The following is a 72089-nucleotide window of genomic DNA, read 5'->3' on the forward strand; positions in this document are numbered from 1 at the left end:
TCTCACCTGGAGCATTTATTGAGCCTCGCTATTTCACGCCCTCTCAAAGTACAATCCCTCAGAACTTTCTAGGGCGCAGGCTTAATGAAGAAAGCGTTACAGAGTGAGCATTAACTCTGAGAACCAAACGTGAAGAGGTTCCCCACACTGTTTCTTACGGAGGTGATTCAGAAGATTGCAGTGTTCATTATTGTTTATTTATCTCGTTCTAACAGGAGACAGGAGGGGTATTGGAAAAAAGGGAACTGTGAAATCGCCCATTTATAGAACATAACGCATTGTTCATGGTATGTGTAGTAATCCCTATTTTGAACACCAAACGACAATACCGTGAACTTAGAGCAGAGGGAATTGAATTGTGTTCGTTTTGTTTTCACAGTTGGGCACAGTTCCTCATACCTCATCAGACCCCTGTCTCCATTGGATTTGATCATTGTGTATTTTTCTTTACAGGTATTGATTGGTGGCAGAGGGGAGGTTTTGGGTTAAGGGAATGTAGAACACACTGTTATAGGTTAGGGAGATAGGGTGCTCTAATATCTTGTTCTTTGTTGTTGCAGATCTCCCTCCCTGCTGTTCCCTTCCTTTCCCGCGCCCCGCTGTACTATCTTAGTTGTTCGTTTCTTAGTATATGGACTCTGAGGTCGTTCGGTAGGGCCGGGATTTGGACTCTCATCACAGCCCCGAGGAAGTTGGGAGCCGAGCCTGATACAGCTACAGAAGAGCGACTTATTCCACAGCCCTGTGACCTCCAGAACCCTGGGAGGACTACCTACCTTATAAAAAGGCTCATAATGTCATGTGGACAGTGGAACTGTCAAGGAGAAAACAACTTTAAAGACAAAGAGCTCTGCCTGTGGCGTCACAAAACTGACCACCTCTACACCCGACGCACACTGCCCGAGTCCCATTGGCCCACTGGTCCAGAAAAGGCTCCCCAGCGATCCTGAGGCAGAGTCCCTTGCGGGTTGACCCCTGCCGAACTCCACATCGATGCCTGCAGCCTCTGCACGACAATCCCCCAACCGTGACCTGCACTGGTAAGCTGACTTCTGACGACAAAAAACACCTGTGCACCCGGGAGCCCCTGGGCCTTGGGGAGATCTACTGATGATGTCGATAGGGCAAAATATAGAAAGCAAAAGTTATACATTTGTTTTGCCGACCTTAAAGCCTCCTTCGATTCTGTTCCTCAAAATTTACTATGGGCTAAACTTTTGGATTGGGGTATCCCAAAACAATTGCTGGATATGATGAAATTGTTATATTCCAATACATGGGTTCAGATCAAAATCGGAGATGGCAGAAGTACTACCCGCCATCTTGATACTAAGACTGGTCTGAAACAAGGCTGTGTACTTGCTCCATGCCTTTTTAATTTATTTATGGCCGATCTCCCTACACACTTCAAAGAAGTTAATGCCCACTTGCCCTCACTCTGTGGCAATGAGATTAAGTATTTACAATATGCAGATGACACCATATTATTAAGTCATTCCGTTATAGGACTAAGAAGATTAATTGATTCTTCTAATCATTATATTACCCTTAATGGTTTGAAAATGAACACCAAAAAGACAAAAATAATGATTATAGGTGGTAAAAAAGCAGATAAGAAAGAATGGAACATTAACGGGTTACATATTGAAACTGTAAAATTGTATAAATACTTAGGAATAACATTTGATGATAATATGTATTTTAAACAGCACTTTATTAATCTCAAAGCAAGGGCAACAGCATTGTCTTTTACTTTTAGAAAGTTTAGGGATCAGTTGTCAAGTTCAAATCAGGAGCATCTATTGAAGGTCATGAAAGCAAAGTTGATTCCATTATTGACTTATGGCTCAATAATTTTTTCTGGTAAAGACACGAACATTCTTGATGCCCTGCAAATAAAAGTTTTTAAATCAGTTTTTAGGATTCCCAAGCACATAGGACATGCTAATGTTAGATTAGAATTTGGTCTGAAAAGGCAATCTCTGGTACGACAATCTGACTTTTTAAAAATGCTATACTCATTATACCGCTCAGAACAAGATACCCTTGCCAACCAATATTGGCAGGAGATAATAAAGTATGAGCATGCTTGCAGCTGGAGATCCTTTTTAAGCGAGAGTTTAAATAATTTCAATTGTCCAACATTTGAAGAAGAGGGGAGGAGCAAATCTGTTTATAAACAAACATTAAATAGATCAGCCAACTTATTATAGATTATCTTAGATAAAGATGAGCTCAGAATAAAGTATCACTCTTGGTCAATTACTAACTCATTTATTAAATTAGAACCCCAATCATATTTTTTGACCCACCTAAAATCATTCTTACGGGACAAATGTATGTTACTGCGGTTTGGGAGATACCCCACCAAGGACGGAATACCTAAATGGGACAAAAATTGGTCCTCTAACCTTTGTAGGTTATGTGGTTCCTATGATGAAACTTTAATACACATTGTAACTACATGCCCCCACTTGCTAGAAGAGCGGAAGACTCTTTTAAGACCTATTTTTAACGAATTGGGGGTGAGAACATGTCGACACGCTATTATTACTTGTCTCACTGGGTCTACGCTTCTCCTGATCTCCCAATTTGTAAAGTTCATCTTTATAGCCGAGAAAAAACTACTAGCCAAAACCGATTCTAATTGTTAGTTCTGTAATATGTTGTTCATGGAAAATGGTGATGAAAATGGAAAACTTGTTTTTAAAATCTACTTTTAATAAGCCATGCCCAAATTTTATATTATAACTGTTACATGATGTACCAATTTTAAGACTGAAGATAAAGCGTTTTATAGTTTTATAAAATGTTATGGTAGGGTTTGGAAATTGTCTTCTAGCAACTTTGCACAAATGCATCTTATTTATTGTTGCCCTCTATTAATGCTGCTAAAAAAAAATTCTCATTTTAAATTCATACATAAAATTTGTTTTTGTTTACATACTGTGTTTTTATCTCTGTTGGAAATTACTTGTATTAATCATAAAATAAAGCAATTACTTACTGGGTTGTCCAGATGCTCTAGCTCATCAAAATGTACCTGTGCAGCTGTAGGCTTCTTTCATCCAGCATCCTGGCCTGAGCCTGCAACCTTTTTCCGACTTCGATATTCCTCATTGGTTTGCACTAGGCACCCAACACTGTGCTGGCACTCTACACCCGGCTGTCCCTGTGCCACTGAGGGTGTAAATTTGGTGCTGCCTTGTGGTGCCCCCTGTATTTATGTTAACCCCTGGAGACTGGGTTACCAAACTTTTCTACTTACCTGTAAGTGGTACCAGTTTGATTGCCCAATTTCTCCATTGGATAACATTGGCACCTGATTCCGAGTTTGACCTCTGCACCCACCTGCCCTAGTGCCATTGGTGGTGCAGTGAGGTCACTTACCTAAACCTTGCCTAGTAATGATTCCTCATCCAAAAGCTCAATATCTTAAATCTTTTACTTAGCTGCATATTACTGATTGTATTTCCTCCCGTAGAGTAACATTGTACTGATTGAAAAATGCAGTGTCCACTTTTTACATTGAAAAACAGTGATACTGCAAAGCATTTTTTACTGGAACAAAGTATCTTTGGTTCTATAAAATAAATATACTAATAGTAATATGTTTACAAACCATTGGTCTCAGAGTTAGTCATTGAGCATGTGTAATAATTTCGTGCCTGTGTGTGTGCAACAAATGCTTAGCACTGCCTTCTGACAAGCCTAACTGCTTGCTCACACTACCACAGAAAAGAGCATTAGTATTATCTACTTTAGCCTCTGTAAAGTCTCAGGGGATCCACTGGACATGTGCAGACTATACCTTACATTGGTATAGTATATACAGAGCCAGCTTCCTGCAATACCTACCTGCGTGGTAAAGACTGTGGGGTAAAGGCCATGATAGAAAAGACTGTGGGGTAAACGTTACACACTCAGCTATCTTTCTGTTCTAGCATTCATAGGATGATTATGATGTTGGCAATTTACTGAATTGTTTCCATATTCTTACCAGGCTCCTCTGTAAATAGGGCAGAGATGTTGACGGTCAACCCCATTTTATATATGGCCCAATTTGGAGATTGGCAGTCCAACCGCTGGACCACCATTGCAGCAGTCAGAGTGGCTCATGTAAACATTCTAGGACTACTTCAAAATAACACAACCCTTATATCATGATAAAGGGAAACACAATAGTGACACTTATGGGTATAGAAAAATACAAAAATATTTATTCATTAAATAATAATTTATGTTTTTTTGAAAATTGCATTGTAAAAAACATATATTCACAATAAAAAAATGACATTCATATCATTCAGAGACTTTAACAGGTGCACAACATTCTTACTACTTTCATACCAAACCATACACACTAAGACATACATAAACTAACTTCACATACATGTATGATGCGAATGATATACGATATATAGTAATATTCAACCAAAGGATGATAAATTGATAGATAGGATAAGTCTTTAAGGTCTTTGAAGTGGGCGTAAAGCTGACTCAATGCGTTTTGGCAGAAACACTGTCTTCAACTGGAGTATCACCTCTGGAAGTTGTGCTCACAAGAAAAAACCCTTGTTTGATGTCTCTGAAGATGTAAGGAAGGAAGTACTAAAGAGTCTTTGACATCAGAATCTCAAATAATATCCATAAAGGTATATGAAAAGCAGTCAGTCCTTGACGGTATGGATTCGGGGGAACACGATGTAATAACAGAATGTACGGATGTGGGCCGTCCATACTTTCTATAAATACATGCCTTGATGATGGGAAACATCCTTTACACTGCGGATGTTTCAACGCAGTGCTGTTACGACGCGTCCTTTACAACGCAAGTCGTAACCACGACTTGCGCTGGAGGGCGCTACAGGATTAAGAATAGTATATTTACTATTCCAACACCTTCCCTAGTGTCCACGGGGACTGGTGTTAGAATAGTAAATTATACTATTCTCGATCCGTGCCCCCAACGCAAGTCGTTGTCACGACTTGCGTTGTAAAAGACGCGTTGTAACAGCACGCGTTGTGGCGGTACGCGTCGTACCATCATACATCCCTTGATGATATTAGCATTCTCGTTGAATTTTGGCCCTCTAATATTTTTTTCTATAATATTCTGGTTGATTGCCTTAAAAAGTGCGAACAATTGGAAAAGTGAGTGGAAATACAAGTGCATACATAGCATGATGAATAGTTTAGATTTCGTAGCAAAAAGTTCAACAACCCTATTGTTGTATAGATTGATAAAGAGAATGTAGACACATCTACCTAGGGCAAAAGGAGCCAATGATGGACGGAATGTTAAACAATGCAAACATTCATCCCAGTCTTGAAGGTCTGTGTTTAATCCATAGTTCTTTTGCTCACCACGCCACCCCAGTTTGGACCCAGCCATATGCAAATCAGTCTTGACCTTGTTCCTCATAGGAACAGTCCAGCCCGAATTGCCAAGCCAGGTCCTCCCTGGACCGGAAACAAGCATCCATCCTGGGACCGGTTTTAGGCCATTAGCTCTCATCAGCCAGGCCAGCTTGAATCCAGTGGCGCAGTGAGCACAGCACCCACGTCTGGGCATACCGTTCCCACTTAGGGCGACAAAAGCAAAAGGAACAATTCATCTACCTAGGCAGGGTTCTCCAACCTTTTCCTGTAGTGAGAGCTACTTCTGATCAGTGAAAATCATTGTGAGCTACTGAAGGCCAAGCCACCCGTGCATTGTTACCAGACAGCACATGCCCAGTTTCATTAAATTTAGGCCTAAAGTTCATAGAACCAAAGACTATGGTTTGAACAAAATACTTTGACTAAGGGCACTATGGCAAGACTGCAATATGTGTCAGTGAGAGTGTGGTCATTGGGGATGTATGAACATGTGTGCACATGAATTGGATATGTGTGTATGAGTGAATGAAAGTCTGTGTCCTATGTACTTGTGGCACAGGACATACCTTTCACCATATATGGCACTGAAACATGTATACACAAATATACAACCATTTTTTTTATGGGAGAAATTTAAAGTGCAGAAATATGTTCTGCAATAAATGTTCATAACGTGGAACTTTTTTTTGCACTTTTAATTTCGCTCACTTAAAAATGGGAGTTTTTTTCAGTTACAATATGACATTGTGTCTACCAGCCATTGGGAGCAAGATGCCTGTTGTGTGTAAATGTGACACTTTGAAATGGGAGAAAAATAAATCTTTAGCGTTAACTTTCTGTTTATATGGATTTCATAAAACTCTTCATGTAAATTTTCCCTATTTTCAAAGTGTCGCATTTACAAACAGCAGGCATCTTGCACCCAGTGGCCTCTAGACCATATTTATAACAGAAACATTTAGCCATTTGTTTAAATAGGAGGAATTTAAAGTGAAGAAACATGCTTCATAAAATATTAATTGCAAACACAACAGTGATGGACAGAATGTGGATCAATGTCACACATTCACCCCAGTCCAAAGATCTGGGCCCAAATCCATCGTTTTTCCACTCCACACCACCCTGGGTTAGACAATGGCGATATGCAAATCAGCGCTGACCCTGTGCCCCATGGGAACAGTCCAGTCCGAACTACAAAAGCCATGTCCTTCCCAGAACGGAAACAAGCATCCGAGGACCGGCCCGGTTTCGAGTAACACCTCTCATCAGCCCGGCTGGCTTGATTCCAGTGGTGTGGAGTGCCTGGGACTCACGTCTGAGCATCCCCAGTACACTTAGAGCGGTAATTGCAAACACAACAGTGATGGACAGAATGTGGATCAATGTCACACATTCACCCCAGTCCAAAGATCTGGGCCCAAATCCATCGTTTTTCCACTCCACACCACCCTGGGTTAGACAATGGCGATATGCAAATCAGCGCTGACCCTGTGCCCCATGGGAACAGTCCAGTCCGAACTACAAAAGCCATGTCCTTCCCAGAACGGAAACAAGCATCCGAGGACCGGCCCGGTTTCGAGGTAACACCTCTCATCAGCCCGGCTAGCTTGATTCCAGTGGTGTGGAGTGCCTGGGACTCACGTCTGAGCATCCCCAGTACACTTAGAGCGGTAATTGCAAACACAACAGTGATGGACAGAATGTGGATCAATGTCACACATTCACCCCAGTCCAAAGATCTGGGCCCAAATCCATCGTTTTTCCACTCCACACCACCCTGGGTTAGACAATGGCGATATGCAAATCAGCGCTGACCCTGTGCCCCATGGGAACAGTCCAGTCCGAACTACAAAAGCCATGTCCTTCCCAGAACGGAAACAAGCATCCGAGGACCGGCCCGGTTTCGAGGTAACACCTCTCATCAGCCCGGCTAGCTTGATTCCAGTGGTGTGGAGTGCCTGGGACTCACGTCTGAGCATCCCCAGTACACTTAGAGCGGTAATTGCAAACACAACAGTGATGGACAGAATGTGGATCAATGTCACACATTCACCCCAGTCCAAAGATCTGGGCCCAAATCCATCGTTTTTCCACTCCACACCACCCTGGGTTAGACAATGGCGATATGCAAATCAGCGCTGACCCTGTGCCCCATGGGAACAGTCCAGTCCGAACTACAAAAGCCATGTCCTTCCCAGAACGGAAACAAGCATCCGAGGACCGGCCCGGTTTCGAGGTAACACCTCTCATCAGCCCGGCTAGCTTGATTCCAGTGGTGTGGAGTGCCTGGGACTCACGTCTGAGCATCCCCAGTACACTTAGAGCGGTAATTGCAAACACAACAGTGATGGACAGAATGTGGATCAATGTCACACATTCACCCCAGTCCAAAGATCTGGGCCCAAATCCATCGTTTTTCCACTCCACACCACCCTGGGTTAGACAATGGCGATATGCAAATCAGCGCTGACCCTGTGCCCCATGGGAACAGTCCAGTCCGAACTACAAAAGCCATGTCCTTCCCAGAACGGAAACAAGCATCCGAGGACCGGCCCGGTTTCGAGGTAACACCTCTCATCAGCCCGGCTAGCTTGATTCCAGTGGTGTGGAGTGCCTGGGACTCACGTCTGAGCATCCCCAGTACACTTAGAGCGGTAATTGCAAACACAACAGTGATGGACAGAATGTGGATCAATGTCACACATTCACCCCAGTCCAAAGATCTGGGCCCAAATCCATTGTTTTTCCACTCCACACCACCCTGGCTTAGACAATGGCGATATGCAAATCAGCGCTGACCCTGTGCCCCATGGGAACAGTCCAGTCCGAACTACAAAAGCCATGTCCTTCCCAGAACGGAAACAAGCATCCGAGGACCGGCCCGGTTTCGAGGTAACACCTCTCATCAGCCCGGCTAGCTTGATTCCAGTGGTGTGGAGTGCCTGGGACTCACGTCTGAGCATCCCCAGTACACCTAGAGCGGTAATTGCAAACACAACAGTGATGGACAGAATGTGGATCAATGTCACAAATTCACCCCAGTCCAAAGATCTGGGCCCAAATCCATCGTTTTTCCACTCCACACCACCCTGGGTTAGACAATGGCGATATGCAAATCAGCACTGACCCTGTGCCCCATGGGAACAGTCCAGTCCGAACTACAAAAGCCATGTCCTTCCCAGAACGGAAACAAGCATCCGAGGGCTGGCCCGGTTTCGAGGTAACACCTCTCATCAGCCCGGCTAGCTTGATTCCAGTGGTGTGGAGTGCCTGGGACTCACGTCTGAGCATCCCCAGTACACTTAGAGCGGTAATTGCAAACACAACAGTGATGGACAGAATGTGGATCAATGTCACACATTCACCCCAGTCCAAAGATCTGGGCCCAAATCCATCGTTTTTCCACTCCACACCACCCTGGGTTAGACAATGGCGATATGCAAATCAGCGCTGACCCTGTGCCCCATGGGAACAGTCCAGTCCGAACTACAAAAGCCATGTCCTTCCCAGAACGGAAACAAGCATCCGAGGACCGGCCCGGTTTCTAGGTAACACCTCTCATCAGCCCGGCTAGCTTGATTCCAGTGGTGTGGAGTGCCTGGGACTCACGTCTGAGCATCCCCAGTACACTTAGAGCGGTAATTGCAAACACAACAGTGATGGACAGAATGTGGATCAATGTCACACATTCACCCCAGTCCAAAGATCTGGGCCCAAATCCATAGTTTTTCCACTCCACACCACCCTGGGTTAGACAATGGCGATATGCAAATCAGCGCTGACCCTGTGCCCCATGGGAACAGTCCAGTCCGAACTACAAAAGCCATGTCCTTCCCAGAACGGAAACAAGCATCCGAGGACCGGCCCGGTTTCGAGGTAACACCTCTCATCAGCCCGGCTAGCTTGATTCCAGTGGTGTGGAGTGCCTGGGACTCACGTCTGAGCATCCCCAGTACACTTAGAGCGGTAACTGCAAACACAACAGTGATGGACAGAATGTGGATCAATGTCACACATTCACCCCAGTCCAAAGATCTGGGCCCAAATCCATCGTTTTTCCACTCCACACCACCCTGGGTTAGACAATGGCGATATGCAAATCAGCGCTGACCCTGTGCCCCATGGGAACAGTCCAGTCCGAACTACAAAAGCCATGTCCTTCCCAGAACGGAAACAAGCATCCGAGGACCGGCCCGGTTTCGAGGTAACACCTCTCATCAGCCCGGCTAGCTTGATTCCAGTGGTGTGGAGTGCCTGGGACTCACGTCTGAGCATCCCCAGTACACTTAGAGCGGTAATTGCAAACACAACAGTGATGGACAGAATGTGGATCATTTTCACACATTCACCCCAGTCCAAAGATCTGGGCCCAAATCCATCGTTTTTCCACTCCACACCACCCTGGGTTAGACAATGGCGATATGCAAATCAGCGCTGACCCTGTGCCCCATGGGAACAGTCCAGTCCGAACTACAAAAGCCATGTCCTTCCCAGAACGGAAACAAGCATCCGAGGACCGGCCCGGTTTCGAGGTAACACCTCTCATCAGCCCGGCTAGCTTGATTCCAGTGGTGTGGAGTGCCTGGGACTCACGTCTGAGCATCCCCAGTACACTTAGAGCGGTAATTGCAAACACCGCTCTAAGTGTACTGGGGATGCTCAGACGTGAGTCCCAGGCACTCCACACCACTGGAAGCAAGCTAGCCGGGCTGATGAGAGGTGTTACCTCGAAACCGGGCCGGTCCTCGGATGCTTGTTTCTGTTCTGGGAAGGACATGGCTTTTGTAGTTCGGACTGGACTGTTCCCATGGGGCACAGGGTCAGCGCTGATTTGCATATTGCCATTGTCTAACCCAGGGTGGTGTGGAGTGGAAAAACGATGGATTTGGGCCCAGATCTTTTGACTGGGGTGAATGTGTGACATTGATCCACATTCTGTCCATCATTGTTGTTTTTGCAGTAACCGCTCTAAGTGTACTGGGGATGCTCAGACGTGAGTCCCAGGCACTCCACACCACTGGAAGCAAGCTAGCCGGGCTGATGAGAGGTGTTACCTTGAAAACGGGCCGGTCCTCGGATGCTTGTTTCTGTTCTGGGAAGGACATGGCTTTTGTAGTTCGGACTGGACTGTTCCCATGGGGCACAGGGTCAGCGCTGATTTGCATATTGCCATTGTCTAACCCAGGGTGGTGTGGAGTGGAAAAACGATGGATTTGGGCCCAGATCTTTTTACTGGGGTGAATGTGTGACATTGATCCACATTCTGTCCATCATTGTTGTTTTTGCAGTAACCGCTCTAAGTGTACTGGGGATGCTCAGACGTGAGTCCCAGGCACTCCACACCACTGGAAGCAAGCTAGCCGGGCTGATGAGAGGTGTTACCTCGAAACCGGTCCGGTCCTCGGATGCTTGTTTCTGTTCTGGGAAGGACATGGCTTTTGTAGTTCGGACTGGACTGTTCCCATGGGGCACAGGGTCAGCGCTGATTTGCATATTGCCATTGTCTAACCCAGGGTGGTGTGGAGTGGAAAAACGATGGATTTGGGCCCAGATCTTTTGACTGGGGTGAATGTGTGACATTGATCCACATTCTGTCCATCATTGTTGTTTTTGCAGTAACCGCTCTAAGTGTACTGGGGATGCTCAGACGTGAGTCCCAGGCACTCCACACCACTGGAAGCAAGCTAGCCGGGCTGATGAGAGGTGTTACCTCGAAACCGGGCCGGTCCTCGGATGCTTGTTTCTGTTCTGGGAAGGACATGGCTTTTGTAGTTCGGACTGGACTGTTCCCATGGGGCACAGGGTCAGCGCTGATTTGCATATTGCCATTGTCTAACCCAGGGTGGTGTGGAGTGGAAAAACGATGGATTTGGGCCCAGATCTTTTGACTGGGGTGAATGTGTGACATTGATCCACATTCTGTCCATCATTGTTGTTTTTGCAGTAACCGCTCTAAGTGTACTGGGGATGCTCAGACGTGAGTCCCAGGCACTCCACACCACTGGAAGCAAGCTAGCCGGGCTGATGAGAGGTGTTACCTCGAAACCGGGCCGGTCCTCGGATGCTTGTTTCTGTTCTGGGAAGGACATGGCTTTTGTAGTTCGGACTGGACTGTTCCCATGGGGCACAGGGTCAGCGCTGATTTGCATATTGCCATTGTCTAACCCAGGGTGGTGTGGAGTGGAAAAACGATGGATTTGGGCCCAGATCTTTTGACTGGGGTGAATGTGTGACATTGATCCACATTCTGTCCATCATTGTTGTTTTTGCAGTAACCGCTCTAAGTGTACTGGGGATGCTCTGACGTGAGTCCCAGGCACTCCACACCACTGGAAGCAAGCTAGCCGGGCTGATGAGAGGTGTTACCTCGAAACCGGGCCGGTCCTCGGATGCTTGTTTCTGTTCTGGGAAGGACATGGCTTTTGTAGTTCGGACTGGACTGTTCCCATGGGGCACAGGGTCAGCGCTGATTTGCATATTGCCATTGTCTAACCCAGGGTGGTGTGGAGTGGAAAAATGATGGATTTGGGCCCAGATCTTTTGACTGGGGTGAATGTGTGACATTGATCCACATTCTGTCCATCATTGTTGTTTTTGCAGTAACCGCTCTAAGTGTACTGGGGATGCTCAGACGTGAGTCCCAGGCACTCCACACCACTGGAAGCAAGCTAGCCGGGCTGATGAGAGGTGTTACCTCGAAACCGGTCCGGTCCTCGGATGCTTGTTTCTGTTCTGGGAAGGACATGGCTTTTGTAGTTCGGACTGGACTGTTCCCATGGGGCACAGGGTCAGCGCTGATTTGCATATTGCCATTGTCTAACCCAGGGTGGTGTGGAGTGGAAAAACGATGGATTTGGGCCCAGATCTTTTGACTGGGGTGAATGTGTGACATTGATCCACATTCTGTCCATCATTGTTGTTTTTGCAGTAACCGCTCTAAGTGTACTGGGGATGCTCAGACGTGAGTCCCAGGCACTCCACACCACTGGAAGCAAGCTAGCCGGGCTGATGAGAGGTGTTACCTCGAAACCGGGCCGGTCCTCGGATGCTTGTTTCTGTTCTGGGAAGGACATGGCTTTTGTAGTTCGGACTGGACTGTTCCCATGGGGCACAGGGTCAGCGCTGATTTGCATATTGCCATTGTCTAACCCAGGGTGGTGTGGAGTGGAAAAACGATTGATTTGGGCCCAGATCTTTTGACTGGGGTGAATGTGTGACATTGATCCACATTCTGTCCATCATTGTTGTTTTTGCAGTAACCGCTCTAAGTGTACTGGGGATGCTCAGACGTGAGTCCCAGGCACTCCACACCACTGGAAGGAAGCTAGCCGGGCTGATGAGAGGTGTTACCTCCAAACCGGGCCGGTCCTCGGATGCTTGTTTCTGTTCTGGGAAGGACATGGCTTTTGTAGTTCGGACTGGACTGTTCCCATGGGGCACAGGGTCAGCGCTGATTTGCATATTGCCATTGTCTAACCCAGGGTGGTGTGGAGTGGAAAAACGATGGATTTGGGCCCAGATCTTTTGACTGGGGTGAATGTGTGACATTGATCCACATTCTGTCCATCATTGTTGTTTTTGCAGTAACCCCTCATAAAATATTAAGACATAATTGGCTTAATTGAAATTGGAGGAAAACCTTGACTCAGTGTTTCATAGAGGTGTTTTTATTCACTTTAAATTTCTCCCATTTGAAAACAATGACAGTATTTTTGGGTTATGAATATGGCACAGTGCCTACTGACCACTGGGAGAAAGAGACCTGTTGTTTGGAAATGCAACACTTTGAAATGGGATAAAATAAAACCAGAGTTCACTTTGGAGCATATTATCAAGACAGGCGATAAAATTATTGCCGCTTTGGCGGCAGAAAACTGCAGCTAAATCGGCGATAATGGGCTTGATAATATGCTCTATGGAATTCCAATTGAAGCCCATGTTAAATGTGAAGACATGTAACATGGGCTTCAATTGGAATTTAATCTAATCTTCTGGAAATCTTAGGTAATTCCACGTGATTACACTATACAGAGTTACTTTAGTTACGCCCACTGTTATTAAACACGTTAACAAATATGCCAAAGTCTCAGGGTACACTTTGAACAAGGTAAACCAAGGCTCGCTGAATGTTGGTGCTTGGGGCTTATGTTGGTGACCTGCCTTAATGAAATATGTATGTGTTTAGTTTAATGATGACAGAATAATCTGCAAATTGTGATGAAAAAGGCTGTGTGTGGAATGTATGCCTATCAGAATTTCAGGTGACACATTTCCCAAAGGTCTTCATCTAGTTATTCCGAATTAGATATGGAAATAAAAAAAACACGAGATTACATCTGAAACAAGCATTGGAAATGCAATAGGTCTCGCAGCATTAGAGTTAGTGCTTTTAGAATTGTTTATGGGTTTTTGTGTAAATCTTTAGCATTTTTGTTTCCTGTAGCCAATGCTAAAGAATTAAAAAAAAAAGCCATAAACATTTCTAAAAGCTCTAACTCAAATGCTCCGAGACCTATTGCACTGTGTGAGGGTGAGGGGTTGAGGGTGAGTGAGGGTGAGTGAGGGTGAGGGTGGGTGAGGGTGAGTGAGGGTGAGTGAGGGGTTGAGGGTGAGTGAGGGTGAGGGGTTGAGGGTGAGTGAGAGCGAGGGTGAGTGAGGGTGAGTGAGGGTGAGTGAGAGTGAGGGTGAGTGAGGGTGAGAGTGAGTGAGGGTGAGGGTGAGTGAGGGTGAGTGAGGGTGAGTGAGGGTGAGGGTGGGTGAGGGTGGGTGAGGGTGAGTGAGGGTGAGTGAGGGTGAGGGTGAGTGAGGGTGAGGGGTTGATGTTGAGGGGTTGAGGGTGAGAGGGTGAGTGAGGGGTTGAGGGTGAGTGAGGGTGAGGGTGAGTTAGGGTGAGGGGTTGAGGGTGAGTGAGGGTGAGGGGTTGAGGGTGAGTGAGGATGAGTGAGAGTGAGGGTGAGTGAGGGGTTGAGGGTGAGTGTACAGCCTGCTTCAATAACCACGTTTTCAGGTAGTTTCTAAACTTCACACTTCCATACAGGGAGAGAAACGAAACAATTCAGAAATATTCAGAATATTGGAAGAGCGGAAACTGTGGAGGCTGGGAGGGAGGGGGGAGGCGGGGTTCGAAAAATGGTAGACATTGTGAGAATTGGCAGAGTACTACAGAGAATGAGAAAAATAAATTGTGGGCGTGGAGGGTAATTGAAGAGCGCAATCGGAGAGGCAAAGAAATAATGACTAGAACTAAAGCGACCAAAGGAATTAAAATGAACGGATTAAACAGATATGAAATAAGTGCATCCATTGCATGTGCTTGTACTATCAAATTAACTGTGCAGTTCTACGCTGTTCCCCTGTAAACACTTGTAAAGCACGCAAAGTCCTTCTTAGATTTAAAGATTTACTTCTCAGCACGAGCTTTTCTTGGTCGCAGTTTTCGATTTTCTGTATATTCTGATATTTCGATCCATTAGCTATTTCTGGGAGAGTCCAACAACATATGACAGGCTGTGAAAGGAAAGTTAAAGTTAAAGAGACAGAAAAGCACGAGACACGGAGAGAATTTCGCGTGAACTAAATCCCGCGGGATCCGAGTTTAAGAGGGCCTGCACGAGGAGAGCGAGCCGAGCCGTTCCATCTGAATGGAAACACTTCTGCAGTGCTCTGAAGCTGGCTATAAATATTTGAAAACATCAAAGGCGGTTGTGTTAAATTAAAAATGCTGTCGCACAGATAGGAACTAGCCCCGGGGGCTGCCAGCTCCGACATGTGAGCCTGGGATCAGACACAAAGAGGCAGAGCAGCAGCAAGGCAAGAAGAGAGCCGGGGAGTGAGCGAGAGAGAGAGCGACAGCAGAGGGGAGAGCAACGGAGAGACGTGGGGAGAGACCAGGGGTGAGGGGATACAGCAGGGGGGGGGGGGGGGGGGGTGAGGGGATACAGCGGGGGAGGCAGTCACAGCACGCTAGGAAGAGAATAGACTCAGAGCTTCATATTGTCTGTTTGGTCACGGATTAGCAGCGTAAACTGTGAATAATCACGTTTTTATCGAAAAAACAGTGGTGTGGAAAAATGTATATTTACGACTTGGCTCTGATTTTAACATGGCCATAGCAAATAGTTAAGGCAGCACAGTATCCCATGCTTTCTAGCGGCAGGCAGGCAGGGGAGGAGAGGAGGAGGGGGGAGGAGAGTAGGGGAGGCACGGCCTAGCGGCCGTGCAATCAAGTAGTGAGGGGGCGGAGCTGGGGGAGGGTGCGAGAGAGAGTAGGCAAGGCTAGCGGCAGGCAGGCAGGGGAGGAGAGGAGGAGGGGGGAGGAGAGTAGGGGAGGCACGGCCTAGCGGCCGTGCAATCAAGTAGTGAGGGGGCGGAGCTGGGGGAGGCTGTGGAAGAGAGTAGGCAAGGCGACACGGCGGGAGGGGGCGGAGCGGGTAAACAAAGACGGACATGCACGCGCCCGTGACTTTTAAGGTCAATGCGCATGCGCATAAGCTTAATGCGCATGCGCATTGACCTTAAAAGTCACGGGCACTGCAAGGAATCGCCACGATTCCTTGCAGTGTGGATAAAGAGTGGATGAGCCCCTATAGTCTCGCTTGCTCGATGCGCATGCGCATCGACAGGCGAGACCTAAAAAACTTTCTATAACAACATCGAGGAGGAATCATTATAGCCAGATTTTACAACTATTACCAAAACGAGAACCTCACTTCCTGCTGACGACTTGGCTATCCAGGATGCTTACGCAAAGAAAAGGATCTACTAGAAATGTCACATTCTTCTCACAATGACTCAATCAATTTCAAAACACCTCGTTTCACACACATGATAGCAAACGAGGCCAGAGCCCCCACAATGATAGATAAGAAATTCAATAATAAAAGGAGTCCTCCACTTTAATGTCTATGTGGCTAAACACAAGGTTAAATATCAAGGATCTTCACTGCAATGGGCAAACTGGATAGAAAAATAAATATGCTGAGTCCAGGACCTTGGTACTCCTGGAGGCTCTTAAATATGTTCAGACTTACAAGTTAAGTTTGGGTTAGACAACTGTGAGTTCTATATTTCATGAACCCAAAGGCCGTTATCACCAGCAATTGGTTAAATACCAGCTCCAGATCGCCCAGATCTGCTGAAAAAGCTAACCCTTAAAGAGCACATGGCTTCAAATGTCTGCAAACATCTCTCCCCAAAGAACTTTGCACTGAATCTACAATCCTAAATGAAGCAAGGTAACTAAGCTTGCTTAAAGTCTAAAGACCTCATTATGAGGTGCCCAAAGTGGTATCTCTGGAGATTATATCACTCATAGCAACCACAGTTTTTCTGGTGTTTTCGGGCATGGAACTCAGGGACCCAAATTCCTGACTCAATAATTTGGGTCCCGGAAACACCAGATGCGGAGATTTGTTTGGGGCTGTAGGGTCTACCGCAATCAGCTGTGCCCCCCCCCTTTCTTTGTACTTCAGTATGAGGCGGGAATAAAAACATGTCTCTGAAGCTGAATTAAAATAAACTTTGCCTTCCAGCCTTAGCACAAACGAGAGTCTTCACTGTACACAAGAGGAATCGAACTCCTTCCAGACTTAATAATGTAGGCACCCTTCAAAAAACTTGTGTTGGAATCGTCAAAAATCCTGAGGGGATTTCTTACTCATAATGTTGGAGTGCTACTATGTACAATCCTTCTGGCTAGAAATCAGTAAACATGCAAATGAAATTCTGACCCTACTATAGTTCTAAATCAGTGATTTAAATTGAAATATGGAAGCACAACTACTTACTATTTAAGTACCTCTCGGTTTAAAAAAAAAAATGTTATTGAATTTTTGGTCATAATGTGTTATGTTATGTTATGTTATATATGGGTCTTGTATAGCGCAACGGCTACTCCAAAGGAGTGTCCCGGCGCTTTTATGCTCCAGACCCAGAAAAAGAAGCTAAAAAACATAACAACAGACAAGAAGCACAGAGGAAGGAGACAGAAGAAATCTAGTTCGAGAATAACCAAGTCTTAAGATCCTTCCTAAAGGCCAACAGATTGGACGTGGACTGCAACGACAAGGGAAGGGAGTTCCACAACTGAGGGGCCAAGTATCTAAAAGATCGCCCTCCCAGGCGTGCCCTCTTTATACGCGGGATCGCGGCCAGGGCCAAAGACTCCGATCTTAAAGATCGCGTCGGCCGGTAAAACGCCAACCTTTTCTGTAGGTATTTAGCACCCGTGGCATGCAGTGCAATGTGCACATCATGCAATACAATCGAAGAAGGATGGATGCAAGTGCAGGCCATCCGATGCAGTGAATATCAGTCTATGACAGGAGTACATTGTTCAATATGGAATCAAACCAGTATCAAACAAACTCCACTAGATCACAGATCAGATTAACAGTGTGAATTTTGAAGTGTCTGCATATGTTATATCTTACAGTCCATCCATAAGGTGCGTATCATAGTATCAAGCATATAAACATAAACAGCATTGAACTTACTCCATTTAATAACTCCAGATGCCCTTGCCCCCCCTTCTCGAGAAATAGGGATGTGTCAGCCGACTCGTCAAGCATAGCAGAGGAATAATAATGCCTCCCTGGATTTGCCAGACTCTGCTAAGTTCACCAGGTGTGGTTCAGGAGACCCCAAACTCCAGTAACCATTACTCATCCAGGGGAACATCTTGTATATCCTGCAGCCCTTGTTGCATATTCTCCCAATATTCATGAATGGGAACTCTGCAAGGGCCCCTGGCCTCTTCCCTCCGCAACGCAACCACCTCGGCCCTAACCCCATTTGAGAGTCGCCGTGCGCCAATGCTGTATTGTCCGAAGTGTGGTTGCGTTCGAGTGCGTTGTTATGGCATGACGAGCGATGAGCAACGCCAAATCTATAAATCAGCTGGTTGCGTTCTGGGTCTTTCAGCACCTCTGTAGCCCCAGTAATACACCTTCCAAGGTGTGAAGGTCTGTACGATCTGTCAGTGTGGTTAGTATATTTGTAACTTCAATCCACGTTGCGGCAGCAACTGTGCACAACCAAAACAGATGTATCATATCTGCGATTTGTACATGGCACCTGGGGCAAAGAGGGGATGAGCCAAATATTCTATGTAAGGCAGCTGGGGTGAGTTATGCCCTTTGCAGTATAATATATTGTATATGCTGGAATGTGGCCTTTTGAGACACCTTATGTGGGTAACAAATGATTCATTCCCATTCCTTAAGTGTTAAGGCACGGCCTACATCCGTCTTCCAGAGTCGGCACATGGGTGACAAAGGGTCTGTAGTCATGCGAGCCAAGGCTTTGACGAACAAGGTTATGAGTTTGCGGCCAGTCCCCATGATGTGTAGGGCGTGGGTCAGTGGGTGTTGTTCCGGTTCGGTGTCTATTACATTCCATAGACGTCCCAACTCCGCTGTGAATGTGCCCTGGGCTAGAAAGTGCCCTACCGGCAGCTCATGTTCTTCTTGTAACTGTCCAAAGGGTATTAGTGCCATGTCTCTGAATAGACCACCCACTGAGGTCAACCCTACCTCTCTCAATACCATCAAACCTTCCCTATTTATGTGTGTGTGAAATGGAGTCATGAAGTTCAGACCAATTGCCGGAGAGTATGGGATCATATCCGGCATATGTTTCAAGCCTCTCTTATAATTCTGGCAGTCTATGCTCACCAGACCATTCACCCTTCAAGGGTTCATAGCTCCAGGAAGCAGCAACGACCCCACCATTTCCTGCGCTCTCTGTGTTGGCAAATCCGCCCACCTCATCTAGCTGCCTCTTGGCTAACCATCTTGCAGGCCACTGCATCTGTGCAGCTAAATATTAATGTTGAAAATTTGGTGCACCTAGGCCACCCCTCTTCACTGGCAACTGCAGTCTACTGATGGCCACTCGTTTCCTGCCCTTGTCCCAAATATACCCTCCCAACACAGCATGGAATATAACTCCGTATAGGTAGAACAGGGCATCACCCCAGGTAGGTTATGAAAAAAGCACAGAAGGCGGTGGAGCATTACCATTTTATAGAGAGAGATAGTCGCCTTGAGCGGGAGAGTACCCCAGAAGGCCACCAATAGACGCAGGGAGGATATGACCCTAGTCAAGTTCCCATTAATGAGATCCTTTGTAGTGTGAAAAATGCGGATCCCCAGGTATCGAAAGGTGCAAGGCTCCCACTTCTTCACCTGGTCTCCCACCGTAAACTCTTGTCGAGGGCAATCTGCACATAAAGGGAGTACACATGATTTGGTCCAGTTAACTCCCAATCCTGACACCCGCCGAAATCCTAACATATTTATTTATTTATTTATTATGAAGTTTTATATAGCGCTGGCCAGACCCGAGGGTATCGGAGCACTTTACAACAGTCGTAAAGCGAAAGTAACAAAATACAGTAATAGAGTAGAACGTGGGAAGAAAGTCTCAGAAAGTTTTGTAACCTTGAGGCACTGAAGTACTGTAGTGTCTTCTAAGAGTGCTGTTGCTTGGGCGGAGCTCCTCTTTTGGGAGGAGGAAATGAGGTGGGGTCCAGGAGGTGTAGGAGGTCGAGGTCACATGACACAGAGTCAAAGTCATGCAATGTGCCAGCTACAGCACTTCGGCGGATCCTATCGATTCGCTTGGAAACAATCGAGGAAAAGGTCTTTGAGCAGCCTTTTGAATTTTGCAAAGGTGGGGATAATTCTGATGTGGGGGGGAATAGAGTTCCAGATTTTGGGCGTGTTACCAGCGAAGGACCGGGCCACGGTTTTTTGTTTGCGTGTTTTCAGCGGGATGAGTACTAGAGTGTTGGAGCTCCTGAGGTTTCTGGTCTGACCTGCTTTTTTGAGTTTGGAAGCCAGGTATTCTGGTTTGCCTGCGTGAAGGGCTTTGTGCATGAGGCAGGCTGTTCTGAAGCTAGACCGCATTTCAATAGGGAGCCATTTTAGTTCTCTGAGTGCGGGTGAGATGTGATTGAATTTCTTAACTCCGGTGACCATTCTGGCTGCTGCATTGAAAGTTGTTTTGAGGGGAGCAAGGTGAGATTTTGCTGTACCAGAGAGGACTGCATTGCCATAGTCTAGTCTCGACAACACCAAAGCTTGGGTGGCTTGTTGAAGGTCCATGGGTGGGAGGAAGGGTTTATTTTGTTAAGTAGCTTCAAGTTGAGGAAGGCGCTCTTTGCGGAGTTCTCAATGTGTTTGGTCATGTCCAGTTTCGGGTCTAGGGTGTTACCTAGAGATTTTAGAGCCCGCCAGTGTGAGATTACTGTTGAGCGCATCAATAGCTTTGAGCCATTCTGCAATTTGGGGGTTCTCTTCTTTGTTGCAGATAAGGAGTATTTCTGTTTTCTCTTTATTGAGTTTTAGGTGGTTACTTGAGAGCCAGTGTTGGACTTCTCTTAGCGCGCCGTTGAGTCTCTGGATGTCATCAATGGAGGAGGTTTCCAGATAGATCAGCGTGTCACCTGCATATAGATGGAAGGGGATTTTGGATTTTTTGAGTAGGGTAGTGAGGGGTTCCATGTAGATGTTGAAAAGTTGCGGGGAGAGCACTGACCCTTGTGGGACACCCCTGCTGACGGGGTGTAGGTCGGACGCAAAGTTTTTGATTTTTATACTTTGAGTGCGATTGTGGAGGAAGGAGGAGAACCAGTGTAGGACCACCTCATCTAGACCTACCCTTTCTTGAAGAACCCTAATGAGAAGTTTGTGGTTGACCGTGTCGAAGGCTGCCGATAGGTCTAGGAGAATGAGTAGGCAGCATTGTTCCGTGTCAAGTGACTTGTGGATATCATCAATGACGTTGAGGATCGCGGTTTCAGTGCTACAGCCTTTTCTGAAACCCGATTGGTGGGGATCAAGAAGGTTGATGCTGTCCAAGTGTTGAGTCAGATGTGGGAGTACATATCTTTCCAGGAATTTGGATAGAAGAGGTAAGTTAGAGACAGGTCTGAAGATGCTCAGATCTTTTGTATCTAGGCCTGGTTTTTTCAACAGTGGCGTGACTTGTCCGACTTTGAGGCAGTCTGCTACGACTCCGGTTCTCAGGGATCTGTTTATGATTTTGCACCAGTGCGGGGCTAGGGCGAGTTTCAACTCTTTGGTCAGTTGAGGGGGTAGCTGATCGAGGACGTGGGAAGAGAGCATGGCGGTGGAGATCAGTTTGACTCTCTCTGCTTCCTGAATGGGATTGAAGGATTTCCAGGGTTTTGAAGGGGGCTTGGATGTGTTGTCTTTGGTTCCAGGCATCGGGATCTTGGTGGGGGGGATGTGGTTGGTGTTTAGTGAGAGCTCAACCTTGGTAATTTTGTCGTTAAAAAAGTTGGCGAAGTTGTCGCACAGTTCTTTGGATGCCTGAGCTGAGGCAGCAGTGGGCTTGGACGTTTGTTGCCTAATGATGTTGAAGAGCTCCTGGGGTCTGTTTTTTGCGTTGTCCAGCGCGGTGCAGAAAAACAATGTTTTTTCGTTCTTGATGGGTTTTTTTACTTCCTGCTTGCTGCTTGGAGTTGTTCGCGGCAGATAACAGAAGGGTTGTTCCTCCGGAGTCTTTCTACGGCTCTTAGTTGTCTCCTTTCATCGTTGATGTCAGTATTAAACAATGATCTGGATGGAATGTTCCTTCTTTTTAATTTCAGGGGGCTAGTTGATAATAATAATAATAATAAAGTGTCTTGTAGAGCGCGCGGCTACCCCCAACGGGAGTGTCCCAGCGCTGTGCGGAGAGGAGGATAAGGGCAGTTAGCAAGATGTGGCCTGTGAGAGCTAGGGAAGGTTGAATAGCCAAGTTTTTAGTAGTTTACGGAAACTGGGTTCTAAGGGGGCCTTCCTGATTTGCAGGGGTAGGGAATTCCAGAGGGTAGTAGTTTTAATTTCAAATGTGTTTTATTGATTTTAAAAGCAAAAACAGGCATAGCAAGACAATGGAAAGGCAATAGGCATAGAAGGCGAGCGAGACAGACGGTCATGTCTTCTCTGTAGATCAAACAGTAAGCTAGGTACAGGTGCCCAATCGAAAGTATCATGTCAAGGCTGTAAATGATAGATAGGAACAGAAACCCGGAACCCCCCCTTACCCCCAACTCCCCCCCACTCCTACCACCCCAACCAGTGTACCGTAGTTGTGAAGCAATCATGGAAGCAGACACTTGAGGAATACTGCAGGTATACCTGAGATCACGGAGGGTCAGGAGGAGCCTCCGTGAGTCGCAATATGCGGAGGTATCTGGGCATGTAATCTCATTAAACTCCTTGGACAGGAGGGACAGCAGCGGCAGCCAAAGCTTTCGAAACGCAGCAGCGGAGTGTGTAAGTGTGGCCTGAATGCGTTCCATCCCCAAGGTGAACCAGAGTTTGTGTAACCACCCCGTATGAGTAGGTTTGGTGGTGGAACCCCAGAGTGATAGAATGTGTTGTGATGCAGCCTGCATGGCGATCCCCATTTGGCGACCTCTGGGGGATTTCAGAGGAAAGGTGAGTGCATTAGGGAGGCCCAAGATGGTGTAAGCCGGAAAGCGCGGGATTTCAGTATCAAAAGTAGAGTCAATGTTGTCCAGGACTGCCTTCCAGTAATCCTGAATTTCCCAGCAGTCCCAGATGAGAGGAGTCAAGGTGCCCCGCTCTCCGCATCCCCTCCAGCACAGCGCATCATGGGTTGGATTTCCCCTATTGAGCCGGACCGGAGTAAGATGCCAGTACATGGCCAATTTCACAGCTGCTTCCCTACCTGCGGTGTTGCGTGTGGTGTGTGAGGCCCTGTAATAGATGTAGCTCCATTCCCTGGATGTCAGGGTCCTCCCTAGTTCCCCTTCCCAGCGTCTCTGACCTGCAGTTTTGCCCGGTATGGATGGGGGCGTGAGCATTTTATAGAGATCCAAAATAAGATGCCTATCCGAGTCTTTCGTCACCAGCCACTGCTCGAAGTTCGTCATAGGTCTACCCACTAGGGGGGCGGAATGCTGGTGTGTGAGCCAATGCCGGATTTGGAAGTATTGGAAAAGGTGCGGGGAGGTGACGTCGTAGTATTGTGTTATATCCGAAAGGGAGAGGAAGACCTGCAGATCAAAAAAATGGCCAGCGGAAAGGCAGCTGACACCACGCCATTGCGAGAAAGCGTGTGGGTCTGTGCCCGGTGGGAACTCCGGATTATCCAAAATGGGGGTGAGAGGGGAAGGGAAAGTCGTCAACCCTCTCTTGACAGCGACCGAGTCCCAGACCTGCATGATGGTGCGGGTGATGGGTGACTGCAAGAGATATCGCGGTCTGTGCTGCCGGAGGAGGAACGGAACTTTCCAAAGGGATGCCTGGGCCATCGCCCTGTTTTGAAATAGCCATCGCTTCTCAGATTCCGGCCTATACCATCCCACCAAGTAGCGGAGTTGGGAGGCTTGAAAGTATTGTAGAAGGTTGGGCATCCCAAGACCTCCCTCATCCGGGCTCCGGTACGCTAGCCGCTTGTGTAAGCGTGCCCGTTTGCCCCCCCAGATGAAATGGTGGAAGGCAGCTTGTAGGGTTGCGATGACGCCAGCTGGGGGACGTACCGGTATAGTATGAAAGAGGTACAACATTTTAGGTAGAGCCGACATCTTCACTGCCACGACCGGCCCCAGCAGGGAAAGGGGTTGCTTGGACCAACGCTCGAGGTCAGACCGAATCTGGAATGTGAGGGTAGTGTAGTTAAGAGCCACCGTCGATTCCGTAGAGGAGGTGAGAATAACACCCAGGTACGGGAGTTGCATGGTCGACTGTAGGCCTCCTCCATAGGCAGGCGTGCCCAGTCGCGGGTGGGCGTTTTTACCCAGGGGAATATCAGGGATTTTCCCTTGTTGATTTTGAAGCCGGAGACAGCACCAAAAGACTCCAGTTCCCCCAGAAAGGCAGGGACAGAGCGGGCAGGCTGGTCGAGGGCGGCTATGATGTCGTCGGCATATAGGCCGACCGTATGAGGTTCTCGGCCGAAGGATATGCCATGGATATCAGGGTTATCCTGGATTTTCTGGGCAAGGGGCTCCACATACAGAGCGAACAGGAGGGGTGAGAGGGGACACCCCTGCCTCGTGCCACGCTGGATGTCGAAAGGGCCCGACCGGAGGCCGCCCAGGCGGACCTTAGCCAGAGGGCGGTGGTAGCAGCTCGCGACTCATGACTGAAAGCGGTCACCCAACCGGAAGCGCGCTAAAACTCGTTCTAAATAGGTCCAATCGACGCGCTCAAACGCTTTTTCAGCATCGATGGCCAGCAGCGCAGAGTCCGAGTCCTGAAAGTGGGCCTTGTCGATCAAATGGAGCAACTGTTTGGTATTGTCGCTACATTGGCGGTTTGGAACAAAGCCCGATTGGTCGGGCTCCAAGATCCCAGGCAGGCATGGGCCAAGGCGTGCAGCCAATACGCCCGTAAAGAGTTTCAGGTCCAGGTTGAGCATAGAGATAGGACGGAACGCGGAGCAGTGCGTCGGTTTCTTGCCCGGTTTTGGTAGCACCACAATCTCATCCGCCAGCATATCCGGGGGGATGGAGCTTGGGCCCTCAAAAGAGTTGAAGAGCCGGGTGAGAACAGGGGCCAATAGCTGGCTGAAGGTTTTGTAAAAACCGGCCGAGAAGCCGTCTGGTCCAGGGGATTTGAGAGGGCGGAGGCGGGATATAGCAGCCAGCACCTCCTCCACGCGAATGAGGGCATCCAGGGCATCGCGCTTGCCTGAGATAGCGCGGTGATCCCTGCCGATTCCAGATATGCATCGACATCCTCCATCGACACAGTGTCGGCCCTATATAAATAGGCATAGAAGGTCCGAAACGCCTCTGCGACCTGGGTTTCCCCAGTGATATTGGCCCCCGAGTCGTCTGTAAGGCTAGAGATTTGTGAGCGCTGGGTTTTAGCCCTCAGGGCGCTAGCGAGTAAGCGGCCAGTTTTATTACCCCCGACATAGTAGGTGTGACGTAGTCGAAGAGCGGCAAATTCCACCCTGTCCGTGTCCAAGCCGGCGAGCTGGGCCCTAGCGGCCTTCAATTGTCGCCAGTCCTGCGGAGCGCCGGTGCGACTATGAACTCTCTCCAGCTCAGAAACCCGAGCGGTGAGGTCTTCCCTCTTAGCCTTGCGGACCCTGTTCTCCGCTGCTGCAATTGCAATAAGTTCCCCCTGGGCCACCGATTTCAGGGCGCCCCACAGGGCCGAGACCGACGTCTCCGAGGTGTCATTGGTAGCCAAGTAGTCAGTGATGCATGTGTGAAGTTGTTTGGTGACGTCGGGCCGCTGCAGAAGGGTTTCGCGCAGCCGCCATGACCCAGGGGGACGAGTGGACTTGGGGACCCTAAGTGAGAGCTCAACTGCTTCATGATCAGAGAGGGCCACCGGTATAATGCTAACATCGCCGAGTACCGCAAGCAGGTCAGAGGAACCCAGGAAGTGATCTAGTCTGGCGTAGGTGTGATGTACATGGGAATAGAAGGTGAATTGTGTCGTGCTGGGATGTTTGGCTCTCCATAGGTCTACCAGGCCCCTCTCCGGCAGCTGAAAGACCAGCCGTGTCCCCATAGCGGTGGCACGACCTGTCCACCTTTGTGTCCATCACAAGATTGAAGTCCCCCCGATGAGCAAGTGGGAGTTAGAGGATTGGAGCGTTTCTGAGATGGAACCCTTCAAAAAGGCCTCCTGTCCCGTGTTTGGGGCGAAGAGGGTACCGATCGTCAAGCGTTGGCCTCCTATCAGGAAGGTGTAAGCTAAGAGTCTGCCTTTGACCTCCCCCGCCTTGTCCCCCACCGTGCCCTGGAAGCATCTAGACACCAGGATAGCTTCTCCTGCCTTTTTCGTTGGGAGACAGGAAAAGAATTGTTGGGGAAAGGCACAGGAGCGCATTCTGTGCCAATCCTTTGGCAGAAGGTGAGTCTCTTGCAGTAGACAAATCTCAGCCCCGGAGTGTTCCAGGAACGAAAGCATAGCTCTCCTCTTGACAGGGTTGTTCAGACCCTTTACATTAAGGGACAATATCGTTATCATGGGATCTGTCATGGGAAATCAGACAAAAGGGAGCGCAGTGTGAGTGCAATCCCGTCGCCGTGGTGACTTAGACTGTGGCGAGCAGTCCAGCCTCGCAAGTCCCCCCAGCACACTAGTTCCCCCCATGGTCCCTCCCCCCACCCCAACCCCATCCCCGACCCAACCAACCCTCCCACCCCATCCCTCCCCAACCCCGCCCCCCTTCCCCTTCAACCCGAGGCCACCCCCCGTCCCATCCCTTCCCCCCTCCCGCAAATCCCCCAAACAACAACCCCCACCTTCCCAACATCCCAATGGTGAAAACTCAATGTCCCAGGCCTGCCAGACCATCGCAGGGCTGTGGTATCTTTACCTTGTGGAACGGTTCCAAGTGATGGCCATCGTGGCCCCCAGCCCGCCCCCCCATTCGTGCATTGTGGATGAGTTGAGTGGTCCCCCCTGATTGATGCTTATTCAGAGGACGACGTTTCCTTGGCCACCTCCCGAACGGCAGTGGCCATCTCCTGTGAGATGACATGGGCTTCAGGTTTCGATTGAGTTTTGGGTGTACGCCTACGCCTGACTCTCCGCCATCCCCCGGAGGCTTGCCCCTGTGGTAGCTGTGTGGGTGGTTGGTCTTCCGGCTGCTCTATCCCTAAAAGTGCACAAGTGTCTTGTAGTGATCGCATTTGTTGAAGAGCTCCATTCCATTTAAAAATCAACCTAAAAGGGTGGCCCCAGGAGTAAGGTATTTCTTCTTTGCGCAGGAAGTCCGTAGCTACCTTGAAAGACTTCCGCTTCTGGAGAGTGGTGGCCGATAGGTCTTGATACAGGGCTACCGGGCAAGTGCGAAACCGTAGGGGCTGTTTCTGTCTTGCTTAAGGGTAGTAGTTTTGACTGCAAAGGAACGTCCACCTGTTCTGGCTTTGGAAAAGCGAGGTGTGATGAGAAGTTCCAGTTGATCAAGGATGGACGTCATATTTGAGTTGTAGTGAGAGGTGAGTTCAGTAGTGGAGAGATGATCAGTGGCACTGGGGAGGAGCAAGCTTATCCTTTCTTCTAGGTCGGCTAGGGGGATCTGACTTATATATTTCTAGACCACTTGGGGGGTCTTGCGAGGGGGGTTGGAATGGGACCATTTGGTTGATGTGGAATATGATGATGGGGTGGTCGGACCAGTCCACGGGGAGGATGTGGTCAATTGTAACTACGTCGAGTTGGGCAATAATGGCATCCAGGATTGCTCCTCTGTGATGCGTTTCTTCTGAGCAGTGTTGGGTAAGATTTTTGTCATGTAGGAGATTGTTCAGGGTTTGAATTAGTGAATTGTTTACTTCATTCCAACGTAGGTTGAGGTCACCAAGAATTAAGTTGTTTGAGTTTCCGAGTGAGCAGTGAGCAATCAGGTCGGAGAAGTGTTCCCCAAATGCAGTGGTGTTGCCTGGGGGATGATATAGAAGATGGTAAAGTATTGGTCTGTTATCGCTTGTCTTGATGTTGGCGGCAAAACATTCAAAGGTGCTGTACTTGCAGAAGTTGGTTTCCACAATGGAGATGTTGTTTTTATGTATGAGTGCTATACCCCCTCCTCTTTGATGTTTTCTGTCTTTGTTGATAATTGTAAAACCTGGGGGCACAAGCATATCCAAGCTTGGGTAGGAGAATTAGTTTAGCCATGTCTCCGTGATGAACGCGATGTCTATGTCATGGGAGAGGATGGCTTCTGCTAGTTCTGTTGCATCTTTGGAGGCTGATCTGCAGTTTTTGAGCATGTAGTTGGTGGGGGACCCCTCTTTGTTCGGTTTCTTTGCAGGTGGGGCCCTGGGGAGGGTAGTGAAGAGAGCCGGGGGTCTTGGGAATTTCAGAGTGGGGTAATCTCTTCCGACTCCAGTGATCACTTGGATTTTGGGGAGGCTGTGGGGGGAGAGTCGTATGTTGAAGCTAGGTCAGCCGCTTCCAATGCGGACATTGCGGCTTTAGTTCTTATCGGTCTCTCTATCCGGTTCTCAGTATCAGTTCTAATGGGTCTCTGTGACAGGGTCGCGAGGGTGGCTGGAATCCCACTAGGGCGCGGAACCTTGGCAGGCCTTAGTTGGGTTGAGCAGGGCAGAGTGGGAGGCCAGGGAGGTGTTTGAGAAGGCATTCGGACCATGTCAAGGTTGGTTAATATTCCAATCAGGCCCCGGATTATGGTTTCTAGCTGACTTTCTAGTAGGGCGAGATGATGCATCATGATTTCCGAGGCGGAGGTGAGGGTCTCTTGGGCAGACTCGACCCGAGAGGTGGTGGGCATGTCAGTGTTATGATGTCTATTGGTGATAGTGCTGTCCGTGTTGTCTCTGTTTGGGACCATGGGCAAGGGGTGAAGTGGCTTGTGTCGCGTCATCGTGCTGCCTAATCGGTGTAAAGTGATGTAGTTGGGGGTTTGTGATTACAGGTATGGGTCATTCCTGGTCAGCTGATGGGGGTGATAAAGGAGGGGAGGGTGAGGGAGCCACTCGGCAGAGGCATTGGGAACCTTATTCGTAGGGGTGGGGGTGCGGGAGGTGTCTCGAGGAGGGAGGGAGGTGGTTCTCGCTAAGGGCGCTGGAATGGTCAATCGACTCTTCTGGCGAGACAGACTAACCGTGGGTAAGGAAAGGGTCGGGCAAGGTCGGAGTGTGTGTAAGGGGGCGTTTTTTTAGAGAGAGGATGAGGGAGTCGAACGCCTCTATGTTATCCTTGTTGGCTTGAATCAGAACATCTCTGCAATCATGGGAATCCCCATACAAAGTCTCCTATAGGAAGCACGTCATCAGCGTACATTGAAACTACATGGACTCCATCATCCAGCAGGATACCCCATGTGCCACACCTCTGCCAGAGCTGTTTGGCCATTGCCAGGACAAAAGGGACAGCCTTGATGAGGGCCCTTGCTCAACATGAAAAAGGGTGACATTATTACCTGGGCAGGTGGTGCTGTATAGAAGAGTTCTATGTTTCTCAGCAATATCCCCGCAATACACATTTTTGTTAAGGTGGTGAAAAGGTATCCCCAGTCAATGGTGTCAAACGCCTTCTCTAAGTCCAACACTAGACAGGCCTTGTATGGCCATGGCCCTGGAGCCATATCCATCACCCAGTGCAGCTCCTGATTAAGTGTGGTGGATCTGTCTGGAATAAAACCATTGTGTTCCGTGTGGACCAGATGGGGCATATGTTCTATCAGGCGAATCACCACTACCTTGCTTAGGATTTTATAGTCCATTTCCAACGTGGACAATGGGCAGTAGGGTGTCAGTTCCATTGGTTCTCTGTCAGGCTTAACCAGGGACACCAGTAGGGATTCACGCATAGTTTGCGATAGGTTCCCTTCCTGCAGGGCGGCCTGGTATACTTCTATCAATCTGGGGGCCAATAATGGCTCATCAACCTTACAAAACTCAACATGAAAGCTGTCTAATCCTGCAGTTTTGAGAGTGGCTGTTCCCTTTATCACCCTGTGTATATCCTTCACCACCACAGGGGTATTCACCTCCTTTCTCGTTAGTGGGTCGAGGGTTGTCAGTTCTAGGCCGGCATGAAAGTTTGTAATGTCTGCCTGACGCTCCACATGCGGAGGGTCATATAATCTGCAGTAATAAGCCGTGAAGGCCTCATGTCTGTCTGCCTTGCTGGTGTGTGTGTGGTCCTGGTGATCTCTGATCATTACAATGGGTTGTGTTGGTGCCCCACTGTGAAGGAGCCAGGCCAAAAGGCGGACTCATTTGTTTTTCTCCATGTTCATCTTGGCCTCATACGCCTTAATGTCTTTACATCATAGTTGTTCTATAAGATGTGCATTGTGTTTCCGAGTGTCTTTCAATGTGGGCAATGCTGTGGGATCTGATCTATCTGTAGTCTCCTGCGTTCGCAGCAGAGTTCAGTTTGCATTGTCTCTGTGTAAAGTGGCTCATACCCCCACTATCGCCGCTATGCTGTGACCCCTCAACACCACTTTCAGCGCCTCCCACTCCACCATTCTAGAGGTGGCCGTGTCCTAGTTCTCTGCAAAGTAATTAGTAATTGACTCTCCTGTTTCCTCCCAGAATACCTGATCCTCCACCAGTGCTGGCTGCAATCTCCAAGTGAGCAGGGAGTCATGGTGCCCGATTCCAATATATACCTGTTGTGGGCCGTAGTCTGAGAAAGTCTTTCCCAGATATTATGCATCTAACACCAGTGTCTGTAATGTGTGGTGGCAGCAAATGTAATCCAATCTGATGTGTAGGTCATGTGCTGCAGAGTAGTATGAATGCAAAACAACAGTTGATGGACAGAATGCAGAACAATGTCATACATTCACCCCAGTACAGAGATCTGGGCCTAAATCCATTGTTTTTTTGCACTCCACTCCACACCACCCCAGTTCAGACATGGCCATATACAAATCAGCCTTGACCCTGTGCCTCATGGGAACAGTCCAGCCCGAACTGCCAAGCCATGTCTTTCCTGGACCGGAATCAAGCATTCTAGGACCGTTTGCTGGCTATCAGCCGTCTTCAGCCAGGATAGCTTGACTCCAGTGGTGTGGAGAGCATGGGACTCACGTCTGAGCATACCCATCTCACTCGGGGTGACAAATGCAAAACAACAGTTGATGGACAGAATGCAGAACAATGTCATACATTCACCCCAGTACAGAGATCTGGGCCTAAATCCATCGTTTTTTTGCACTCCACACCACCCCAGTTCAGACATGGCCATATGCAAATCAGCCTTGACCCTGTGCCTCATGGGAACAGTCCAGCCCGAACTGCCAACCCATGTCTTTCCTGGACCGTAATCAAGCATCCTAGGACCGGTTTCTGGCTATCAGCCGTCTTCAGCCAGGATAGCTTGACTCCAGTGGAGTGGAGAGCATGGGACTCACGTCTGAGCATACCCATCCCACTCGGGGTGACAAATGCAAAACAACAGTTGATGGACAGAATGCAGAACAATGTCATACATTCACCCCAGTACAGAGTTCTGGGCCTAAATCCATCGTTTTTTTGCACTCCACACCACCCCAGTTCAGACATGGCCATATGCAAATCAGTTTTGACCCTCTGCCTCATGGGAACAGTCCAGCCCGAACTGCCAAGCCATGTCTTTCCTGGACCGGAATCAAGCATCCTAGGACCGGTTTCTGGCTATCAGCCATCTTCAGCCAGGATAGCATGACTCCAGTGGTTTCGAGAGCATGGGACTCACGTCTGAGCATCCCCATCCCACTCGGGGTGACAAGTGCAAAACAACAGTTGATGGACAGAATGCAGACCAATGTCATACATTCACCCCAGCGATACAAAAGGGGATGAGATACAAAAGGGGATGATGGACGGAGCATTTGAACAAATCAAACACTCACCCCCAGTCAAATGATCTGGGTTTAATCCATCACCATTCTTTAGTTCACTCAGCCACCCCAGTTCAGACATGGCTATATGCAAATCAGCCTTGACCCTGTGCCTCATGGGAACAGTCCAGCCCGAACTGCCAAGCCATGTCTTTCCTGGACCGGAATCAAGCATCCTAGGACCGGTTTCTTGCTATCAGCCGTCTTCAGCCAGGATAGCTTGACTCCAGTGGTGTGGAGAGCATGGGACTCACGTCTGAGCATACCCATCCCACTCGGGGTGACAAATGCAAAACAACAGTTGATGGACAGAATGCAGAACAATGTCATACATTCACCCCAGTACAGAGATCTGGGCCTAAATCCATCGTTTTTTTGCACTCCACACCACCCCAGTTCAGACATGGCCATATGCAAATCAGCCTTGACCCTGTGCCTCATGGGAACAGTCCAGCCCGAACTGCCAAGCCATGTCTTTCCTGGACCGGAATCAAGCATCCTAGGACTGGTTTCTGGCTATCAGCCGTCTTCAGCCAGGATAGCTTGACTCCAGTGGTGTGGAGAGCATGGGACTCACGTCTGAGCACACCCATCCCACTCGGGGTGACAAATGCAAAACAACAGTTGATGGACAGAATGCAGAACAATGTCATACATTCACCCCCGTAAAGATATCTGGGCCTAAATCCATCGTTTTTTTGCACTCCACACCACCCCAGTTCAGACATGGCCATATGCAAATCAGCCTTGACCCTGTGCCTCATGGGAACAGTCCAGCCCGAACTGCCAAGCCATGTCCTAACTGCCGCCTCCGGGAATTTATTATCGCCGTCGCCTATGAGAAAGCTGTGGATATATGTATATCCTTCTCCTCCGACCAGCACAGCCCCCAAGGATCTTCTGCAGCCCTCCAGTTTTCCCTCTGAGTTTCAGGGCCAATTCTACTCCCAACGTGCAACATAAGTGTAATGTAGTAGGCAGTAGGAGCAATGCGGCAAGGGGAGGGCACCAGGCTTAGCTCAATAGTCACTAACCTTCCAGTTGTTGCACAGTTCCCATATTAAAAAATTTGCAATTCAAGGGGGGCTCCCGGCTTCCCTTCCTCCTCTGCCAACAGTTAAGCAAGGCAGGGCTCTGCCTATCCACAGCACTCTGCTATTGGTGTGAGCGGTCTGCCAGTCGGGGATGCATAGCAGCATGCTGCACTTCAAGGCCTTCGAGCTCATGTGGTCACTTGAAGTGGCCCCAGGCTCCCAGTCCCACAGAAGGAACACGAGGCACAGGGCACCTCCCAACTTCCCTCAGCCTCATCTAAAATGGCAGGCGCAAGGAGCCAAGTAGTTTCAGAAGGAGGGGGGGGGGCTCTCAATGTCACTGTAGGCCGAGCCCGGTCGTAGTTGCAGTCGGGCGTTCCCTCTGCGTCAGTCTCCAATGTGCCTCTGATGTCCCTAGGTCTACGGAGCTACACTGGCAGGTCTCCTCGGTCACGGATGTCAGAGCCTGATCTTGCTGCAGTGTTCAGCCAGTGAGGGATGGGGGCACAACTCTTGCCTTCCTTGGAGCCACGCTCCAATCCGGTGCTGTGATCATGGCAGTACAACAGAGCCGCACCTCGTGGGGGCCTTGCACCACTCACCAGCGGTTGCGAGTCTATCCCTAGCTGAGGCACTGCCCTCGTACGACGTCAGCCCCCAAAATACTTTGGGTAGGGTCCTGATCGGCCCTCCCACCAGTCTACTGTGTAGGCCCAGGGGTCCTGGCTCAGCCGTGCGGCCTCCTAGTTGCTAGGCCGTGCGCTCCTTCTGTCGCCATTAGGCAATTGCCAGTCCCAATAGGTCGGTACCAGGCACACCATCAGATGCGGCTGCATGCCCTTAGTTTCGCCCGTTTGTCCACTGGGCGATAGGGACCAGGACCGCAGTGGTGATTGATGGTTCTTGGGTCAGCGATGCAGGGCTGTCTCAGCTTACGTACACCATCTTCCGCGGCTCAGCCACGCTCCCAGAGTACCTCCTAAGTGCCTGGACTCTCCCCTTAAATGTATTGCAGCAGTGCTGAAAAATACTTCCACTTTCAAATGAAAGAAAAGTAGGTACTCAGTAAATGTACAGGAATTTATATAGCGCAAATCACCAAGCGGTTTCTAAGCGCTTGCTTAGGGAACCCGTCCTGGTATTCCCCTGTGAGATAACCCCAGCAGGGAATCCGCAAGGTGAAAGCCAGGCATCCCGCCACGAGGGGCCATTGTGGAGATTAAGCAAGCTATTGCCCAGAGTCGCAGAGTGTGAACCCGTGAATCGAGTAGGCACCGGAGCGAGAATTGTCGAGTCCATGGACATTTTAGCACTCAAGACCCTGCCGAGCCGGGAATTGAACCCTGGTCCCGGGCTGACCTCTGCTTTCAGGTCTGCCTCCTCTAACCAGTGAGCCACACTTCTCCAATAGTATTGGACAGCACCTGTCCATTTAAAGCACTGTTCTAAACTCTATTGCTGTCTGTGTGGATGTACAAGGTGTTGCAAACACGGCCTTTATTGAGCATAGTTACCAACATCTCCTAGATCTGTGCTTCACCACAGGGATCAAAAAAATTCTCTCAGAGTGGAAGATCTTCTGCAACAAATCTATACTCAACTGAGGTCCTATTTGTGTGGCCTTTGCGTCTCTCTTTCACCATCAATGTGGTGCAAAAGTGACGCAAACCGTAAGACAGGTTTTTGAACCCACGCAAAGCCACTTTGCATGGCTCTGAGTTGCTCCAAAAATCTCGTGTAACGCAACGCAACGATACTCTGCCCTGGGTAGGTGTTCCTTGGGAGTTGCGTGAGGTGCTCACATGCAACTCCCATGGATTTTGCTGCATTCCCAGATTTACAAGAACTTCTAAACCTGGGAATGCGCCAAAATCTTACACCTTCCCGGGGTAGGCTTAATAAGGAGAAATATCTCTATTTCTCCTTGTTGCTTCCTCTTTCTATGTGCGCTACATTCTTCAGCACACATAGAAAGAGTAATATGCATCTCAGGATTCTTTTTGTGCAGGAAGGAGGTACCTTCCTGCACAACAACAATCCTGCATGCAACACAAGCACCACGGTGCAAGGGTGTCTCCGTTGGTGCTAAGCTGCCTAATGGGTGCCAGCATAAGGGAAAGGACAGGAATGCGCCCTATTGCCTAGGTGCTGGCAGCCCCTGCAGCCCTGCACAAGGCTCTTGCCATGACTGCAAGGACAGATGGACGTGCGATAGCTACTATGGAACGCCAGTGGCCACAGGCTGCTTGCATGACTACTGCACTGACCACTGAACATTAATAGACTCTGCCAGAAATGATAGGGCGGAGCCCTAACGCCCCTATAGAGGAACCATCCCTAGTTAAGGAAAAACAGAAATACCTAGTACAGTGCACCTCCATAACAACCATGGGGGAGAGAGACCTCACCTACCTCTGCCAGATGCTCTAATAGAAGGTGGCACTGAGGAGAGCCAGGGCGATGTTGAAAGTGACTCGGAAACAATGGGAAAATAGGCCATTATGTGAAAAGGGAGACAAAATACAGAAAACTTGAATGAGGAAAAGTAAACGAAAACACTTTGACCTGATACATTTGTATTGCTGAGTAAAAACGAATACTATTAATTAAATAGCTTTCTATTTTTAATGGTTGAAGCATGGTAGGTTTTATTTTAGGGCTGCATTAAAAGGGTTAAGGAATGGATAAAAGTGTGTGTGTTTCAAGGGTTGAGGGTTTACTTAGTATAATGGTTCGGTTTAGGTTTGTGGTGGGTTTAAGAGCAGGATTATGTTTGTTTATGGAAAGTGTCTGTGCTGGCATTAAAGTGAGCAAAGAGGTTGAGATTAGTAACAGGGTCTTGGTTTAAGTCCTGTTGAATGCTTGTATAGTGCTTGATGCTACTACAAGGTAACGTCAAAGTGCTGAGAAGGAAAAAGGCAAGAGGGCGTAGCGGAACCAGGAGAGGAGAAAGAAGAGTGCAAGATGGCGTACATAGTAAGGTTTGGAATTCTGTATCTCTAAGATAGGGCACTTTTCTATTATGGACTACTGGCCTCAGCTGTCGGGTCTGAAAGGCAGGCGAGGTTGTTGTTGGAGGCAGGAGAAGGCAGTTGGAACAGGCCAGGGAAGAAGGTTGAAGGGGAATGGTTCATGGACGTCAATTCACCGAAATGCCATGGGTAGCAGTAGTGACATCACACACCCTTTGACCTCCACTTTCATTCACACACACATACTTACTCAAACACACAAATTCACACAAAGACGCGCACACATAAACACACTGTCATCCGCACGCACACAACATACATTTGAAAGCATTTTTTACTTACCTCAGCTGCCATAGAAGGGCATATTCCAGCTTATTGTACTCAATTTGTATTGCTCTATTAGTGAATAGTATATTTTATTTATTCACTATTAGAGAAATAAAACAAATTGACAGAAAATAAAGCGAGTGGACTATCCCCAGCTGTCCCCATGTTCCTGGCACTGAATTTGCCACCTCTGAGTCCAGGGGTCGCAAAGGCAGTGCTAAGAAGGAAAAAAAGCCAGAGCAGGGGTCGCAGCCGTGACCCATAAATGATGTCTATGAATGGTTCACTTTGACCTCAATGCTTTTAGGTATTACTTTGTGTACATACAACGACAACTGTGCTTCCAAAAATAGCTAACTCGGTGTTTCCCATGCTCACCGTAATTTGGTTTTTATTAACACAGAGCTCCTTTGGAAGACAGTGAGGGCACGAGGCTGACGGGAGGGCACGAGGCTGACGGACCCTCACAAACCACCAAGAGATTCAACGGTGGGGTGGGCGAGAGAACAGCAAAGCGCGGGAATATTACAGCTCTTGTTTACTGAGGGCTTCTATGCAAACGCTTGTTTAATACAGCTGGGCAGGGGTCAATTACAAGATTTAAGCGAATTAAATTTCTGCTTGACAGGGTAATTTTCTCCAAAGAAAGAAAGAAAAAATGATTCATGCGCGAGGCCAGAGAATGGAAAAAACACACACTGGCCGAGAAAGAATGCAACGCAGTCATGCCAGGCCATGAGGTCTGCCACTGGGGCCGGAGAGGATCTAAGGCCGGACACACGTGCAAGCTGCCCCTAATTTCAAGGCCATATGCAGCGGGAATCTTATCCTATATTTTAAGTAGGGTCCCAGGTTTATTTTTTACATTCACGTCTGTATGAGTCCAGATTTCTTTTTTCTTATCTTATTGGTAGGTATCCCTATTTTCAACCTCATTACGAAATATTAGCCCGTTTCTTAACGTCCTGTAGTCCAACAAGCACAGCTGACAGTCATGACAGTCATGTTTGAGAGCACACGAAAAAAAATCTCACTTCTGTATTTTCCCCCTTTAAGAGTAGAATATTTTTTTTACAGCATTAATAACTTAAATTGCATTTAAAATGTCATTATTTGTGTGAAATTGTTATTAAGTTCAAAATATTTTCTTAAGTTTGCATTAAATAAAAGCCCATATAAAGTAAAAAAAAGTATTATGTATTAATAATTATGAAAAAAAAGTTTAGAATTAAAAGTCATTTATTTCTATTTTAATAAAAATTAATGTTACATTACATGGTGATTCAAATATTTCAAAATTAAAATAATAAAGATGTACTATTTTGAAACAACTTTTAACACATTAAATTAAATGTATTTATATTTTTCATTAATCTAAATAACTTCATTTAATGTAACAATTTTCTATGGGGTCTTATTTTGAGTTTACACCTCCATTATTTTCTATGGGAGGGAGCTGGAGTATTAGTAGTTAGTCATGTGTGGTGCTGGACTTACTCCAGTTCTGAGCTGGAGTAAACTTACTACTGATTAGGGTCGTTTTTGGCTGTAGTAATTAGAGTTGCGGTTCGTGAATAGCAATGGAATCACTGTTTTGTTGGTGGGTGCATGGCCCTCCCTAAACCCTTTAAACCCCTCCTTACTCCACTCTAATCTCCTCCCCTTCCCCTTAAGCATTCAATATTTTCCAGCCATTCCTGTAGGTCCCTCAGAGATTTACTTACTAAAATGTATACATATGTGTGCAGAGATTCCACAGTTGAGAGGAGATATTGGCACAGAAAAGGATTGACGGAACCTCTGCATGTAAGTTTATAAATAGCATTTTGTAGTACCACTAAAGTACTACAAAATGCAGTTTGTGCATAGGCCCCAAACAGAAGAACATAATATATAGGAGTGAGTGAATAATCCCACTCCACTGGTGAAGTTTGCAGAGTTTGCTCACGCTGCGTTCCACTTGGAACGAGGAGTTCCAGCAAAACTCCCCAACTGCTGTGTGGCAGAGTTATTCCTCACGTGCAGCTCACCAATGTTAAGTTGAAGAGTCGGAGCAAGAATTTGCACCCCCAAGTGTGATTTTTGGAAGCTAGAACCCCTCCTGGCCAGATTTCTTAATGCGGGAGGTCACGGCAGGATGCGACCGTTCATGTTGAGAAAGCTGTCTCTCCAGTAGAAAATCTACTCATGTGGCAAAAGGAGGCAGTGCCGTGTGGTGCACCCAGTGGTGCAGTTCACATCAGTGTTATTATCAGTGATGCCACTCACTATGTCATGAGTGATGTAATATGTAAGGTCATAAGCAGTGCATTGCAGGGGCATACATTATAATTAGCTCAGCTAACTATAACTGTTGAATTTCACTTGTTTTGTACGAGTGAAATCTGAGACTACCTATAACATCCCTGTAACCTTTGTTTTTTTCAGTGAATTTCTAAGGTATTTTTAAATTAATTTCCTAACTAAAAGGTCCCTGTCACCTTTGTTTTTTTCCAATTAATTTTTTCCCTAACTATAAGGTCCTTGTAACCTTTGCTTTGTAAAGTGAATTTGTAACGTTTTTTGGATTTTTTTTCCGAACTGTAACTACTAACGTTTGATACTGAGGGGTCTATTTCAATGTCCACGGTTTCACTTCCGACCGCCGAAATACAATATAGGCGGTCGAAAGTGAAACCGGCCAGTCATTCCGGCTAGATTCCGACAGGCTCAAGGAGCCCGTCGGCCAGTTGGAACCAGCACATAATTCCAATAGGATGGCATTTCTGCCGTCAGGATTACGATGTCGGTTTCCGACAGGCTTTCAATGCCGGGCTTTCCGACATGGAAAGCCTGTTGGAAAATGACTTGGGGGCCCAATTCCTCTGCAGTGTCCAGTTGGGTGCCAAGAGGGCACCTATGGTGCGCCCCCTGTTAGTACCTTCACCTTGTGTCAAGCACCTTGAGGTGCCTGCCACGCGGTGCAGGGATTAACAGAATATCCCATTTCTCCATGGGAGCTTGTGCTACGGCGTTTTACGGCCACAGCACAAGCTCCCATAGAGAAATTGGAGTATGGTGCGCTTGCATTGTAATTGCGGTGTCAGGACCGCCAACCAGAGAACGGCCGGTCCTGAGACCGCAACGGTGTCGACATCGTAATGAGGCCCTCAGTGTGTGAGTGAGTGCAGGAGTGTCTCAGTTGGTGTATGAATGTCTGAGTATGTTTGTAAGTGGGTGTGAGGGAGCATGAGTAAGGTTGTAAGTGGGTATATGTGTGTCTGAGTGGGTCTGTGAGTAGGTCTGTGAGTCTCTGAGAGGGTCTGTGTGTCGTTGTGTGAGTCTCTGAGTAGATCTGTGAGTGGTTGTGAGAAAGAATATGAGTGATTCTGCAAGTGGATGCATGAGTGACTGTCTGTGAGTGGGTGTACATGTCTGAGTTTGTCTTTTAGTGGATGCATGAGTGAATGGGCCTGTAAGTAGCTGTGAGAGTGTCTGATTTGTTTTGTGAGTGGGTGCATAAGTGCCTGAGTGGGTTCTACTCGATTCCTGCTTGTTTTCAGCATTATTTCTCCTCACTTCTGACCTTTATTTTTCCTCTTTCTGCTAGTTTCTGACCTTTATTTTGCCTGTTTCTGACCTCTATTCTGTCTCTTCTGCTTGTTGCTGACCTTTATTTTGCACCTTTCAGCTCATTTCCCACTTTTATTTTGCCTCTTTCTGCTCCTTTCTTACCTGTATTCTGTGACTTCTGCTCGTTTCACACCTTTATTTTGCCTCTTTCTGCTCGTTGCTGACCTTAATTCTGCCTCTTTCTGATCATTTCTGACCTTTATTTTACCTCTCGCTGCTCATTTCAGACATTTATTCTGCCTCATTCTGCTTGATTCTGACCTTTATTTTGCCTCTTTTGCCTTATATCCCTTGCAGGCCCAATGTTGTTTTCCTATGTTAGCATGAGCGTGTTGCAGACTGCCCTCTGTTTTGCTCACGTTACTATACAAACATATTTTGCTTTGTGCCACACTTTACGTTCATACATAACCTGCCATTGTTTTTGCATTCTGTTCTTTCCTGGGATTTAGTCTGCAAACAGTAGACAAGGGCAAACAACAATGTCCCTTGTCATTTTGTTCTGGTCAGGCCTCAGCATCTAGACAAAACACACAAATGCAGCTGTTGTTTGGGAACACATACGTTGTCATATAGCTATGCACAGAATAGGTAACAACACACTTGGAGAGGGGTCTTTCCAGGGAAGAGATTGTGACAGCACCTGAGATGTAGAAGTTTAATTTGTGCATGCTAAGGTACAGGGTCTGCTGCCAACACCCAGAGATCTTCTGATATATAATCATTTTGCTTCTGTAGAATGGGAGAGGGTTAGGCTGCCCTGTCTTATATAATGATAGCTCCTTTCATGATTTATGGACTACTTACTGACCGTATATTTGTGGTAGGCATTTTCTTACTTATTGTGACACGTATACTGCATACTAGAGCATGATAGTTAAAATAACCATTTAAAACTTTTTTTGTGACTCTGTCAGATCGAATTGTGGAGTAGTACGAGTGCGAAAGGGCAGGTCCTGTAACCGCGATTTCTGAGAGGGTCGGTAGTGTTATGTTCGGGGGTTGTCTAATCACTTGTTCCTCATGGAGTGAGTAGGAGGGCAAGTGAGACGCTACAGCTAATCGGCCATCAGTTACTCAGGTGGTAGGATGACTCAGTCCCTGCCTACTAAGCATCTATGATCCCATGCATAGTTCTGTGACTATGCACAATCCCTGCAACATGGCGCCACCAACGTTTGGTCTGGTACTTATTCACGGGACCCCTCAGTAGCGCTTGTGCTTTTCCACAATACTCTCACACTGTTTCCTGGAGACGTTCACGTGGGAGGGCTTTGACTCCTCAGTCTGTAGGGTTTACATTTCGCTGTAGATTTTGTAAGCTTGAATTTTAAAAGGTTTTTGACCTGTTTTAGCGCTACTTTTTGAATCCCTTTGTTCTGCTTAATGGCTCAATCGGTTGAAATTCTGTCTCATTGCCGCTTGGCAGTTGCTCAACATTTGTTGCAGCATGGAGTCCCCAATGCGAGGTCTCCGGTTGTTTTTGTAGTACAGGTGGATCCTAAGTATCGTTTTGAAGTGTTTTAGTCGTGGGTTACATTTCCAGCTGTGGATGCGAATGATAATTCTTTTCATGCTTACACTGTCGCCACAGTTCCGGTGGCTTATCGCCCTTAATTATCGCAACGCCTGTTTGGCAGAAGTATATTTATTGTATGCTTAGGTTGTTCTCCTTTATACATGCCTGGAACAATTTGTTGTCTGTGATTTTCTGCTGGCTGCTCCGTGGGCACCACCTGTGCAAGCTCCGTCACCTGTGCAGGCTCCGCATGGTGAGGGTCTTATTATTAGCCCCGTTTTTATTAATTCGGTCATGGGCAAACGTCCTCAGAATCGTGAAGACTTTCCCTTTTGGATTGCTCAGAAAATTGATCAGCTTGATACAGTTTTTCCTCTTACAGGTCCTGTGGAGAAACATAGGATTCATACAATGTTTTTGCCTAGTAGTCTGATTCCCGCCTTGGCCGACTGCAACACCTGGGGACGGTGTTTGCCCTAGTGTATACGCTTTGCTATGGCACCCCCTCGATAAGCGTTCTTCCGAGCATTCTCAAACAGGTACAGAACGAATATGGGGCAGGTCCTGTCCTAGATTTGGGGATGAAGCTAACGGGAATTTTTTCCATCCCGTTTTAGTCTTCGAAATTATTATTTTTAATGTTAAAGATGAAGAGGTGTACTTGATGGTACGTCAACGCCTTTTCAGCTGTGGCTGACTTTTACCGGGAACGTGAGTTGCCAATTATTATTGGAGATCAGACCATCTACTCAGTCTCAAGGCAAGCCCCCTCCTAAAAAGGAGGCTCGTTCTGTCTTTCCTAAAAAGACATGGGACAAATCTAAGCAACAACAGAAGTCTATGTCGCTTGGTGGGTCACCGCCACCAGGCTCTTCTGAAAGTAGATATGATTTACATGATCGCTCTAAAATTCAGACTCCTGGGAGGTTTCAGGTTTCTGATCCTCGTTCCTCTCATTCCTTTCAGGATTCGTCTGATCAACAGTACGACAGAGGAGAACGGCAGGATCGCAGACAAGGCGAGTCCACGCTACCTAAGCGGGACCCGCAGTTCTCCTTTGATGTGAGGTTAAGAGAGAGGAGCCACCTCCATATAGATCCCAATCCAGAAGAAGGAAGTTGATGCCTTAACAGCGAAATACACCACAGAAGATGAGAACCCTCCTCCTGGACAGGAGTTGGGCAGTAGCTCTCCTTGACAGTGCAGCAGAAGTTATAGTGGTGCGCCAGACACTCCACCAGTTTCTGGACGCGAAAGCAACTGACACCTTTGTAACTGTTGAAATCACAGACATTGGCGTTGCTCTAGCTGTTATACTTTACCATGTAGACATTCAAATTGAGAGTGACATTAAACACATCATAATGCTATTTTTTGGGACAATTTGATTCTTGTTATGACATTTTACTGGCGGAGGTCGACTAGCCTCCCCCGTTTGTTCTTGCGTGTCCTTGAGGTGAGGATGTGATTATACCTTACTTTTCTCAATTCAACCCTGATGAGACTAAGTATGCTTATGCTTCTGAATGAGCTCTTGCTTTGCCCCTGCCTTATACCACAACCAGGCTGGTTGAAATAAGTATTCTCCTTTACTGGTTGTTCCGCTACATTCTACTCCTCAGCCTCTGCCTCAATAGCCGATCAAACTTGATGCTAAAGAGTCCGTAAAAGAGATTCTTATTCAGTTCTGTTCAGTTCAGATCTATATTCGCTCTAATAAAGGCCATATAAGTAGATAAGAATACAATTTAAATTCATCATAGCACATAAAAGTTTAAAATTATTAAACAGTTGATTAAAATAGTTTAAAAGAAAAATAAGCTTTAGCATATGTTTCAGCAAATAACAGGTTTAGAGGATGATCGACGATGCAGTTCATTTTCAAGGGTTTGAGGCCCCAGACAAGGCCAGAAAAAAGGGGTGCAGAAAACCTCAAGAAGGGTCCGCTATGTACTCCTCTTATCACAATAGTCGAGAGTTGCACCTCCATTTTACGCCAACTATTAGGGATGAGTCCAACACATGCATCTACCTAAATGTAAACTAAAACAAAAAGTTGATCTCCTTTAATGCATACTAACTTGTGTTCAGTCATTTAAAAAACCTACTACATGCATACAGCAAGTACATGTGTTCCGGAAAGTGTAAAACAGTGCAGAGACCTCGTGAAAATGATCTTGTCATAGTTTTTCTAGCCTGGATGACTGCTTTCAGAAAATCGCAAACATGATAACAGGTTTTGTGTGCACCTAGAAACTGTAAATGAAGCAGGGCTACTTTACACTGCTGGAGCTCTAGTGTGCATAGCAGGGGCTTCGGAGAGTGCTTACGTGGTGGACAGTACAAATTGCAGAAAAACATAAAGTGCAGAAGTGAGTGTGCAGATCGGTTGTCACGGGGGCAAGAAGATACTATATTTCCTTCTGAATCTGTGAAGCTTTTAAAATACAAGGACCAATAAATTGAAACGGCCCTAAAACGAAGAAGGAGCACACGCTCCAATTGTGTGAGATATAGGAATAGGTACATGGGGAGTTAACCTGTGATGAAAGATCTTTAGTAATTCAAAACAGAGGGTTTTCTAGCTCATTTTGTAGTCTTGAGACTTCACAATGCACAAGGAATACTGGGGCATATTATCAAGGGATTTATCTCCGCTTTTTTGGCTTTAAAAGCCAAGAAAGCGGAGATAAAATTATCTCCCTATTACCTAACTGTCGCTAACACCAAAGTTAGTGACAGCTAGTAGGAGATAGCGACCATCTTGGGCCCCGTTTTGCATGTCAGAGATATTTATCCCTAATGACATGCAAAGTGGGCGTGCCAAGATGTTATCGACTGGAAACAGTTGCTAACATCGCTATCTCCTATTACCAACTTTTGGAGATATTGGCGCTGAGCGCGAATATCTCCAAAAGCTAACACCTGCCCTGAGTAGTTCTTAGCCATGTTATCCAATGGGAGGTGGATAGCATGGCAAAGAGCATTAGCTCTGTAATGCATGAATATCGCTGACTTTACAGCGATATTCATGAATTTCGGCCAATTTTTATCGCTAAGGAGATAAACCTTGATAATAGCAAGGCTCCTAAGCGATAAAAATCGCCGCAACACGGCGATAAAATTATTGCCGCTAAGCCAACATAGCGATAATTATCGCTAGTGTTGGTAATATGCCCCACTGTTTTCACCTTTGTTTTATCGGCTTTGGATATGCTGCTAGGTTAAGTCATGAGGGATGAAAGATCCAGGGATGCAAAAGTATCCCGGATATATCTCAGCCATGGAATGAAAAAAGTCTTGTCCAGGCTAAGACAATCAAGGATGATATCCCTACATAACGTTGCAGCTGGCTTCGTCCAAACGCTGACCCATTACAAAAGGAGCACCAAAAGCACCTTGTCCGAAATAAAACGCTGGTTTAGTTCCGAATGTATGATAAAACTAGAGGTAGTGGGAGGTAAGTTTACATCCGATAGAGAACTCAATTTACCTCAGCCTGCAAAGAGCTGCATTTATTGTGACTCAACATGCCTGCACCGTAGGTAGCTGCACTGATGCCCTGAGAGTTATACACCTTCTGTGCTGGCAGGACAGTCCCTCTAAGGCCTGGTCTAATGAGATCACAAACTGCCCCTGCAGTTCTGCTGAGTTTAAGGCTGGAGTTGGTAAGCTGGCGAAACCAAGATCCTGAGGAACTAAAAGTCAAGCCTAAGTCGGAAAAGGTTTTCAACACATGTTAGTATTTGCCCCCTGCAAGTAATTCTATTTAACATTGATTTACCGGGGCCGCAAGACATAATATGCGACTTAGTGTAATTGGTGTTTAAGTCAAGACCTAGCATAAAATTAGCAAAACACACCACCTGCTGCCTCATAGCACTGGGAGTAAGGGCTTGAAGCACAGCATTGTCCCCGTATAATAAGGCTGGCACCGGGGTGCCAGCTATTCTAGGTATATCTGTTTGGGCTGAAGTTAGGTGAGCTTCTAAACCATTTGTATAACAAATAAAAAGCAACAGTGCCAATATGCACCCCTGTCGAACCCCGCTCTGCAACGAAAAATCCTCAGATTCTTACTCAATTAGAATATCACGGTGTAATTGAACTATGTGTCTCTTTGATTAATAATCTTCTCTTTCCATTTTGTGGACAAATGTGCCCAATTGCAACCTCATTCTACCCTTAAAAACACCAGTCTCTGCTTGATTTTCTAAACTTCGGACTTACATTCCTGACTATGCTTAGCTTATCAGCTTACCTCTGCTTTGATACATCCATCCTTTTCTGCTTCCTCCTAGCTTCTGGAACACACCGTGGTGTTGCCCGCTTTACAGCCTGATTTGCTTGCTACGCAATACTTGCAGACTAGGTTGAATACTACCAATTTGGTCATCCGGATTTTGCCTGGAGCGATCAGCTTCACTTATGTGACATTTAATGAGAGTAACACTGTTCCAACCGCTTCTAAATCACACCTATACTCCTGCAGAACTGCATTTCTTTTCTGCTGAAAAAGTTTTGACTGCTGTGCAGATGGCTATTCTAAAGGAAAGCCCTCTTGCACAAGGTAAACACATTTTTGTTGTTTCGGCTGTGCCGGCCTTAAAGGCGGTCCCTAAGCTAGTGTTCCTATTTCTCAAACTCAGAATCCTCGTAGGATTCAATGGGCTACGTCTTTAACATCCGTCGATGTCAGCTTTGTTTTTGACCCTTCCTTGCAGACGCAAAGCTTCTTCAGTATGAACACGCTCACCCTCTGCCTTCTTCGGGTCTTCCCCTTGATCAGTGCAAATGTATAATTGACACTGATGGTTCGGCTCAACCGGCCATTGGTTCTAAACAGGCTTACTCTGCAGCTTGCGCTATTGTTGTAGGTTCGATGAAAGATGGAGCTTTTCACTCTACATTGGTTCATACACAGTCCCTTGGGAACTGCATGACCCACCTGGCCGAATTGAGGGTTCTCTTTTTAGCTCGCGCATATGCTGATCCTAATTTACCTACCCTTCTTGTGTGTGATTCTTTTTATTGTGTACAGTCCATCAATGATAATTTGTTTTTTTGTAAATAAAATTATTTTCAGGATTCTAAAGGTAGCATGATAGAGCATAAAATGCTTTGGGTTAGAGTTGCTGCTTACACATGTTATGCATACATTGTTATGTTAATTTGCTTGTATAGCGCATGGCTACCCCAGCAACGGGGCGTCCCAGCGCTTATGGACATAGCAGGAGATGCAGAAACACGGCCAGTGAGAAAAGCTAGATAGAGGAGAACAGCCAAGTTTTAGGCCATGAACATGCAGGACACATGCTGGTGGGGATTCAATGGCTCATGAAGCAGCCAAATTTGCAGTAGCCACAGTTAAAGTAGCCGCAGTTACGTGTTCTATGACTAAAAACTGATGAGGACATTTTGGCAGCCACCGCTGCCACTCGGGATGGTACTCATTTTCCTCAGGGGTTTCCTTCTCGATATACTTATCAGTGACATACAGACAAAGTTTCTTTTGTGTCCATTCCCGAGGTTGGTGATCGTCTGATTCCCAACCTTGACCACAGTCAGTCTTTAATAGTGGCCGCTCATGAAGGTATTGGTTCTGCACATGGAAGAGTGGCTGCTACTGGTTTATAACAGCAGGCTCAATGATATGTCCTTTGTTGGGACGTTTGCCAGCAAATTAAGATTTCTACTGTGTCGCGGCCACCTCACACACACCTTTTTATTTTCAATCAGTCGTATTGCTGCATTTATCTTGATTATGTGGTCCTCTTATATCCGATAATGCTTTCAAATATATTTTGGTTACAGTGGATTCTTGTTTGAGGTTTCTCTGAGTCTAGCCACAGCGCTCAGCTGATGCTCGCACTGTTATAAAAGATTTGCATGTCTTTGTCGGAACTTATGCCTGTGGCACTTTCCGTTCAGACCAGGGTCTGGTTTACACCTCTAAGGTGTACTGTGATTCGATGACGTCACTGGGAGTGCAGGTGCATTTCTCGTCTCCATATAGGCCAGAGGACAATTCTGTGGTGGAGCGGATGAACCGTGACTTAATTCACTCTTTAACAGCAAGTATATTAGGTACAGGTCGGGGCTGGTTAGCTCATCTTTATGGGGTTTAACATACTCTTAATAACCTCCGAAGAAGATCTCTGGGTGGGCGGACCCTGTATGAAATACTCTTTAGCATCAACATGTTTGTTCCAGACCTTGAAAGTCTAGACATTGTGGTGGCTGCCACAACCTTTGACGTAGATAGCCACTGTGCTGTCTTACAGGATCTACAAAAGTGTTGTAACGCTCTGGCTAAAAACCATTTGCCTTCCCCTAAGCAATCTGATGCAGTAGCTCTGATTCCTATTTCTGGCTGGCTTTCTTCCTAAAGTTGGAGATCTGGCTTGTGAAAAGGTGGTGATCAAGAAAGAATTCTGTCCCTCCTACTGTGCTTCTGTTCCAGTGCTTGTTCTTCAGGGTAGGCGATCTGTGCTTTTACCTCCACTACCTGTATGCAAAGACAATCACTTTGTTTCCCTAGAACATGTCATGTTCCATCTATCGGCCAATCCTCAATAGTATGCCTCGGAGTGTCCCAACCCACGATATTCCTTCACAGTAATGAGCTTTGTTACTTCTGATTTTCCCTGGCTGCCGGAGGCTGATGTCGAGTCTTCACTTGACCGGGTACCCTTTTTACCTTATTCACACTCCACAATGGAAATGGTTTATTCTGATCCACCCCTCACGGACCCCTTGGGAGTGCAAGCCTCAGGTCTACATCCAAAATCACAGACTTCGTTATCTCAGCTGAGTTCTTCTGGTTACTATATCGATCAAGATAATTTTTCTACAGACAGTTCTTAATTGTCTTCTATTTTAACCTTACCACGGGTGTGGATTTGTGTTTTTATCGCCTGGTTAAAACACACTTATCTGGCTCCACCTTGCACATATGTCTGGATTGTGTTTTCCATGGTATTTTTGTTCATGTGGATTGGATTTGTGACTGTTTCATTCCTTTTGATTAATGGCCATTACCTCCTAGAACGTTCTGCTGCAGAACTTGTCAACAGGGTGTTGGCCTCACATTCCTCCTCGCATAAATGAAAAGAGACCAGTCCCTGTTAACATTTCAGCGGTCCCAGTCACTGAAAGAATTGTCTGAAATAAAGTACCATTCGATATATATAGTCCTACGGAAGAGGTGTGGCGCCGCGGCCAGGGCGACTGACGCTGGAATCTGGGGACCACGGTTCGATCCCCGGCGCCAGGTTAGCCCAGCACCATGTGACTCTGGGCAATAGCTCGCTTAATCTTCCCGACGGCCCCCAGCGCCTAGAGACCCTTACGGGTGATTGTGCGCTTTACAAATGTGGACTTTACGGAGACCCTGCAGATTCCATATGTATTCCATGTTTGCATGGGTGATGTGATAGTGCCCGGGTTACAATCAGATGATTGGGATGTCGATGCTGTAAATTCTATGTTTTCTGAATTGCAATATTATACTGTCTTTGACACTGAGGTTTTATATTTACATTCTGTTAACTAGGCCGCTTTGTTCTATTATCAGCATTATGGGCATCATTTTTTGCATAGAGCTCATGGACAACCTCCCCAATTTAATTATATTCAAAGGGAACATTGCCCAGTTCCACCTCAGGGTAGTTCCATTACACAAAAGATGAAACACACCTATTTAACTGGTTATGACCTTTTGGACCCAGGATCATACTATTTTAAATTGGTTCCCACTCTCTCGAAAAAATATATGCTTACTCAGACCAAGTTGATATATGCATCCCTTTTTATTGATAACCTAGCCCTGAAAGGATATGATTACTGGAAGGACACTATTAACTTAGAATCGGTATGGGGCACTAAGTTCTGGCAAATGCAAGGTACAGCATCTCTATTCTGTGCTTGTATGATACCTATTCAAGTTATCTTTCTTAATGACAGGGTCCAAAAGACTACTTGTCTGGGGTTGGCTAAGATTAAAAAATTGAATGCTCCCACTATTCCATCCTTGGCTCTCTTTGATAACTGGCAATCTTATATAAATTATGGTACACAGACAAAATATCGAAAATAAAATATCGGAAAGACAAAATATTGAAGTTTAAATATCGAGATACAAAAATATCGAAGGTAAGTAATATCGACAGTCTAAATATCGATATTGGCATGATATCAGTAATATCGAAGTTGTAAATATCGATGTTAATAATATCGAAATTAATAACTTTGATGTTACTAATATCAAGTTTTAAATAAATTTAGTGTATATTATATTGTATTTATTATGTTTTATTATTTATTTTTAATGTTATTTTATTAAATATTGTCTTTTACTACTGTAGCGGGTTGTGGGTTTATAGGGGAATAGGGTGGGAAGTAATTTAATTATGTTAAATTAATTATTAATTAGTAGGAATTATTAATTAATTAATTGAGAATTAATTTTTAATTGTTTTAAATTAATTTATTAATAGATAAATATGTTCTGTAGCGGGTTATGGGTTTATAGGGGAATAGGGTGGGAAGTAATTTAATAATAATTAATTAATTGATATATGTTTGTACATATTTTAATTAATAATTAATTGGTCATTAATTTCTATTAATTAGTTAATTAATTATTATAATTTTTACATATTTATAATTATTAATTAGTTGGTAATTAATTATTATTAATTATTTAATTACATTAATTATAGTAATTTTTTTTATATCTAATTTATTGTTATTCTTAATTAATTAATTGTGCAAAATAATATTAATTATTAAATTAAATTAATTACAGCAAATGTGCTAATATATTTACTTTATTGTTATTGTTAATTAATAATTAATTGGTAATTAAATAATATTAATTAATTTTGGGTACAGGGGTATTTTTAGGGTTCAGGGTCAGTTTTCAGTTCATGGGTACAGGGGTATTTTTAGGGTTCAGGGTCAGTTTTCAGTTCATGGGTAAAGGGGTATTTTTAGGGTTCAGGGTCAGTTTTCAGTTCATGGGTAAAGGGGTATTTTTAGGGTTCAGGGTCAGTTTTCAGTTTTTGGGTAAAGGGGTATTTTTAGGGTTCAGGGTCAGTTTTCAGTTTTTGGGTAAAGGGGTATTTTTAGGGTTCTGGGTCAGTTTTCAGTTCATGGGTAAAGGGGTATTTTTAGGGTTCAGGGTCAGTTTTCAGTTTTTGGGTAAAGGTGTATTTTTAGGGTTTAGGGTCAGTTTTCAGTTTTTGGGTAAAGGGGTACTTTTAGGGTTCAGGGTCAGTTTTCAGTTCATGGGTAAAGGGGTATTTTTAGGGTTCAGGGTCAGTTTTCAGTTTTTGGGTAAAGGTGTATTTTTAGGGTTTAGGGTCAGTTTTCAGTTTTTGGGTAAAGGGGTATTTTTAGGGTTATGGGTCAGTTTTCAGTTCATGGGTAAAGGGGTATTTTTAGGGTTCAGGGTCAGTTTTCAGTTTTTGGGTAAAGGGGTATTTTTAGGGTTCTGGGTCAGTTTTCAGTTCATGGGTAAAGGGGTATTTTTAGGGTTCAGGGTCAGTTTTCAGTTCATGGGTGAAGGGGTATTTTTAGGGTTCAGGGTCAGTTTTGGGTTTTTGGGTAAAGGGGTATTTTTAGGGTTCAGGGTCAGTTTTGGGTTTTTGGGGTACAGTCGTACAGGGTAAAAATAAAATTAATTTAAATTAAATCAATTAAATGAAATTAAAAAATATAAAATTACATTACATTATTAAGTTTTTTAATTTATTTTAAATGTATATGTATTAGTTTTAAATTTTTAATTATGTTTTAATATTTTTATTTAATATTTGTAACATTATATGTATTTTATAATTATTTTTACATTATTATTAATACATTTAAAAAAACGATATTTTTAAATACGATATTTTTGTACTACGATATTATTTTTTCGATATTTTTGTACTTACCTTGTTAGGGATAGGATTCCTATATTTTTGACTTCGATATTTTTGTCCCGATATTTTTGTATTTCGATATTTTTGATTTCGATATTTTGTCAGACATTCATAAATTATACTGAAGACCAACTAAATAGTAAGATGCGAATCAGTACATTTAATTATTCTATGATTACTCCGACTGGGTGGTCACTATGGCCTTTGAACACAAATGTTTGTCATTCTCTTTTCTTGAATACTACTTCTGGATTCAAATTGAATAGACCTGATCCACGTTATCCACAAACACTGTATTGCAACACTGTTACTACTTATTCAGTAGGTAAATTATGTCAACAATGGTTAGAACATTCCCCATTGTCTGCAATGAAACAACACCCTTCTCTCCTATTCAAAGGTATAAACCTACCTGATTTCCTTTTGGATCCAAAATCCCCATGTTCAAAACGATTTGTTTATGCTTCTTATAATAAACTTTGGAAACTGTCTCAACTGGAAGCTGCAGTACTTTTATGCCAAATTGATCAAGATAATTTAGATAAAGTACTTACTGTTTTAGACAACAGTATTAATACATTGTCATCTCGTATTTATACTTTAGATAATATTGTGTCATCCGTAATTGATATTTTACAAAATGAAGTGTCTACCTTGTATCATTATCAGAATCAACTTAGATCAGTGATATGATTTGGCTGGACGCTGCAAACACTCAAGAATGGGCGCGTACCTTGACATTACCTTAATTGTAGCGCATTGTCCTTACCATTTAATTTGACAGGTAAACAGCAATCAATGGCTTTGAAAGATGCTAGATACACCATGCTACATAGAGAGAAACTTGAACAACTTCCCTTCACTGTTGCGGAAACTCATTCTGTGGTATGGTTAATACACACGGTTAACTCTTTGCCCATCTCAATGTTTCAGTTTACTACCGGCATTAAACACTTCGCAGGTAGGTATATATGAACCCCCTTGGGAACAGCTACATATATGAGTTATGGTCCCTGCCCTTCACATATTGTTGTCAACGAGCTGAGAGAGAAGTATTTCTTACAGGGGAAGAGTGCAACTCCACTGCTGGTCATTCCCTTGTGCACCACCAAGTAAAAAGTCACGGCGCTTATTACTGTTTCTGCCCTCAATCTGGCTTGTTATTTGAACGGAATTCCTCTTCCCGCAATTATTCCCACTCTTACACTGCTTTTTAATGGCACTTATCTTATCCTTAATAACCAGGACTGTTGCTGTCTGCAGGCGGGAATCCTGTATGTGTGTCTGTTTCCCAGTTAGTTACTTGTTGCAATAATGTCCTGTTTCCCCCTCCACATGGGAGTGTAGATAGTTCGTTGTGGTCTTCCATTGCAACTCTGAAAACAGATTTCAATAAGGTAAGCAGACTCAAAGCGTTATTGTTTCAACAAGAAGTGGCTCTCACTTTGGCACATGAGACCTTCAAATTGCTAGTGAAATACAGTCATGCTTAAACAGAAATCTCCCTCTACATTTTGGGTAATTGATACATCAAATATTTGATGCATCTAATACCATGGGCCTGACACACTTTTTTAAACTTGTGGGCTCCGGCCTTGTGACATCTTTTCGAACTATTATGGAGTAATCTCAGCTTTTATACTTCTATTTCTTCCAGCATGTTCGGTGGGTTCCCGCTGATGTTCGTCATCATTTGCTGCATCATCGTGCTGTTACTGCTATTCCCCAATGGCTGCTCCATTTGTGGTCCTTACCGGACAGGCATTGCTGCAACTGTACAGTGAGCGAATGATACAACTTTTTGGATGGTGCCCTTAGACGCTCTGGATACCAAATGTTGTCTAACCTTCTGCCATGCTTACTTTACCTGTGTACAACCTGTGTTCCATTGTATCAGGTGCCCCTTTCAATGGGCCCTGGACGTCTGCCTGGCTAACCCTGGATTTTGAACTGCTGATGGGTCCCTTAGAGACCCATAACCAGGACTGTTCCTTGGGTATGCGGCTTGTGTACAACCCAGCGTTGTGGCCAGTGGCAGGAGGGGATCCCTGTGCCACTGTGCAGCATTTACTGGATCTCAGTTCATATAAATCAACACAGATTGTCCTTGGATGGTCTTGTCCACTGCTGGATGGCTGACATTTCCAATTTGGAAGGTTTGGATTTCCTACTGGAATCATTGTCATTTCACTTGGCATCCTGCATCCTGGGGTCCCGGTGATATGCTGTAATTGGAAGCATTTTTCACTAAAAATCTTTTTTCCAATTTGGCCATTGTCCTTATAGGAGACACTGACTACAAGCTACTTTGAATGCTTTGGTTCTGCTCATCACCTGATTTCTGTTGTCATTTTGGTGCTACCATCCTGACTAAGGGGACAGTGTCATATGTCCTGGGCAGGCCCATTTTTGTTTTTCTCGAGGTGATCACATTAACATATATAAAACAGACCTATTGACTATGTCAAAATTTGCCAATAATTATAGTAAAATAAATATTTTTTAAATACATACATTTTAACGTTTAATAATACTTTTTGTCCCAACATATTTTAAACAAAGCATTTTTAAAACTACCACAAACATTTAATAAAGTCTTTTTAAAACATTTCTCAGGCCTGAAAATGGAGCTATAGACCCAATCAGAAGGGGTCCCGGCACTCCAGCTGAAAAGCATACAGTTCCAGCTTGGAGTGCTTTAGAAATAATCGTAAGCTATCCTGTGGTCATGGATTAAATGATCAAGAAGGGGAAAGGATCACTAGTCCTGCTTAAACCATGGTTTTGCAGGTCGAAGGTAGGTATCTCCCAAAATATGGCCCTCATACACGTGTATGTTGGAAACTTCTCTCAGCGGTATATACTGTGTCCCCGCTTTTCTTTACACGTGCGTGCGTAATCATTGGGTCATTTTTTGTGTGTGCACCCTCCACCAGGAGGTTTTACCTTAGGTTTAAGGCAGTAGTGATCGTGAAACAGTGGGGGGGGGGGGGGGGGGGGGGTAGTGGTTCTTAAAAAGTCCGGACAGCCAGAAAAAGAATTTTTAATAAATCTGGATTCGGACTATTTATAAAATTGTATGTGCAACCTACGAATTTAATAAGGAATTCAAGTGCACTTCTTTTAAAAATTAAAAAAAGGTCAACATGTTTCAGCCTTGGGTAGTCAATAGATCAATAGGCTTTCGTCAGGACCAATAGGGGTGAAATAGTGAAAAAAGGTGTGAAGAATAAAAGGTTTTTTGACCTAATTCTTTATGAGGTTAAGGCTTCATTGTACCTGAAAGAGAGAATAGACATACAGACACACAACAGACAGGGAGATAGGGTGTAGGAGACATATAGTTATGTACAAAAGTACTCTTGTGAAATCAAATGATTTCAGCAAAGAACTAGAAAATGGCAATACTTTTCATTGAACCACACTCATTTCTGGCGTCAACTCTTCCATTGTCATGCTTCGGCGGGCGTTGGTGATTCGATTTATACTGTAGTGGGGTGCCCATAACTCTAAGATAGTACTTGGTATTGTGCGTGGTCTATGGTGAGATGGATATAACATAAACCGCCTCGTGATTTGCGTTTATAACGCTATACACAATCAGTGCTTGAATTGGTGGTGCAATATTCGCGCGTGTGGCGATTTTTATTAAAATAATATGCATAAGTTCTTTTGTTTCTTAAATGGGTTCGTAAATAAATCAAATGAGTTCCTATTTCATCCATTTTAATCGTCTAAGATCATTGTATAGTTATACTATTGCGCGTAGCTCAAAGCGCGATGCGTTTGCTCTGGGGGCTCGTGACAAAGTGATTTGCCCGGTATTACTGCGTACCTTATTAAAAAGTAAGAAATTGCTTCTTCGGGGAGTTAGGCTGGACGAGAGAGGTCTCATTGCAAGGTTATGGAGAGGAAAAAGGGGTTAGGGAAAAGGGGTTTTATACTTGCGGTTCTCGTATCTTGAGAGAGCGCGGTCTTAGCGGTTACCTTAGTCCCTTCTGCTCTGTCCTGGCAGCTTGTGCTGACTCTGCCTTTCGTCACCCGGAATCGGAATGCATATGGTTCCGGGTGAATTTGTACTTCATGGCGGTAGTAAAAGAAGAAATACTTCAAGGAATACTTTAATGCGTGACTTAGAAGTACAAATCGTTGGTAATACTATTTTAAGGAATGGTGTATTGGAAATACAGAAAAAAGATAGGTTTTTAATTTCAATCAGAGAAATATTAGTTATAAATGTGGTGTCCCTGAAAGGGCCAGTTGTTGTTAAAGATGCCCCTTGTTTTCAGGGTTGAGGATTATACTTCTCATTAGCGAATACTATGAACAAGAGGAGGGTTTTTTTTGGGGGGGGTACCGGCAGTTACGTGTAAATCTGTGGGGAACCTTGAGCTTATTTTTTGAGATCTGTCCCAAACTTAGAGAGGAAACTTATTGGTTTTTGTGTTTATCTTGTCGTCCATTAAGATGATGCTAATCTGGGGCTTATGTTATTAGACCACTGTGGTTAGGGCACATAGAGTTTTTTATGGAGTGGATTATCGCGAATGAATCATCTGTTAAGGGATAGCCAAGGAATGGAATCGTTGAGACCCAGGGTATCTGTTTTGAGCCTGTGGACCCAACGTTGTTCCTTCTCGAATAGGATTTTTGCTGCATTTCTGTCTACTGTGTCCAGAGTTTCTAAAATTACCCAGTGTAGGTCGTCTGCTGTGTGATTTTGTTCTTTATAGTGAGATGACATTTTTGTTGTGGTTTTCTTGCAGTTTACGTTGCTCCGATGCTCACAGAGTCGTTGTTTTGCCTCGCGGCATGTCATCCCTATGTATCTCATGTCGCACGGACAGGTGATCATGTAGATGACATGACTGGTGTTGCAATTAGTGTGTTTTCTTAATTTCCATAGGAAATTTGGAAGTAACTGCAATTCTTTTATTGGTTTTGTAGTTGCGCAGGCTACACAAGTTCCACATGGATAGTGTCCAGTTATTGGGAGGGTGTTCCATAATGCTGGTTGTTGTTTCTTTTTCTTTGGTGGCGGTCTTGTGTGAACCAGTAGATCTTTAATATTCCTGCTCCTTTTATTTGCAAATCTTGGTTTCGACCAGGTCAGGGTGTTGGATGTTATGATTTTCCAATTGCGGTTGATTATCTTCTTCACCTGATTGGTGATCGGACTGTAAGTGGTGACACAGGTGGTCCTGTTGTCAATCTGTTTTGGGCAACTTTCAAGTAGGGACTCTCTCGGTTGGTTTCTGGCACGTTTTTGCAGGAATTGATTACTTTCCTGGGGTAATCTCTAACTGTGAGTTTTTCACATAGATCAGTAGCTTGTGTTTTGTAGTCTGCAAGGGAGCTGCAGTTTCTCTTTAGTCGTAGGAACTGGCTGTAAGGGAGGTTTTCTCTCAAGGGTCGAGGATGAAAGCTATTGAAGGATAGCAGACTATTTTTTGCCGTTGGTTTGAAAAACGTTTTCGTTAGTAGGGTGTTTCCTTCAGAAAAGATGGTAATGTCTAGAAAATCAAGACTTTGTGCATTGGCTGTATAAGTGAAATTCAAGCATTCATCTTGATTGTTCAGCCACCTGTGGAAATCTTTTAGAGATGTCGTGTCTCCTTTCCAGATTAGCAGGATATCGTCGATATATCTCTTCCACATTCCACATTCGTCCACTTCTTTCATTATGGCTTGCTCGAATAATGAAAGAAGTGGACGAATTGAATCAGCAACTTCCAAAACCCTTCCAGAATCTAACTAAAGCAGAAAATCTTGCTTTAACAGAACTGAAGAACAACAAAGACATAGTCATAAAGCCAGCGGACAAGGGTGGAGGCATAGTCCTCTTAACAACAGAAGGATATGACAGACAATGCATGGATTTACTGGCAGACACAAAATTCTATCAAATAATGACGATCGACCCAACAGCACGCCTACAGAGAACTATAACCCTGATGGTTGAAGAAGCAGAAGCCAACAACTGGCTATCCAAAAAGGAGGCTGATTACTTGGTGACAAGAGCACCAGTCACACCGTATTTTTACTCTCTGCCCAAAACACATAAAGGGAGAATGCCCCCACCTGGAAGACCTATTGTCTCTGGAATCAATTCCATCTTAGAGCCATTATCGGAATTCGCGGACCAGTATTTGAGACCATTGGTCCAAAAAACGCCTACCTACTTAAAAGACACACGGGATCTGATTAACATGTTACTCAATTTTGAATATTCAGAGAACACCATGCTCTTAGTAGGATTAGACGTCGAGAGCCTCTACACTAGTCTTCCGCAACAGAAAACTTTAGAGACTCTCGAAACAATACTTTTCAACACCGACTGGCCCTACAAAACTCCAAGACATTTTGTATTGGAATGTTGCAGACTGGCCCTTACGGAATTTTTTTTTCAGTATAAGGAAACCCTCTACCTCCAGCAACATGGCACGTCTATGGGCAGCACCTTTGCGCCAAGCGTGGCAGGTCTATATGTGAGTACTTTTGAGCAGACCCACATACATAATGAAAACAACCCCTTCGCACGCCATATACTCTTTTGGAAGAGATATATCGACGATATCCTGCTAATCTGGAAAGGAGACACGACATCTCTAAAAGATTTCCACAGGTGGCTGAACAATCAAGATGAATGCTTGAATTTCACGTATACAGCCAATGCACAAAGTCTTGATTTTCTAGACATTACCATCTTTTCTGAAGGAAACACCCTACTAACGAAAACGTTTTTCAAACCAACGGCAAAAAATAGTCTGCTATCCTTCAATAGCTTTCATCCTCGACCCTTGAGAGAAAACCTCCCTTACAGCCAGTTCCTACGACTAAAGAGAAACTGCAGCTCCCTTGCAGACTACAAAACACAAGCTACTGATCTATGTGAAAAACTCACAGTTAGAGATTACCCCAGGAAAGTAATCAATTCCTGCAAAAACGTGCCAGAAACCAACCGAGAGAGTCCCTACTTGAAAGTTGCCCAAAACAGATTGACAACAGGACCACCTGTGTCACCACTTACAGTCCGATCACCAATCAGGTGAAGAAGATAATCAACCGCAGTTGGAAAATCATAACATCCAACACCCTGACCTGGTCGAAACCAAGATTTGCAAATAAAAGGAGCAGGAATATTAAAGATCTACTGGTTCACACAAGACCGCCACCAAAGAAAAAGAAACAACAACCAGCATTATGGAACACCCTCCCAATAACTGGACACTATCCATGTGGAACTTGTGTAGCCTGCGCAACTACAAAACCAATAAAAGAATTGCAGTTACTTCCAAATTTCCTATGGAAATTAAGAAAACACACTAATTGCAACACCAGTCATGTCATCTACATGATCACCTGTCCGTGCGACATGAGATACATAGGGATGACATGCCGCAAGGCAAAACAACGACTCTGTGAGCATCGGAGCAACGTAAACTGCAAGAAAACCACAACAAAAATGTCGTCTCACTATAAAGAACAAAATCACACAGCAGACGACCTACACTGGGTAATTTTAGAAACTCTGGACACAGTAGACAGAAATGCAGCAAAAATCCTATTCTAGAAGGAACAACGTTGGGTCCACAGGCTCTAAACAGATACCCTGGGTCTCAACGATTCCATTCCTTGGCTATCCCTTAACAGATGATTCATTCACGATAATCCACTCCATAAAAAACTCTATGTGCCCTAACCACAGTGGTCTAATAACATAAGCCCCAGATTAGCATCATCTTAATGGACGACAAGATAAACACAAAAACCAATAAGTTTCCTCTCTACGTTTGGGACAGATCTCAAAAAATAAGCTCAAGGTTCCCCACAGATTTACACGTAACTGCCGGTACCCCCCCCCAAAAAAAACCCTCCTCTTGTTCATAGTATTCGCTAATGAGAAGTATAATCCTCAACCCTGAAAACAAGGGGCATCTTTAACAACAACTGGCCCTTTCAGGGACACCACATTTATAACTAATATTTCTCTGATTGAAATTAAAAACCTATCTTTTTTCTGTATTTCCAATACACCATTCCTTAAAATAGTATTACCAACGATTTGTACTTCTAAGTCACGCATTAAAGTATTCCTTGAAGTATTTCTTCTATTACTACCGCCATGAAGTACAAATTCACCCGGAACCATATGCATTCCGATTCCGGGTGACGAAAGGCAGAGTCAGCACAAGGTGCCAGGACAGAGCAGAAGGGACTAAGGTAACCGCTAAGACCGCGCTCTCTCAAGATACGAGAACCGCAAGTATAAAACCCCTTTTCCCTAACCCCTTTTTCCTCTCCATAACCTTGCAGTGAGACCTCTCTCGTCCAGCCTAACTCCCCGAAAAAGCAATTTCTTACTTTTTAATAAGGTACGCAGTAATACCGGGCAAATCACTTTGTCACGAGCACCCAGAGCAAACGCATCGCGCTTTGAGCTACGCGCAATAGTATAACTATACAATGATCTTAGACGATTAAAATGGATGAAATAGGAACTCATTTGATTTATTTACGAACCCATTTAAGAAACAAAAGAACTTATGCATATTATTTTAATAAAAATCGCCACACGCGCAAATATTGCACCACCAATTCAAGCACTGATTGTGTATAGCGTTATAAACGCAAATCACGAGGCGGTTTATGTTATATCCATCTCACCATAGACCACGCACAATACCAAGTACTATCTTAGAGTTATGGGCACCCCACTACAGTATAAATCAAATCACCAACGCCCGCCGAAGCATGACAATGGAAGAGTTGACGCCAGAAATTAGTGTGGTTCAATGAAAAGTATTGCCATTTTCTAGTTCTTTGCTGAAATCATTTGATTTCACAAGAGTACTTTTGTACATAACTATATGTCTCCTACACCCTATCTCCCTGTCTGTTGTGTGTCTGTATGTCTATTCTCTCTTTCAGGTACAATGAAGCCTTAACCTCATGAAGAATCAGGTCAAAAAACCTTTTATTCTTCACACCTTTTTTCACTATTTCACCCCTATTGGTCCTGACGAAAGCCTATTGATCTATTGACTACCCAAGGCTGAAACATGTTGACTTTTTTTAATTTTTAAAAGAAGTGCACTTGAATTCCTTATTAAATTCGTAGGTTGCACATACAATTTTATAAATAGTCCGAATCCAGATTTATTAAAAATTATTTTTCTGGCTGTCCGGACTTTTTAACCCCTTCAGCGCTAATGACAAGGGTAACTCGTCATGGACTTTCCATTGATTTCAATGGAAAGTCAATGGAAGCTCATCAGGTGCCTTAGCAGCCAAGTGGTTAAGAACCACTACCCACCCCCCCACTGTTTCAAGATCACTACTGCCTTAAACCTAAGGTAAAACCTCCTGGTGGAGGGTGCACACACAAAAAATGACCCAATGATTACGCATGCACGTGTAAAGAAAAGCGGGGACACAGTATATACCGCTGAGAGAAGTTTCCAACATACACGTGTATGAGGGCCATATTTTGGGAGATACCTACCTTCGACCTGCAAAACCATGGTTTAAGCAGGACTAGTGATCCTTTCCCCTTCTTGATTAAGAGATTATACTACGGAGACTGAAAGGATTCTCACTCTGCCTCCTTCCTTTTGATTATACATGGATTAAATGAGCCAGGAGACAAACTTTTTTTTAATATTGCTAGAGGACTGCTGTGCTCCCTGCAACCCTCCACAGCATATATAGTGCTTGGTGGTGCCCCTGCCGCTAATAGGGGCACCGCCAGGATAAAAAAATCCCCAGGGCCAGGGAGGCGGGCCACATGCCCCTTTGCCAATAATTTAGTTTGCGGTAACCACCTGTGCCATGGCCCACCGCACGGCTTATATTTAAAAACAGGCGTAGATGCGCAGTACTGTTTAAAAAAACGTTTTGAGCCCCAGTGGTGGTCCCTCTGGGTCCCCTGCACCAGACCTATAGGTCTGGGTATCTCTATCCTTCCCTCCTATATTTTTTGTTTACATTTTTTACAGGACACGAGGACGGTGTCCTCAAGCACTACAGTGGCTGTGGCAACATCTTTGTTGATTTTGTGGCAGTCAATCAGATCATTATCTTTGATCTGTCGGATCTGCGGATCCTATGTGGCATGAAATATACATACATTTTAAACCTTAATTTCTCCAAAGCCATTAAACAGATTTACATCAGATCACACAAAGTACACGTTCTGGGTAAAGAGCTAGCTTTCTGCCAAAAATTGTGCAATTCCATTCAGCCATCCATGGTTAGAAATATCTCCTTTCAATTGTCAGGTGCTGAGGAGGCTAATTTTAGGGAGATCCAGATGCATGCTCAGTGTTTAGTTTATTACACGCTTAAAAAACAGCATGACAGGAATGTTATTTCTGTCAGCTGTCCCGGGTGTAGCATGCAGGGTACTTGGGAGCAAATGGCCTAGGGATGACAGAAGTTATGGGGATTCTGGGAGAATGTCATCTTGTTAATTCGAGACACCCTAGGAACACCAATATTCCCAGGCCTCGTGCAGGTCCATTCATTTGGTTTGTAGGACCTGACACTCTTAAGCGTAGTAGTTTATAGCAATTATAATTGCTTGTTTGCTGATTACTAATAATTGGAAAGCAACTGAATCTCCAGACTTCCAAATGTGGCTTAATAATCTATATATAGTTTACAATAAGGACATTCTAAAAGTCAAAAGAGTGGGAGGGAGGAAAAGCTTTTTAAGATTTAGAGATTCTTAAAGCAGTTTACTGAAAACACTTTATCAATATGATTAATTGATGCTATATTGTGGGAAACTGTTCATTTAATACTGACTATAGAAACACGGTATGAATTAACTTGTGAGGTCGGCAGCTGTATTTTTTATTGAGTATATGCAATTTATGGATTTTTTCAACAGTGACTTTGCATTGAATGTTGTGCCTATTCAAATAATTGTGATGCTTTGAGTAAAACTTGGGATCGTGTATATTTTTGTGCTCTTGAAATTTCAGAAATCCCTTGGAAGCAGAACTCTAAAACTGTCATTTGGCTCGTCAGTTTAGGCTGAGTGGGTGGTAAATTAAGAAAATTGGTTAGTGGTCCTCCCACACACCCGCTTGCCTATAGCTACGTTAGTGTTTAAGCTATTAAACTTCATGCCTTCCAAAAAGGAATGAGCTCAAGTTTGTTGAGTAGAGATTTCCATAATACACTGGTAATGCCCGTAAATGCTCTCCCCTCAATATTATCGATATTATCGACTTTGGTATAGCGTCATACACATGACTTCCAACATAATTATTATACCTGTGTTTCCTAAATACGGATATCCTAGTCTTCTAATTTATAAACCTCATTTCCTTATTTTTCTGATCCTTGTATTTACTGAGTCTGTAATTTCATGTGGTTTATGCATTTATCACACATATTGTTCTTTTTCTTGACATACAGCAATCATTTCTTCATTACCATTTATTTTACAGGGAATCTCGAATTCACATTCAGCCATGATGATCTTAAGTAACTAATGTGACACTGTAATCACATGTTGCACTTGCAACATAAAACCCCCCACACACTCATAAATCCCCACTGACATGACATAATTCCCTTTCCTTGTGGTTTGACATGTCAGCTGGGTCACAAAACATTTTTGACTGACATTAATAAGGCGGTGCTTGCTCTAGACACCTTTTACAAACATATTATGAAAACAGGATTCTGGAGGTGGTATTGTGTGATAAGACGTGTGTGTACAATTGCTGTGTGGTATTTTGTTATGCTGGAAACCTAGGGCCTTATTTATGAAGGCCTTGCGCCGCCGGTGCGCCACTTTAAAAATGGGAAAAAGTGACGCACCAGCGGCGCAAGGCCTTCATAAATAAGGCCCCTGGTTTTTGTGCTGCTATTTTTTGTGTTGCAGTATTGCAACGTGATTTTGTTTTGTTTGTGTTTTTTAATTGCATTCTGATTTGACTGTTTTATTGTTTTGTACCGTGTTATGTTTTACTTTCGGTGGGATGGTTCTTTATATGATGTCACTGTGTTTAGTTGTTTACTTTGGGTATGTCAACACATGCTTTGAAAGTTCCTGTGACAAGTAACCATTTACTAAGGTCTCAGGCAGTACTGTGTCTATGGTAGTGCAATAGGGCTGTTCCATCACTTCAACCATTTAAAACACCAGTCAGCCCAAACATGTTATATGATACGCCCCGTGGCCTTTAACCCTAGGCTTGATAAATTCCTGAGCATGTCATTGCCCTTATTTATGGGTTGTTAACCTGTCTTTTGAATGGTACTAGTTAGTTGGCAAATCCCGACGTGATTCTTGCAACTAGTGAAATGTTGATTCAATTTCATTGTCACTTTGCAATGTCAGATCTGCTGAGTTTCAAAATTAACATATAATAACCAAATTGCATCTGCAGTTGTAGGAACCCTTTTCATTGTGACCTTAATAGAATTTGCAAATTCATCTGCAGTTCCTGATTCAGGTCAGACACATATGAAGTTACAGTATGAATTTTATTTTTATTGTGATGCCTGTGGTTGCCAGTGTCATCTTAATGAGTTTGGGGACTCCAGGCAGGCAGTATTTTGGGGGCCCATGTTTGGAACAAGTTTGAATTGCATTGCCCATTTCTTGTTAATTCAAATCTTGTAATTCCGAACAGTATTGCGTTTTAGGTTAAGAGTTGAGACCTAGAGATATACAGACCCGAGCTTGAGAGACAGTTCACACTCCCAGGGCCCCCTTGAAGGTGGGGGGCATGGGGAATTGCCCAGTTTGCCCTTGCTTTAATACATCTGATCTCATTGCATTCCTTGTTTTAGAGCCTTATTAAGGCATGGATAAAGTTAGGAATTGACAATGGCCCTCAGCTCCTAAGGAGCTCCATTTTAAACTGATGGGGTCTGTCCAAAGCCCCACAGTAATGGTGTGCTTCCAACCGGACTCTTTTGTAATTTGACAGTTGGCCATGCACACACCTTACCCCTGCACACTCAGGTAGCAGCTGGCAATTAAATTACACCGGAAGGAGTATCCACTATGACTTAGAAGAACAGACGTATCTGGAGGATTGGTTCTTGGCAAAAAGAAGGAAATTCATCCTTTTGATAGAAACCCCTCACTCACCACCTAGTGGTGACATGCTTCATCATTGGGGTCCACCTTGGCGTCCTAGCGACACCAAGGTGTGCTACAACACCTGGACTACAGTGGAGCGGGTTGTGGCTGTAAGTGCAAAAAAATTTTAAAAATTGTCCTGGTTGTACTCAGAAAAAGTAATTTTATTTATAGAGCAACTGAACAATGTTTTAAAATTAATACTGGCGAGATCCTGGTAGGGAGGGTTACGACCCTGGGATCTCTATATGTGTTGGATGGTCAACATGTTTCTACCATAAGGGCTATTGCCCGGTATTCGTCAGGACCAGAAAAAACAGGTGGACAGGGGGTGCGTGCTCCCTAAAAAGCACTCCCGGCCTTGATCCCCTGTGTGCCTACTGGCAAAAAATTGCCAGTGGTAAATGCCGCTCAATAAAATAAGCGAGCTGGCGGGTTAAAACAAGAGACTCCAATATGAGTACTCTGCGCTTCAACGGGCAGGGCGTAAGGTCAATGCCTGTATAATCACAATTTAGTTTCAGGCAGGTAAGATCAGAATCGACCTACTCCTCGCGTCCACTGCTCGGAGTCTCTTGTTTTAACCCGCCAGCTCGCTTATTTTATTGAGCGGCATTTACCACTGGCAATTTTTTGCCAGTAGGCACACAGGGGATCAAGGCCGGGAGTGCTTTTTAGGGAGCACGCACCCCCTGTCCACCTGTTTTTTCTGGTCCTGACGAATACCGGGCAATAGCCCTTATGGTAGAAACATGTTGACCATCCAACACATATAGAGATCCCAGGGTCGTAACCCTCCCTACCAGGATCTCGCCAGTATTAATTTTAAAACATTGTTCAGTTGCTCTATAAATAAAATTACTTTTTCTGAGTACAACCAGGACAATTTTTAACATTTTTTTGCACTTACAGCCACAACCCGCTCCACTGTAGTCCAGGTGTTGTAGCACACCTTGGTGTCGCTAGGACGCCAAGGTGGACCCCAATGATGAAGCATGTCACCACTAGGTGGTGAGTGAGGGGTTTCTATCAAAAGGATGAATTTCCTTCTTTTTGCCAAGAACCAATCCTCCAGATACGTCTGTTCTTCTAAGTCATAGTGGATACTCCTTCCTTTGTTTTTGCCATATTTCCTCCCAGGGGAATAGGAGAAGTCTCTAGTTCACTTTTGGGTGAACGAACTCCCTTACTCTCTCCTTTGTTTGAAACACAATTAAATTACACCCACAGTTGTCAGCCTAATTTGTTACTCTTTACTTAATTTCAACTCCTATCTCACCCATCTCTCATTGCCTCTCTAACTCTCCATCTATCAATACATCTATATATACACCTGCCACTTCTCTTTCTATCTCAACTCTCTCTACCTGACCTGTGTCTTCCTCACTTTTCTCTCAATAAACTTCACTTTACCCATATCTGCCTACATCTCACTCTGGCTCCCATGACCTCGTCTCCCTCTGCCACTGCCTGTGCCTACTTCTACTTCTACATCTCTATCTCTTCTCTTAGCCTTATGTCTCTTTTTACCGGATCTCCCTATCTCTCACCATCTTTATATACCTCAGCACTGTCTGCCTCTCTTTCAACTCCCTTTCTAGCTCACCACTCTACTTTACCCATTCCTCGCTTTCTCTACTCCTCTCTGCACTTCCTTCTGTATTTTGACTCACTCTTTCGACTCACATCTCTTTATGACATCTCTTGGGACAGGTATGTCCCCTGTATAGTAAATGGCCTATAACCCTGCCTTGAGTGCCTGACCACATGTTACACTAGTAACCTGACTTTTTGTTTGCTCCTGGCGTCATGGAAATTTATTGTGTGTGCCGAGCCCTACGCCTGTCCCTGTGAATGCTTGGTCAAGAACCATTCTGTGACAAGGAGGGTGCACAAAGAATGCTCTCACAGTCACCAAAGGACTACTGTCCTTGCACTGGGTGCTGGAGAACACCTCACTCAAGGTCATTACAGACATTGTCTTCATTCTTGAACTTTTCACCAACATATCATTGATTTCTGGTGTATTGGTCTAATTAGTTAAATGGTAGAAAAATAAAACTACAACACCAGAATATATTAAGCTATTAACCCCTTCGCTGCGGCCGCGATTCCCCCCGTGTGCTGTAAACAAAGGAACAGGGCGGGGCTGTGGCGAACCCCAGCCGTCACCAGCACACGCCCACCGCGGGGCGTGACGGCTAGGGTTTGTCACCAGCATGGGAGGGGTTAATCAAACGTTCAGGGCAGGAAACTGTGTTTGTAATGACCTGGAGGGAGGTGTTCACTCTACTGAGGTGAGATCCCTGAAGTGGTGATGGCAGTGCACTCTGTTTGGTGAATTTTTGGTGTGGCCAGGCCTATTTCTCTCGGTCAGAAAGAGTGCAGTCTACTGACCCCTTTAATTTAAAGTTCTGCTGTTATGTAAACCCGCAGAACCTTGCATTGGCATCCCATATACATTTCACTTGCACCTGTCTGCAGTGACTGCATAGTAGAAGTATTTTAGTGGGACTACGTATGGTACGAATCTCAGTACTGTGGCCAGAAGGATCCCTTTTGATGGCCCTGGATTAGCATTACAAAAGATGGAGGATGAGGACAACTTCCCCAGACAGTGAAAGCGGCTGGAGAGTTGAGACACAGACTCCGAAGTGAAAGAAGATAGAGACAGGTCTTCCCTTATAAACCCAATGAGATCTTGTTAGCAAAAGGCTGATGATTAGTTCTTCCTGAGCACTGCCTTAGCTGCTAGGGGTGAGGCGTGGGACCGCAGTCTCTGTTGTTCAAGATGAGAACGTTTCATGCAGGGCCTGCCCTTATGTCTGCCTTTTCTGCTTCTAGAAGGCTGATAACATCCAGGTGCTGAGATCTCACATTTCATTGTGCCCATGTTTTGGTATACCCCTGCTTGGAGCCAGCCCCATTGCTACCTGCTGTGAGAGCCATCACCTTGCACAAAGGCTGTGTGAGGAATAGCAAGAAAATTACTTTTGAAATAGAACCAAACCGATTGAGCTATGAATGTTTAGACAGTGGAACAATCCCTCATGTCTGCAAAATGTGTATAAAAGTGTGATTCAAACCTCCCCACTTTGCTCTAGTTACAAGTTGTTCTTGGCCATGGAAGGCAGTGTTCTGCAGAGTACTTGAAGAGCAGTGTGTGATCAGGGCAGGTGCGTCCCTGAGATCCACTTTCCAAGAGGTGAGGTGTCTACCCGAAGGTAGGACTGCTCTTTCCGCAGGAGGACCTCAGGTACTGCCTAAAAAGTCTATAAGTCTGCCTTGGATGTCTGCCTGCTGAGAGGGGAAAGGTGTAACTGCACCATTAGGAGGAGCGACTGTTCAGAAGGAAAAGCCCAGCATGTCCCTGTTGTGGGGAGTACCAGGAGAAAGCTGATACCGCAGAGAATGATGCCAGCTGACCCATGCTATGAGAGTGGTCCACGGGTCTCTTTGAGGAGTTCCTGTGTGAACTGCACCTGGTGTTTACAAAAGCAATCCTTACTGTGTCAGCCAGCACTCTGCCATAGTCCCAAGAAACTGGTGCTGTCTTTGCCATCAGGGAGAGGAGCTGTGTCACAGCTAAACTGGAAAACCCTGATGGACCCAGAGGCCGGAACTGTCAATGGCACACCATCACAGACGACTTGGACCAGTGGGCGTAGCTGCTGTACCTGAGCACCTGCCTGCACCCAGCCAACAAGGCCATCACTGCGGAAGATAAGTCCCGTTGTGAAGGCCTACCATGCCAGCTACACCCTGCAGGCCCAGTTTCAAAGTGAGGTCATTGCCATAGCCCCCGGCAGAAGGAAAGCCATTGATATAAAGTTGGGTATGTGACGGTGCAGATAAGTCTGCCATGTGGAGTTAGACCTTTTGCTAAGTAAACGCATGAGGGTAAAAAGACGCTGAACTGAGTTACACATTTACTCAGTGAGATATTTGAAGACATCTGCACCTGTCTCCATCTAACCCCTTGGGCGCGGCCGCGATTCTGCGCCTGTGTGGCACTTCTGAAGAGTGGGCGGGTTCACTGTGATGCATGACGGCCGGGGGTCATCATCAGCACGGAAGGGGTTAATGCCCATGCGCACATTACTGTGGGGACTGCAGTCATTGGATAGCTCTTATAGCGTGAAGACAGAACATCAGAAAGGAGTTCTGGCGCCTTACTGAAAATCATAACTTAGATTACAACCCTATGATTACGTTCCTATTGAGCTACCCTGAAAGCTGTGTGCAGAAAGGGTTTGTCCCTGGTCCAGTTTGCAGAACCATAGAAGGACGGACACCATGCCGCCCATGTCAAATGACCTCAACCAATGCAGTTGGGGCTCAGTAGGCCCTGCCTGCCCTCTGGTCCCCTCAATGGGGTCTGATAATGCATCTTTCTACCTCGCTACAATATCTCTGCCGCTCTCTACTACACCTTTTCTGTATTTAACTCTGCATAAACCCCACCTCGTTCTTTACCAGAGTTCTGTCTCTCTACTTCTTCTCTTTTCTCTCTACACATCATATCTTATGCACTTCTCTCCTCATTCCGTCTTTCTGTCTGCCTCACTATTCTCTCTACCTGACCTGTGTGTCTACATGTCACATTTCAATTTGCTTGTCTCTTTCACTACCTAATTCAAAGTTGTTTGTCACTGTGAAGGCTGATTGGCTGAAAATGGGTATTCAAAAGAGTCCTAAACATGGTACCCCAAATTATGTTTTGCCTGCGGCCCCAAAAATGTTACAATGGCACTGCTTGATTTTCAGCAAGATAAGTGTCTGTATCGTTCAGAGGTTTTGCACAGAAAGGGTTGTGGATTGATCAATTAGGGCACCATTGATTCTATGCCACCCACATAACAAATATAGAAACAACAAAGACTATACAACAATTTCAACCTGTTGAAAAATAAAGGGCAACTTTGCTTCCAACATATGGCAGGACAGTATGAAGTTTATATTTCAACTTTAGACCTGCACCTAGGGCTTGATTGTGTCACTAAGTGCAGGAAGGATACAGAGTAACACTTTGAACTTACTGAAAGATACAGAGAGCAACATTTAGAGTTACAAGATATTTTCTCAAATGTACAATGATGGTTTTGGAGACACGGGGTGGGCAGTGAAAGGATTACTTTTGAGGTAATACATAATTATGACTTTCATTAGGTTTCACCTAGACAGGACATGTGCTGTCCCTGCGAAATCTCTTGCAAACAAAAAAAAACTATTAAAGCGGACTTAAGGCCCGTCCCATACTTACCGTTACTTACCATTGGTTGGCTCTGACGCCACTCTCATTTCATTTTTTCCCATTGGTCAGGTCCTCCTGCTGCTTCCACTTTCTATTCTGTTCTCCTGATCATCCATTCATTAATGGAGCTTGGACCAAGTACTGTTTACTGTCTCTGTGACAAGTGCCCTTCCACTGGCCACCGCTTCCAGAAGTACTTTTTTATGTTTGATCTAGCACTCCTTTAAAAACGCATGTGTATGCAGGCCCTCTCTACCCCTCCCCATTCCTCCGAACACCTCTCCATCTTTGTTATTTGCCTTGTCCCTTCTACCCCCTCCCACTTTGTTTTTGCTTGTTGCCATCCCTCCTATCCCCTCACCTCCTTTTCTTGCCCACTCCTCCTCAGAAGGAAAAGTGCTATCATGGCTAGTGCTGGACGCATCATAGCACATTTTTCTTCTCTTTAAGCCATGTTGCACAGTGGTGCAACATGTCTAAAAGAATTGAAAAAGCCAATAGATTTCGCATAGGTGAAACCTATTGGATTCGTCAATGCTGTTTTTTTAGCATTGTTTTCACCATGAACCCACTTTTTAATACTAGTTGAGTTTTGTGATGAAATGTGTTAATGACACAATCTACAACGCAATACAAAACAGAAACTGAAGTTAGAATTATATTTTAATCCTCTCGTTAAAAGGATTGGAAGTGAGTTAGCAGAATGTTTTTTTTTATTAGAAAGACATTTTTGTAGCCATCTATTTTTATGTGGTATGTTTTTGCAGGCTATATCAGGGTTCTCCAAAGTTGGTCCTGGAGGGCCGGATCAATGCCATATTTTTAGCCAGCCACGGCCGGTGGTAGGTGTAACTGCAGGGCGGTGACGTAGGGAGGGGGAGGGGCAGGGTGGGGGGTTGTAATGTATGGATTACGGACTTTAACAGGTAAGTAAACATATAAATGAATAAAACAAATTTCGTTGCGCGCACTGCATCGCATTTAGTGATGCAGTGCACACAACGAAATTCGTTTTATTAATTTATATGTTTACTTACCTGTTAAAGTCCATAATCCATACATTATAACCCCCCACCCTGCCCTTCCCCCTGCCTACGTCACCGCCCTGCAGTTACACCTACCACCGGCCGTGGCTGTTTTTAGCAGATCCTCATTTAGATACATGTAGTTATCTTAAAATCTGGAATGGATCCGGTCCTCCAGGACTGACTGTGGAGAACCCTGGTCTATATTTTTAAGTCTTTGTCTTTTATGTTGTCTAAATTTTGTAGGACTATGGACCTGAATTAGAGTTTGGAAGATGGGTTAGTGTGTCACAAACGTCACGGATATCCTGCCCACCTTATTATAAGTGCACTGTATTATATGGCACTTGTAATCCTCCACTAAACCTCAAATCATGCCCTATACTTCCACGTCAGTGGCTTCTAGAGTTAAGAAACACATTTTTTTGTATTTTTTGCTATGTACGTAGTCAATGCAAAACTAAGGTGGAACTTTGATTTCTCTGAGAATATTTTACAGAAAGAAGAAGCCGCTCTGTCCTTGTGTGGCAAATGAAACGAAACCAAAATCAGGTTTGAGTGATTCATGCAAAACCACAACTTTGTGTATTCTGAGGCAGAAAAGTTCCCCGCGATGGTCATAGGAGCAGCACTTCTAGTTGGTGGGCACATAGTGGTATATTTATAGCAGGCATTTCCCATCATTGTCACCCACTGCAATCGCCAGTGCCAGACACCGTGTCTCCAAGATCAGTATATGTGGTGTCATGCCTGAAAGCAAGGAAATGTCCCCTGCTTAGAACACATCACTTTTTTAGAATGACTAATCTCTTTAAGGAAGAAGTTTCCCTGTAAGTAAGATAATTCAGCGAGCTTTGTGCCCACAGTTAAGATCTGTGTGTCTGTCGCACCTGCAGGCCATAGTTTTAAACCCGGGTTTGTTGACATAGTATAGTTTGGAGGTTGAGAAAGGAGTACCGTGGGGCATATTTATGAGTTCTGGCGCACCTCTGCAAATCAGCAGGGATGCGCCAGAACAAATGTGTCGCGCCAAACTACCCTTGCGTCACGGCGGATGCGCGGCATTTACAATGCGGCGCGCCGTGGCGCAAGGGTAGGCAGATGCGTGATGCATCTCGTGACGTAAGGGCGGCGCATAGCTGGAGTCGCGTCGCAAGCGTGACACGACTCCAGCAGTGCTCGGGTGTGCCCTATACTTAACGTGCTGTGTCAGTCCTTACGCCTTTGACGAAGCAGCGTCGCACAAGTGCCTGCATGAAATCTTGTGGATTTTACCCAGGCACTTTTGCGAGGCGCACTTTCCCCGGAGCGCCCGCCCTGCTCCGGAACGCCCGCATGTGGCGCAGGGCTTTATAACGTTGTAAATGGGTCGCAGGGATGCGCCACATTTACGCTGCCGTTGCGTGATGCAACGGCAGCGTAAACGTGGCGCAAGTGCCTTGTAAATCTGCCTCCGTGTGTCTAACAAAGTGTGTAACACTCTGCACTGAAGTCCTAAGCTGCCTTGAGAAGTCCTAGCCCAAAGCTAATACTACAGTTCCATCATATAATCACTGCAGTTATAGATTGGCTGTTCTTCCCACTTAATCCACCACTTGTGCATAGTTTGCAATGCAG

This window comes from Lissotriton helveticus, chromosome 5_1 (genome assembly GCF_964261635.1).
Source record: "Lissotriton helveticus chromosome 5_1, aLisHel1.1, whole genome shotgun sequence".
Lineage (NCBI taxonomy): Eukaryota > Metazoa > Chordata > Amphibia > Caudata > Salamandridae > Lissotriton > Lissotriton helveticus.